Here is a 72,089-nt window from a genome sequence, read left to right on the forward strand (position 1 = left end):
AAAATCAGAAAAAAAAAAAAAGGAAAAAAAAAAGGAGAAATTAGCAATGGGTATTAAAAACATATAACAGCGCAAAGCTTGTCAATGTCTAAGTCTTGGTTCCATTAGGAAACAATATTTTATCCCTTTAAAATATGTAAATGAAGGGAATATGGAAAATTAATATTTTCTTTTTTTCTTCTGCAAGGTGTTTCATACTGCTGATAAACAATATTTCCTTGAGAAGTCACACTGGATATTCCTCTTGTGGAAAGTTTATTTTATTTTACCTTGACAACAAGATAATATGTGCATCCTCTCAAAAGATGTGCTTATGGCTCTTATAAATGACAACTTACATGTGAATATCAAGTATATTTTTCTAAGGATATGGAAATAAAATCATAAAGTTTATTAAACACATTCATATAATTAATTGTTGAATACTTTTAGGATAATTTGCAAGCAGTAACAGCCAAAACCAAGTGTAGAAAATAATATGTATATGTGCATATATATGAGCTTATTTGAAATATTTATTATTGTGTATGAAAAACATCTGATACAAAACTATATCAAAATGGTATCTAGAACTCTAAAAGGAAGCTTAAGTCAGTCTTCTTATTGTGCAGACAGTGTCTTTAACTGATGATTTTATGTTATTATCTCCACATAACTCACTTTCTCTGTCAGTGAATTGGAATAAAAAAAAAATGGAATCAAAGTAAATTTCAGGTTTAGCTGTGAACCTATATAAATAGAAAATATTTCTTCCTGTGACTCTAGAGGAATTACTAAATGGTCTCAAAGTGCAATCCAAAGTCATAATTGGTCCTGAGGGAAACGTCTGCAGTAAAAGACACAACACAGCAGGGATAGGCATAGTCAATCATATTCAATTATCTATTTTGTTTGATATTTAACATGCTTTTTAGAATGGCTTTGGTCAGTGCAAATAAACTTTGTTTTAACAATTCCTACTCATGATCAAAGGGATAGCATGGTTGGGGAGTACTTCAGGATATGGATACTGCACTGTTTAGAGTGAATAAAGAGTTTTAGCCATGTGGACATAAGCTATACCATGCAACATGAGGGCCCAATAGCAAGACTTTAGTTTAGTGTTTGCTAGCATATATCTGTGTCAATGAGAATCTTGAAAGAACCACAAAATCATTTAGGTTGGAAGAGACCTCAAGATCACCTAGTCTAACCTCTGACCTAACACTAACCAGTCCTCCACTAAACCATATCACTTAGCTCTACATCTAAACGTCTTTTAAATACTTCCAGGGATGTTGACTCAACCACTTCCCTGGGCAGCCCACTCCAATGCCTAACAACCCTTTCAGTAAAGAAGTTTTTCCTAATATCCAACATAAACCTCCCCTGGCACAACTATAGCCCATTCCCCCTCGTTCTGTCACTGGCAATGTGGGAGCATAGACCAAACCCCACCTCTCAACAGCCTCCTTTAATGTACCTATAGAGAGCAATAAGGTTGGCCCCTGAGCCTCTTGTTCTCCAGGTTGAACAAGCCCAGCTCCCTCAGCTGCTCCTCGTAAGACTTGTTCTCCAGACCCCTCACCAGCTTGGTCGCCCTTCTCTGGACTCTCTCGAGCACCTCCATGTCCTTTCTGTAGTGAGGAGCTCAAAAGAAATTCACTCATCCTTTTTCTTCTATTGCGTACATCAACTACTCCAGAATCAATCTCTAAATATGGGTTTCAAAACAAAACAAAAAACCAAGCAAAAAAGAAAAAAAATAAATGCATACTCAAAAAATCATAAAACAGATAATTAATTTTGGAGACAGAGAAAATTCAGCCCTGTTAGATAGAAGTGAAACAAGTTAAAAAGAAAATGTTGATTGTCTCCTCAAGTATTCTTGAGGTTTATGTACTCTAAATTACTGTTACTTATATTAGAAGTTTAAAAACAGTCTGTAGAGATTGCTGCAATCCAGGAAGCCATTGCTTCATGAAGCCATTCAGAATTGCTAGACTACCTCTGTAGACTACCTACATACTTGAGGCTTGGCAGTGCATTTGCTGCCTGGTGTTCTCTCAATAGGTGTCCAGTTTAAGCTCTGCGATAGTCTTTTTTTATGCCGTATCACTGATTTTTGTATTCCTCTAATCCCCTTCACACTTTCTCACATGCTCTGTGCACTACTTTGAGAGAAATGTCTATCTTCTCAAATCTTCCATCCCCCCAAATCTTCAGCTACCCAAATGTGCAGTGGCAAGCAGTCAGGCTTTTTCATCACAACTCCTGAAGAAAGTGTGAAGTACTAGTAGGTATAATAGACAGTGAACAAACAGAAATAGATGGTACCACCATAAAGCTATTACAAAATATGATTTATTTCCCTCCAAAACTCAGCACAGCGTTAGGACATTCAGAAAAATATTGTTAACAAAGGATAATCTTCAGATTCCTACTTCTTGCCATGAAGATTGTTAAGTATATGTAAAACATATCCAGAATGTTAGAACTGCATGGACTGTGAAGAAAACTGAAGGAGTCAAGCTTGTTCAGCCTAGGCAAGAGATGCTTTGAGGAGACCTAATAGCAGCATTACAGTGCTTGAGAAAATGTTACTGAAAAGATTAAACTAAAGTCTTTACTGAGGTGCACAGCACAAGGAATAATGCTCATAAATTCTGACATGTGAGATTCTGAACAGATATAAGGAAAACAAAACAAAACAACAACAACAAACACAAACAAACAAAAACAGAAAAACAAACAAACAAACAAACAAAAAAAACCCTCCCATCAGTGCAAAGATAAATAAAGATACCAGCATGTTGCCCAGAGGCAATCTAACTCCTTGGAGGTTTTCAGGTCTTGACTGTAGAAAAGCCCTGAAAACCCTGGTCTGAATTCAGTGTTGACCCTGTTCTGAACAGGAGGCTGAAGCAGCAGACCAGTCAAGATCCATTCCAGACTAAACTTTTCTTTGATTATTTATGTGGATGAACAAAAGAATGAAGTAATATTCCCTTTTCTATTTAAAGAATACATGTATTTCACATTCACAAATTTCCAATCTTTAACAGAAAAAAAAAAATGCATGAAAAGTAAGACTGAGATTTATTTTTTGTCTGTCTTGTCCTTTCCAACAGACAATCTTGAAGTTCTATCATAAACTGATAAATTTCCATACAGGAGTAATTGTGTTTTCTTGGCACAACTACTTGTCTTGAAAGTTTATCCCAGATGTTCATTCATCTGATGATTTGAAATCAGCAGGACTGAAGAGCACAAGAGTTTGGATAAAGGAGGAATAGGAATTTCTTTTAATGAAACATGCAAAAAGGTAAAAGGTATATATATATAAACTTTTTTTTTTTTTTTAAAAAAAAAGGAAAATAAAAAAAGGAAAGGAGTAGGCATCTTCTAGCTATATGAGTAAAACTTCAAAAGGATAATCAATTTAGGGGAAGTGTGATATCTGAGACAGCAGGGAGGGGCTAAAGAAGTTCTAGATAAACAAATATTGGCATGCACTTGAACTTATCCCAAACAATGTTGGTTTTACTCTGAGCTTCCAGACATTACATGAAGTTCCAAATTCTTCACAAACTTTCACCTTGTCCTCTTGGTATGAACAGTGACAGAATCACAGGATGGGTGAGGTTGGCAGGGACTTCTGGAGATTGTGTAATCCATCTCCTTTTCTCAGGGCAGGGCCACCTATAGCAGGTTGCTTAGGGTCATGTCCAGTTAGGATTTGAATATCTCCAGGGACATAGACTCCACCATCTTCCTGGGAAACCTATTCCAGTCTTTGATCACCTTCAAAATAAAAGTTTTCTCTTGTATTTAAACGGAACTTCCTTAATTTCAGTTTGTGTCTATTTTTCCTTTTCCTGTCTCTGGATAAAACTGAGAAGAGGATGACTCCATTTTCTTAACTGTCCCCTGTCAGCTACTATCCACATGGATAAGGTGCCCCTGAGCCTTCTTTTGTCTGGGCTGCAGAGTACCAACTCCCTGAAATTCAGATGCTCCACAGGTCCTTAGTCATTTTAGTGTCCCTAACACTCTGTAGTACATAATTGTCATGAGAAAATAAATATCCTTGATTTGCTTACAGGAACAAAATGTATCAGTATTAACATATTTGACATTCCTCTAGAATTAGTTCTTTTCAAGTTTGAAATGTATAATTTATTTGGAGAGTGGTTGCTGTTCCAGGAACAATCCCTTCTTCTCTCCCCCCTTCAAGCACTGCAAAGCCTATGTGAAACTTATCCAAAAGTATTTCTTTCACTGCTGGGGCTAATAAGACAAACCATTGAAAACTTGTAACAGATAAAAGGTAAATTTTGTTGTTGTTGTTGTTGTTGTTGTTTGGTTTGTTTTTCTTAACATATATTTTAGCTTTTATAAGGTAATTTACCATCTGTTGGTCTATGTTATGCTATTGTTGTGGTTGGGGTCTACTACAGGCTGCATGATCATGGGGATCCTGTGGATGAGGCCTTCATGCTTCAACTACAATAAGTGTTGTTCTCACATGCTCTCATCCTGATGAGAGCTCAGATGTCTCCTGGGAAAACTATACAGCAGGCTGTAAGCCATCTAGAAGCTTCCTAGAGTACATTGAGGATAACTTCCTGGTCCAGGTATTAGACAAACCAATTAGACAACTGTGATGTCTGAGCAAGGACCTGCTGGACAAAATGAGGCACAAGAGGGAAATGCCCAGGCAGTGGAAAAAGGGACACATGGTCTGGGAAGAGTATAGGGATGTAGTCCAGTGTGCAGGGATGGGATCAGGAAAGCCAAGGCATGGATGGAACTGAGCTTGGTAAGAGATGCAAAGAATAACAGGAAGGGATTCTATAGGTACATTGGTCGGAAAAGAAAGGCCAAGGAGAGTATACCCCTTTGATAAATAAGGGAGAACTGGTAATGACAGACATGGAGAAGGCTGGGGTACTCAACAACTTCTTTGCCTCAGTCTTCACTGGCAGTCAGGCTTCTCAAGTCTTTCATTTTCATGAACCCACAGATGGAGGCTGGAGTGGTAAAGTCCCACCTACTGTTATTGAAGAGTAGGTTTGAGACCACCTGATGAATCAAAACAAGTACAAGTCTACAAGGCCTCATTACATGCATCCTAGGGTCCTGAAGTAATTGTCTGATGTATTTGCTAAACCTCTCTCCATCATATTTGAAAAGTCCTGTCAGTAAGACAAAGTCCCTGGTGACTGGAAAAAGGGAAACATCACTCCAATTTTAAGAAAAGGTCAAAAGGAGGGCCCAGGGAATTACAGACCAGTAAGTCTTACCTTTGTGCCTGGGAAAATCATAGAAAAGATACTCCTGGAAGCAATGACAAGGCACATACAAAACAAAGAGGTGATTCATAGCAGCCAACATGGAGTGACTGCATCAGCTGACAAGTGAAGACTGCCAAATGTCATGTACCTGGACTTTTCCCTAAGGCCTTTGATACAGTCCCACATGACATCCTGGCCTTCAAAGTGGAGAGAGATGGATTTGATGGGTGGATCATTCTGTGGATAAGGAGTTTTCTTGAGGTTGGAACCCAGAGACTGGTGGTCAGTGGCTCTACGTCCAAGTGCAGGCCAGTGATGAGTGGTGTCCCTCAGAGGTCTGTCCTGGGACCTGTACTGTTTAATATCTTTATCAAAGACAGAGAGAGTGGGATCAAGTACACTCTCAGCAAGTTTGCAGAGGACACTAAGCAGAGTGGTGCAGTTGTTACAATAGAAGGAAGGGATGCCATCCAAAGGGACCTCGAAAATATTGAGAAGTGGGCCCACATAAAACTGATGAGGTTCAATAAGACCATGTGCAAGGTGCTGTACCTGAGGTGCTGTACGTGGGTTGGGGCAAACCTGGACATGAGTACAGACTGGGTGGAGAATGCATTGTGAGCAGCCCTGCAGAGAAGGACTTGTGGGTTCTGGTAGACAAAAGGCTTGACATGAGCTGGTAGTGCATGCTTGCAACCCAGAAGGCTGACTGCATCCTAGGCTGCATCAACAGAGGTGTGGCTAGCAGGTGAAGGGATGTGATTGTCCCCCTCTACTTTGTGAGGCCCCACTTGGAGCACAACGTCCAGGTCTGGAGCCCCCAGCACAAGAGGGATGTGGAGTTGTTAGAACAGGTCAAGAGAAGGGTCACAAAGATGATCAAGGGGCTGGAGAACCTCTCCTATGCAGAAGGGTTGAGAGAGCTGGAGCTGTTAAGCCTAACAAAGATAAGGCTCTGAGGAGACTTTATTGCAGCTTTTCAATACTTATTATTTAATACTTATTATTATTATTATTATTATTCAATACTTTTCAATACTTATTATACTAATACTTATTTCAATATTTATTGGGAGCATATGAAAAAGATGGAGAGCATCTTTTTGCTCAGGCAGACAATGACAGGACAAGGGGGAATGGTTTTAAATTAAAAGTGGGGAGATTTGGATTAGAGGAAATTCTTCACTCACAGGGTGGTGGGGCACTGGAACAGGTTGCCCAGAGAGTTTGTGAATGTCCCGTCCCTGGAGGTGTTGAAGACCAAGTTAGATGGGACCCTAAGCAACCTGATCTAGTGGGTGGAGTCACTACACATGGAATAGGGGTTGGAATTAGATAATCTTTAAGGTTTCTTCCAACCCAAACCATTCTATGTTCCCATGATATGCTCACAGTAGGAAAAAAGACAAACAAACAAACAAACAAACAAAGATTGTTTCCATTGTTTCCATATGTGATTATTTTTCTGTTAGAGTTTTGTTATATATATATATATATATATTTTTTTTTTTCAGTTCAGAAGAGAGAACATGCATGTATTTATGTTATCTCACTTTCTTGTGGTCATGTTTAATTGAATCCATTATTTTCCAGAGAAATAGAAACCAAACTAGGAACTTTCTTGCAGTAGCAAGGTGTGGCCTGAACAAACATTTCTTTCCAACCATTTTCTCCTGTGATTCAGATAATTTTGGTGATTGTACAGATGAATGAAATTCATATACTGCCATTATTCCTTTAGATTATTAGTGATAGTGATGTAACTGATAAAAATATATCAATAACAATTAGGAAACGATTTGCTACTAAGTGCAGTTTTTTTTGATATCAGAATGACAAGTACTGAACTTTATTCATAGTACCAACCTGTCTCTCTAAAACAAACACTAAGCACATTTGACCTATTTTTTTGAATCTAGGTGTTAGCATTTTCTGTCCATTTTTATAGGCCAATAGTCAGTCTCTGTCCCAAAAAGCTAACACATTAGGATTAAAAGATGTGCAAGAGCAGTCAGCTAATTGTAATAGTGGCTGTGTTTCAATATTAGATGGAATCATTAAGTTCTAATAATATTACTTAATACTACCAAGAAAATAGTTTTAATTAAGGAAAAATATAACTAAAATGGATGTTGCTCTTATTCATCAGTTATTAAACGGGAGTCACCAGATGGTGCTGTAACACCTAATTTTATATAGTCCTTTGTCTGATCAAATAACAATCAGAGGAAAAACTGCTTTATTTCTAGTTCCATGATGCAACTCAATTTAGGGAGAGTCTTGCAATCAACTAAACGGTATTTTCTACATTAGTCTCATTCACTGATCATTTTTGTCAGGACAGGTAGACTTTATATGTTTGGGCTAAGAATCTTAAATCAGACAAATTTTCTGCATACAATGTGAGAAGAAAAGTAGGTGGTATAAAATTAACACCTTAGGAACATAAGGTAGGCTGCTAATTTCATTCTTAAGATTGTCTATCCCTTGATAGAAGACTAACAGCTTGCTCATTATACAGAAAAGCAAACAAACTCTCGCAAACAAACCCTCACAAACAAACAAAAAATAAAGCAAAACAAAACCAAACCACCACCACCACCAATTCTTTAACCCCTATTGCTGTTCATACAGCAAAGGAAACTTCCTAACTGAAGCATTTTGCCACTACTTTTACTGCAGTCTTGGAGAGTTGCAACAGGAACACTGAAACCCATGACAAATTACATAGGCTTCTGAATTTATGGTAGCTGGCACTTCATGCATTTTAATCTGTGAATTTAGACAGGTTTGAATGTAATAGAAAGCTGTGTATAAATACCTATTTCACATCTAAGATCTTTCCCATTGCGGACAGCTATTGCCCACTAATATACCCTGTTATGCTTGGGATTACTTTGGCTGGAAAGAAAACTTGCTTCTTTCAGTCCATGACTTTTGAAGGAATTACAGGTTTACTTTTAAAAGAAAGAGTCGTAAAAAGCTTGAAATGTGATCCAGTCATTGACCTTAAAGCTCTGTAGACTTGTACATCTTCCTTTGCAAGTACAATGAAAATAAAGGAAATTTTGGATCTCTTTATCTGTTTCTGCATCTCTGGTGAAAATTCCAGTGATGGTTCCTCCCCAGATTTTACTACCTGAAATACACTGAAAAAGAAGTAAAAAAATGAGCTATGGGACAATAATGATAATTGGCAGCCAGTTAATTGTATTTCCCAATTTCTTCTTCATACTTGCTTACTGCCCCTCTTAATTTTGTAGTTTTTGCATCCAGTTCAAACAGGAGCGCAGATCTCCTTGTTTCAGAACGTCTTCTTTCATTGCCTGAAAAGAAATGTGAAATATTTTTGCCTGTCAAAGAGCTAACACAGCAAATTTTACCTAAAACTTGCAACAAGATCTTTTGACTTCTGATGTATGCCAAGAACAGATTGTACAATAAATATTAAAGCAAGCAAGGAACAACATAGAACATATCCAACTGTTTTTATTACAGCAAGTTTTAAAATTAATAATGCATGTGACTATTATTAACATTAAGCAATAAAGCATTATTTGTTTATTTCTTAAAACTTTTCAGTATTATTTGTCTTTACTTATCTATCTAGCACTGCCTCAGAATTTCCATTTGTGAATCCAGTTTGTCTTCAGATCAGAGGACTATTGAGTTTAGGTCCTGTGAGCATACTTAGCTTTCAAAAGTATGTGAGGATAATAAATGAAAATGCTCTACAAAATGTATTAAAAATATCAAAAAGAATTAGAATATTAATAGATTCTTGAGTGTTTTGCTATCAACAAGATCTAAGAAGTAAAGATTTCTGCATACTGCAAATAGCTCCAAATAACTTAAAACCTAATCTTTAACTTTTAATTGATCCAAAATAAATATTTTCAGAATTAAGTTGATTCTAATGTAAAACCTTCAAGACATCTCTTGGAAACTTTTTTAAATTCTTGATTTAGCTTGTATTTAAAAATACATATTTTATAGAATTAATTTGTCTTTAACTTTTTATACAGTCTAAGGTTGGGACATATAACCAGATGAATGGCTACTGCACGTTGTGATGGCTTATATGTATTATATACATATACATATACATATACATATACATATACATATACATATACATATACATATACATATACATATACATATATACATGTGATGGCTTATTCATATTGTATATTATATATATTATATATTATATATAATTATATGTTATTACCATGTAGAATATCTGAGGAAAAATAAATAAAAAATAAAAGTGAAAAAAAGCTATTCAAATGAAGCTAAAATAACATCTTTTACTACATTAGCTTTAGTTACTTCCTGAAAGTTAACAAATATCAAGTAATATTACTGCAGTTAAAGTGTTTGTAGTATGCCTTATACAATCCCATTAGCTAATTATTATTCAATTCTATGACATATGCAAATAACAGGTATGTAGAAGAGTAGGTGCTGTGGAAGCTTATGTTCATTTTTGTAGGTGGAATGTCTGATACCACCTGAAGTTATTTGCAGAACCCCAGGATTTTGCATAAGTTCTTTACAATATTTAATATCTTGAAACATGTAAGCTTTCATTTAACATTGTAATTTTATCAAGCAGCAATTCTCATGTCTAATTAAATAGCCATTAATGAATTCCAAGAAGGATGAGATATTTCCCTACAGTTATTGTTTTAGCACTAGACTACTAGACTGTTGCATTTATGTCACAAACACAGATGCTTTTTGTTAATCAGGAGTAAGGTTTAGTTCCGTTTGAAGTTTCACACCCAATTATCACATGAAGCATAGATGAAACAGCCATCTGTGTAAATATAAAAAGTCTTAATGAGATAAAAAAAATCCTAATTTGTACATTTACAGCAGGTTTTTTTTTTTTTTTTTAAATCCATTAACTAATTCATTTTGTGTTTCAGTGCATTATCTATGTTTTTACAATCCAGGAAATCAAGTGTTTTGGTTAGACACAATTTGTTCTGAATGAAGTTCAGAGGACTGAACCCTGGTGTCAATTCATCCAATTCATATCATTATCGACATTTTATGGTAAATCTTGGAACATATTTGGAGGTTTTGTCTTATTTACACATTTCAGTGTAAAATTCTCACCATATTCTTTTTGGGCATATGATGATGATACTAGTTTACAGTGTGATTGAATAATAATTTTATATGTGTAATGGCCTATCAATGAAACCTGAAAGGTAATTCAACTTAGAAAACAAACAAACAAACAAACAAACAAAAATTGGAGAGAAAAACAATAAAAATATGTCATCAGCTGCTCCACAAACTCAAATTTTATTCTATACATGTAGCAAATAAATAAGTAAATAAGGATGGAGCAAATGTAATATTTAAGATTTAAGAAATCCAGTGATATGTTTCTCTGTGAGATCTTACAAAAGAGCTTGAAGAGATTTGCCTGCACATTGAAACAGCATACTGATACTAAATCTCCTAAAATCAATTAGGTTTACAAGATTTGCAGTTACGTATGGGAACAGGGTCTGTCAGACAGTCCTAAAACCACATTGTTTCAAAGTACAGAGGAACCAGAAGAATTTTCAGAGCTTGTCTAACATCTCATTTTATTCATCATTATTTTTAAAGTTAGTTTCTTAGAGTTCATTCATCATGGGAATTTCTAAATTACTGGTTCTCAAATCATTTTGAATTAGTCCCGTAGGATGGGACTCATCTCAGACAAAGTTCAAGTGAATCTAAGCCTAAGATCATTAAAAACTAGGGTCACTTAAAACACACAGTAAAACAAAATCCAAAGAAATATTATTCAGTTCTATCTTACACAGTGTAAGCACATTCCTTGTTGACAAAGCAGGCTGATTATTTTGCAGTTTGCCTGCTCCCATCAAGACCATGTTTACAGGCAAGTTTTGTTTAGTACGTGAGATGTGGTTTTTATTATTCCTTCTTCGGATGAAGACACCTAAATTTGTTTTACTGTCATTGTGAGCCAAGAATAGTAAAACTGAAGTTAATACTAAGGAGCTGTAAAGATGTAACAATACCACATATGCAAGAAATGAATCTGGAATGCAGAAGTATAACTTGTCATGTTGAATTATTACAAATGAAGCGTGATTGATTGATTATATTCTGTCATAAGAGGTAGCCTCAGATCAAATGAATTAATTTAGATAAATACTAGGTAATAATATATTTAGGAAAATGTAACATCAAGGGAATGCACAAAGCTGTTAAGTTCTAGTTAGCATTAGAATAGCACTACAGACCTAACGGCTGGATGTTATTGCACAAAATGGTTTCTATCATGAGGTATATAATAGGTAGAATGTGGAACAGAGAAAGTAATACAGTCTTAGTAACATTTAATTGTTTAATTAAAGTTAGCTTTGTGATTATCATCTTAAAATTTAGTAAGAGCAAAAATGAATAGCAAATAGTAATATTAATTAAATAATAATATTAATAAAAATTTAAAACTTAAAACCTGGAAGAGATTATTGTACTTTTATATCCACAAGAAAAAGTTGTCAAAGCCAAAATATATTGTGAATCAACTGAGATACAATAGATATCTATGAATGTGTTAAGGAATATTTTAAACATCACAAATCAATGTGCAGATCAGTATGATATAGTCTACAAAGTGCAAGAACACATGCTGGAAACTCAAAATGAATCTCAGAATGATCCCCAATTAGATTGGGTACATTTTACTAGATAAGACATAAAACTGGAAGCCCAGCTACAGTGAATTTGACTGCAGACATGGAAGATGATGACACGATGTGACTAAACAGGTTCTTTTTGTTTGTTTGTTTTGTTTGTTTACTTGTTTTCCTACCTTTCAAAGTTCCTTGCAGATTTTCATTGTTATTTAAGTAACATAGTAGTTCAAGGTAGGAGTCATTTCACTTCTCCATTTCACCTACATATACCTCAATTTTTATTTTTTTATCATTAATTTAATTATGTCATTCAGATACTAAAAGAAGACTTTAGGCAATAAAACCTTGGTCTCTAATTCAATCCCTTCTTCAACCTCAATTTCTATCTATATTAATTATGCAGATCTTGTATAAAGACTGCCTTTGTTGTTTTAAATATCCATCTTACACATAGGCAAGATTCACTTCTTTGATTATGTTTATTTTTCTACCAGGCATTACGTAATTCATTTCTTTTATGGCAGGTGCTTGTAATTTCTAGAAAGCTCTTAAATTTAAATTGACAGCAGATAATAACTTAATAAATGACTTCTCACCTTCAACAGAGGATCTGGACCTGTAATAGTGGTTGTATGACTGTAGGCTTTTCATTGTTGGGCTAGCAGTCTATTGAGGAATATGAAGATGTTGAATAAAAGTTGCATCACACATAGAGGACAGCTATACATTTTAGAGCAATTATAATTTGGCCAAGAGTCTTAAAAAGCCTGAGTGAATTAGTCTTCATTAAGGTCGTGGTTTATCCTATTTAAATTTAACTATGAAATTAAGTACTTAGCCTTAACTATCCAGCTATGATCATCAGCATAATGAAAAAAAAGCAATTTAAGAAAGTCTCCACTGAAAATGTCTAAATATGTACAGATGATAGTTCCTTCCCTCTTCCCCCAAAATAGCTCACTATCTGGTAAGGCTCTTGATTTATCTGGAGTGGAACTTGCAGTAGAAAACATTCATGGCATATCTCTCCTCAGTAGATACCCAGGGGGGTGAGGCACTTAAGAATTACTCATTTACCAGGATTCAGTGTCAGTACAATTCCATCACAGCTACAGTATAGTTAAATCCCAGCAGGTGACTGGGAATTTGGAGAAATGAGTTATGATTTTCAGCACCTTCCATATTATATATTTGACCTAGAAAAAATCATTACAGATATCTCTATTTTATGATGTCATAAATAAAAGAACAAGCCTTGTGTAAGCTCAGTGGTCATCACCTCACTAAGCACTGTTTTTCTATCTCTAATTCCCAAGTTTTTCCTGTAGTTTTGCTGTACATATTTAGTTGCAGCTTTCTACAATGAATCTTACTATTACATTTCAATTTCTTTCAACACCAGTTGACATCAGGAAACCTGTTATAACTTTTGATGAAAGAAAAAAATTAAAATACATTCAGTAAATGCAAAAAAAAAAAAAAAAAAAAAAAAGAAAGAGTTTAGTATATAATTGAATAATATCATCCAATTAAATTATATTGCCTGGTTGTGTGGTGGTTTTACTTGAATGGGCAGAAAAGCTCCACCACGGCCACCCTCTCAGTCCCCATTCTCCAAGGGGAAGGGGAGAAAATATGATGCAAAGATCTCAAGGGTTGAGATAAGGATGGGGAGTTTGCTCAACAATTATCATGACGGGCAAAACAGACTAAGAGTATGGAGATAGTAAGATTTATTGCCTATTACTAACAAGCTAGAAAAGTGAGAAACAAAGGAAAGAAACCAAAAACGATCATCCACTCTCTTCCACCTTCTCCCCCCCCCACAGGGGAAGGGGGAAATAGGGGTTGTAGTTAGTCTGTAGCACTTCATCTCTGTTGGTCCTTCTCAGTCACTCTCTTCCCCTGCTTCAACACGGGGTCCCTCCCATGGGATGCAGTCCTTCTCAGACTGATCCTGCGTGGGTTTCCCCCAGGCAGCAGCTCTTCGAGAACTGCTCCAGATATGGGTCTGTACCACAAGGTCCATCAGGAGCAAACTGCTCCAACCTGGGTCCCCCACAGGCAGCAGTTCCTGCTGTGGGCTCCTCTCCATGGGCTGCAGCTCCGGCCTGGAACCTGCTCTGGTGAGGGTTCTCCACAGTCCACAGACTCCTTTAGTGCAGGTCCACCTGCTCCACCGTGGTCTCCTCTACGGGCTGGAGTATGCAACCCTGCTCCACCATGGTACTCCTTGGGCTGCAGGGGGACAGCCTCCTTCACCACAGGCCTGAGGGGACCTGCTCCAGCGCACCTCTCTCCCTCCTTCTTCACTGACCTTGGCATTTGCAAGGCTGTTTCTCACTCCTCTCTGTCTCCCAGCTGCTGAGAAACATCAGTGTTTTTTTTTTTTTTTTATTATTATTATTATTTCCTTTCTTAAACCTGCTCTCACAGAGGTTCAAACAGCATCGCTTATTGTCTCGGCTCTGGCCAGCAGCAGGGCCTTTATCTAACATGGAGCATCTTCTGGATTCTTCTTGCATAAACTACCCATAGGACCCCCCACTACCAAAACCTTTCCATGTAAATCCACTACAGGTTGCTTTCATGCTGAAACCAAGAACTTTTGTTTTACTGCTCGTCATACTCAACAATAACACCACAGTAGGATAACGACACTGCAGTAGGACTGATTGTAAGGATGTTGCATGGGCTTGGATTTTCCTGGGTGGGTTCTGGGGGACTACTCATGGGGCTCTTTAGGGAATGGCCTGGCAACAATCAGGGCAGCTCCTGTGCTGGGTATCATACACCTCCTTGTGGCCTGGGAAAGGCTGAGGCTAGGCTGGGATGGGTGGGCCTGGTGGGTGGGGCTCACTTTCTTTAGCTGCTACTGAGGCCTTACTAAAGGCTTAGATAAGTATAATCCATTAAAATATTTTTCTTATTTGAGTCTGGGCAGCATTTCTGAGCTATTAATATCCCGGATCTTTTGCTATAACTGACTTCTAACCCTTCTAACCTGTTGTTTCCTAGACTGTATTAGTACAGATGATTATTTCTACCTAATAGTAGGACTTTGCACATGGCCTTAAAAGACAACATCTTCATTTACTATGCTGCCTTTCCAATTTGTTAAGAACGTATTAGCATCTAATCTTGTTTTCCTATTGCACTGTCAGGATCATTATGTGGCATTGGCTGCAAAGTAGAAACCTGATGCAATACATCCTAGCTGTTTGGCAAGGCTTATTAATAGTAACTTACATAAAAAGCCTCTGTAAAATGAAGATATGGGAAATTTACAGATTCTACAGTAGCTATTTACAATATTTGCTAGCTTGTCATAGGAAAAAAAAAAGACAATTCTTAACATGCTTATATAATTTACCTCCTTGTTATCTTCTCTGTAGAAGAACACAGAGGTAAACAGAGGTTCTCTTTGTTTACCTCCTTGTTATCTTCTCCGTAGAAGAACACAGAGGTAAACAGAGGTTCTCTTTGTTTACCTCCTTGTTATCTTCTCTCTTTTTATATAGTGGTGCCAACAAGTGCACACAATACTTGAGATGAGACCACAACAGACAGGAGTAATCGCGAACTTCTTAGGATCATATTTGTAAATTGTCTTCCATATATTCCTATTACCTTCTAGTACATTATTTTCTGATCAACACTACAAAACACAACTGTTAATTCATTAAAATCCTTAAACATTGAAAAATGTACAACAGGAATAACTCTTCTTTGTTGTGAACAATTTCTTTGCACCCTATATGTAGGATGTCCTTAATCATGACTTCTACAGTTTCTGTTATACTCAATGGACACTTAAAGTTTGATGCATCCTAGCAATAGGTGTCTAGTGTCATAAGAGATAGTCTAATGTGTCTGTGATAATCATGTGTGATTGACAGTAACTGTAGTACAGGACCTACACGTATGAGAGACTTGTTTCACACTGGATAGGAAGCTGAAAGCCTATCAGGTTTTACTACTATCACTGTAGTAAATTAATCAGCTCTTCTTTGTACATTGGAAAGTCAGACACTGAAGTCACCTCAGTTTTCTACACGAGCCATTTGAAATTCTTGCTGTCTACTGCTTCTCTGAAAAGGCATAGCCTGTCTCACTCCTGTACATCCCATGTCATGTATTCCAGCCATATGTTGATATGTCAGATACGTTAGGGCATCTGTATCTTAAGGTATCTTAAAAGGCTCTAGACATAATTATTAACTGATCGAAAATAACTCTTACCTCATGTGGGGATGTCTATCTTCAGATCCCTAAATGTAGGCATTCACACTGTTATCCTGCAAAGAGCTGAGTGAGATGTAGGTTTATTATTTTTTTTTTCTCCTGATCTTCAGCTAATATAACATTTCTCTGATAAAGCCTATTTGACAGAAACAAAGAACTTTGGAAACTCTCTAATATTTGTCTGAAGCTTCTTATAACTTCTATTATATCAGGCTGTACTGGGTCTGGCTGGAATGTTAACTTTCCCTGCAGCAGCCCATACAGCACTGTACTCTGCACTTGTAGCTGGAACAGCAGCGTTATCACATGTGTTGTGTCTACTGCTGAGCAGTGCTGGCACAGCATCGGGCCTCTCTCTAACCCTCCTAGGGGGTGGGCAAAAAGTGAGAAGAGAAACATCACCAGGGCAGCTGACCTAAACCAACCAAAGGGATATTCCATACCATGTGATGTCACACTCAGCAATAAAAGGTGGAAACAGGAAGAAGAGGGGAGGGGTGGGATCACGTTGTGAAAACGTCGGTCCTCCTCCTGAACACCAGCTACGTGCATTGAGGCCTTGCTTCAAGGACATGGTCAATAATCACTCATTTGTGGGAAGTAGAGAGTAATTTCTTTCCTCTGCACTTCCACATGGCCTTCATTTATTTTATTTGTTTGTTTTCCTCCCTTCTTTTTATTTTCCCTTTCCCCCTCCCTTTTCCGCTTTCCATTTTTATTTTCTTTTAGGTAAATTGTTTAGTTCATAATAATCTTTATTTAATTATTATAATTATTTCCCTTTAATTAAATTATCCTTATCTCAACCTGTGAGTTGTTCTTTGCTTTACTTCTCCCCCTCCTCATCTAAAAAGAGGGGGAGTGAGAGAGTGGTTGTGGGGTTTAGCTGCCCAGCACAGTTAAACCACCACACAGGCCAGATTAGAAGCACTTCGATTAATATAAAGATTCCCAGAATACCTCTAAATCACCAAAGTATGCTCTAGGATAATTTGCCTAACCTGTGATATTGTTCCAGAAAGTTCTGGGTTTCCTACAAGGTCTGTATCATATTTGCTGACCCAGTATTTTGGAAACTCCAGGCTATATAAAATAAATGTAGGTGTCTATGTTTATACAACTTGACCTAATATACTGATCAAACCTCAAATGTATTCAGAAAGAATCATCAGAAGTCCTATCTATATTTACAGGGAAGAGCTTCAAATGCAAGTTGGGAGCTATAAGTTACCATAGCCTAGTGAGAAGAGAAATCAGTTAACACCTCTCCAAGTAGATGGAATAAGGAAACCTGACCTGCTATCCCAAATCAAATCAATGAACCAATAAATGTATTAGTTGTCATTGTCTGAGACTTCAAGGACAGCTAAAAATCTTCCTGTCATCAATACAGTTGGATCACTTGTCTTCACTATGTGGAAAAGAGGAAAACAAACAAACAAGCAAACTAACACAACAACAACAACAACAACAACCACCAACAACAAAACAACAAAAAAGAAAAACACCACCACTTCTTCCAGGCCGTCACAATCAACTGTTTTGTTTTAGAGAGATGTGAAAGTATCTTGTCTTTTATGTTCCTTCTATATGTTTTTGGGTTTTATTGGTTATAAACTCTTTTTTTTTTTTTCTCAGACTGGGATTCTGTCAGTAGTATTATATAACTATACAATACTATATACAACAATTATAATAACTATAACTATATAACTGTTTTAAACATTGGATGTATACTCATTTTCGCTTCTCTGAATACTCAGTTATTAACTGCCAAAAAATCTTTCTGGTCTGGAAACATATTCTATTCTCCTACCACTACAATTTTACAAATTTCTTGATTAAATTTTGTGCAACTCTGTATGTGTTGGCAGTAATGCACATTCATCTTTCCTTATGCTCTTAAACTTGTTCCAGTCTTATAGTTCTGGGTACATTGGCTTTTGTAATTTCTAAAAGGTTAACTATCTTGTTATGTAAACTTTGCTAACTGTAACTAATGCATTGTTTTGCAATCTGCTTAATATTTGGATTATTTGGATCCAATATTTAATTATTGGATCCAAAATCCATGTGACTTTCAGGGTCTAGTCAGTTTTCTACTTGGTAGTCAATAGTAAGAAGGATTTCCATATAGAAAAAGTCTGCAGATAACATAGTGTTGGGTAAATGACAGGAGATATCTAGAACTGGGAGAAGTGTAGGCCTATCAGAAAATATTCCTGAAAGGGCCTCCAGTGAATGTAGAGATATTTAATTAAATCTTCGAAAGACTTTAAATGACAAGCATTCATATGCCTGAATGCCGAGCATTGGCACAAATGACAAGCAATAATAAGCCTGAAATCAATTAATTTCCTTCTAATTAATTATTTAAACTGGAGAAGGAGAATGTAACTATTGGAAAAAAAAAAGAAGAACGTGTTAGGAAGAACTTCTTTACTGAAAGGGTTGTGAAGCATTGGAACAGGCTGCCCAGGGAAGTGGTGGAGTCACCATCCCTGGAAGTCTTCAAAAGACGTTTAGATGTAGAGCTTAGGGATATGGTTTAGTAGGGACTGCTAGCGTTAGGTCAGAGGTTGGACTCGATGATCTTGAGGTCTCTTCCAACCTAGAAATTCTGTGATTCTGTGTGATTGTGTATTATTAAATCTATTGCCCCCAAAGTTTGGGAAGAGAAATGAAAAGAAAAAGAAAAAAATAAAAATAAAAAGAACTCAAAGGAGCATTAAATTTAAGTGACATCAGATGAAATCAATTGAAATTGCTTGTATGGTTCATGGACAACAAACCAAGACTTCACCTTAGCGTTATTAGGGAAAGTCATTAGTATTTAATCATAATGTACTACCAGATACAGAATGACTTTAAAGGGCTTAGGTCAGCTTCTAGTATGTGTCTATAATTCCAGAACTGTCATAACAAATAACACTGCTAAGCTAAAGCTAACACTTCAACAGATAAGAAAAACCGTTAGGGCAGAATTAAGATTTATGTTAAAACTGAAGATACTTGTCGAGATAGCTGTGGTGCATTTATTTTGTGAATAAACAATGGTATTCTAGATATGTATTTTCATATCAATAATAAAATAATAATAAAGATATTTTTGTTTTGGTTGCAATGATATCAAAAATATTTATCTGCTATAGTTGTAAGAACTGAAATAAAATGGTAGTGATTTAGAAAAAGTTGAGATTTAATTCAGAATTTCAAATATATATATATATAAATTATTTCTATAGCAGTTCATGATTTGTTAATAGTGATAGCACTGAAGTAGCTTTATATTTTGATTGCACGTAGGACCTGAAATAGTCTATACATGTATAATTTTTCATTTAAGTGATCAAAGGCAGCTTCCAGTCAGATCATTTTGAAACACAGTATCTTAGTTTCTAGATCAAACTGTGCTTGTACTGTAATGACAATATTTATTTTGTCTTCAAATATGGATTAAATCAAGTAGCAGTTTGTTGAAGTTACCTGCAAAATGCCTTTCCTGTGTTTTGATCATCTCTTCGACAATGAACTAGGAGTGTAAACATACACATATAAAATCTTTCATGAGCAGCCTTTCAGTTGGTTAGAGTAAAACAACAGTATCCCTGTTCTAATATTTTAGTGGCCATTCTGGTATCAGAACAATGAATAGAGAAAGGATGGCAGAGGGTGTGATAGAACATTTATCTATGTCTAAAATAATGAATAAAATGGCCTAGGGACCATTCTGTGAACTTAAAACAAACCAGCACACCAGGTCTGTCTGTTCACCGAAGCTCTCTTGTCCCACAGCTGACCACAGATGCCATGTGCCAATCTCCAACTTGTCCTAACTTGTTCTTCCAGAGAGTTAATTGGTCTGATCAAAACTGTGACAGAGATGACTCTGGCAATACAATAGCACAGTTAAATGTTTTCCCATGATTATCACAATGATTGTTCCCTGGCATAATTTAATTTATAACTATATATGTAAACATTGAGAATTGATTGTTAACCACGTTCTTTTCTGCTTTCATTAAGCATTAAGCATTAATTATTTTTGAAAATTTGGAATATTTCATTGTTTCTTCTACTACAATTCCAATCTCTGTGTTAAATGCAAAGACCTTTTCGTAAATGAAAACTTGAAGTTTAGTCCATAAATCATTGCTGAGATCCAGAAAAGACATTTGTATTTAACTGTTTAGGACCATGATATGTATGGGTATGTTTGGGTACCTGATGCGACGCAGAGCAGAGAGAGGTAAACAGAGGGCAGGGACAACAACATTAATTGGAATTTGAAATGACTTGGAATTATTCAATGGCAGAATAGGAAATCGTGCAGTTCTCATAAAATTAATTGCCACATTTAGGGTTTTAGGGAAAGTGGTGAAACACATACTGTGGGAATTAGTCATCCAGGCATTATCAGAAAAACAAACAAGCAAACAAACCATTGTCTTCCCTCTGAGATCAGCACAAATATGCTCGCAGTGATGCTTCAGAACTGGGTTGTAAAGTGTATCCAAATTCAACAGCTGGCAATTCTTTTTATAATAAGAGGAACTAAGCAGTGGGTCTGTATATTTTGGCTAGTTGACAAACTGAATGAAAATGTTGTCACCCTGGCTTACCTCTATTTTCCGTACAGTAAGTTTTGATATTGTTACTAGCCAGGAGAGTCCCATAAAACCTGATCTGTCAATCTCCTTTTCCTAAGCTTAATGTTTCTTTTGTTTTGTCTGTATAAAAACTGTGGGAGCTCATTTGACTTCCAGCACACCACATAACACCTGCACCATTTTTGATCTAGATTGGTGAATTAACTGAATGGTTTTGTGTTTGATTGCAAGACTAACATAAATCAATGGATGAAAAGAAACATTTTAACCAGTATTTGCTTATGGGAGAATATATAGATGTATTTTATAATTTAAGGTAATAACATGCACTGTGAAGTGTAGGAAATAAACATAATTATTGTTATTATTATTGTTATTTATTATTAATCATTATAAGATCAGCATAACTTTAAGAAGTTGAGACACTTTCATTTCTTTTTCTTTATATACTGTCTTCAACTGGATTTGGACATCATTGGAGTGGTTTCAAAAAGGTGATTTTTTGAACTGTGGTTTCAAAAAATCCACATACCTATAATACTCAGGAGTATTCACAAGGCCCAGTAAATTCCCTTCTAAATTTCATCTTCAAGAGTTGTTACATTGAAACAGGGTGTCCAAAAGAAGTTAACAAAGCATATTTTTCTATCACTTTATATTCATTCACACTGACCAAGATGAAAGGTGAGGGATAATCTGATTCAGAGTTAACCAGTCACCCATAAGCAATTGGTATTTCAGCATTGCCCCATTTAACATCCAGATACTGATTTTTCCAATAATGTGAATTCCATCCTAATGATCTGTTTCTTCCTTCTGACTGTATTGTTAATGTGTTTTGGGCCATTACCAGATGAAATATTCCAAAGTGATAAAGAAAAAGAAAAAAAAAAAAGGCTTGTATTGCATTTACAATGACACAATGACAATGACAACATTGAGTCTAACTCCTGGCACCACACAGGTCCACCCAAAAATTCAGACTATATGATTACGTGCACAGCCCAAACACTTAAACTCCAAGAGGCTTGGTGCCATGACTACTTCACTGGGGAGTCTGTTCCAGTGTGTGACAACTCTCTCAGTGAAGAACCTCTTCCTGATGTCCAGCCTGAACCTCCCCTATTGCAGCTTGACACCATTCCCACAGGGTCCTAAATGGTTGGCCATTCTGGCTGCCAAGGAACACTGCTGGCTCATATTCAGCCTGCTATCAACCACAACCCCCAGATCCCTCTCTGCGGGGTGGCTCTCCAGCGTATCATTCTATATCATCATCAGTAAGTGGCAGACATGCTCAAAGTATAATTTTAAGATCTTCATCCCTACCTTTGTCTTAGGTAACTTACAAATTCCATTATGAGTTAGTTGAGGGCTGTGCATCCTCAAGATACCATAAATTCTGGAAATATGCAAAAGTAGAATTTCAGGTAATTAGGAAAGTTTTAGGTCAAACTTATTTAGGCCAGTGAATTAGCTAGTTGCTGAGCATGGGTGTTAATGACAATTATGGCATGAAGTCTGTAAACTTTACTTACTTATTTTTTAAGGATTCTGTAATAGTCCCACCATCAACACCTGAATTTTCTGTCATTGTTAATCTCCTTTTTTTCTGAATCTGTAAAAGTCTGATGTGAACTTATTTTTAATTATTGGAAAGAGTATAGTACTTTTCCCTTTTCTCCCGATATCCATTATAACCCTTTTCTGTATCACAGTAGAAATTTATTTATTTATTTATTTATTTTGTAAGTAATGTAACAGCCTTTGACTCTATCTTTCCACACACCATAAGCTGCATTTTTCACTGGCTTGTACCTGAAGATATTAATATCTGGACAAAACTTGATCTAGAGAACAAATATTATGAGGAGTGGCTGAGGGAGAAAAGAAGGCTCAGGGGAGACATTATTGTACTTTACAATTACTTTAAAGAAGGTTGTAGCAAGGTGGAGATCGGGCTCTTCTCCCAAGCACCAAGTGATAAAACAGAGGGAAATGACCTCAAGTTGCACCAGGGAAGGTTTAGGTTTCTTAAAGAAATTAGGAGAATTTCTTTACTGAAAGGGTTGTGTAGTATTAGAATGGGCTGCCCAGGGAAGTGGTTGAGTCACCGTCCCTGGGGTCTTCAAGAAATGTGTAGACATAGAACTTTGTGACACAGTTTAGCAGTGGACTTGTCAGTACTAGGTTAAAGGTTGGACTAGATGATCTTAGAGGTCTCTCCCAACCTGAATGATGCTGTGATTCTATGAATATCTGTTATTACTAGTACCATATGTCTTCATCAGTGAAAAAAAAGTTAGAGAATCGGATTTTAGATGTCTTGTTTTATGAATTAGGCCTAACTTGCTACTTTTTTTTTTTTAAATTTTTATTATTATTTTATTTGTCCCAAAATGAAATAACAGAAATGACCGCAAGTATGGCTGTATATTATAAATTGTCAGTACCTAACTGTAGCAGCTGTTTGGGATAACTTAATTAATGATAAAATTTATGAGACAGTAGGTTCAGTTTCTTTCCTCAATTATTATTATTAATATTTCCTTAATTATGGAAAACAATACAGGACAACATATAGAGTAGAAGTAATAGGATAACAGGGTGGTTAGAAATGATTTCAGAACCTAATGTTAAAGAAAGTGGAGTAGGAGAAAACTCATAAACAAGCCAATTGAAAAAAAAATTTGGAATCTAATCTAAATAAGACATTCAAATTGCCTCCCATTTTAATAAAAAATTATTATTCATGTTGGGATGAATTGTTGACTGCAAGGGTGTGCTGTAGGTTTTTTTGTTTGTTTGTTTGTTTGTTTTTTTCTTTTTAATTGGCATTTTAGGCATCAGTGTTAGACTGAACATCTAACTTCAGATAAGTCAATTTAGGTGAGGCAAATCTCAGGCGGGTAGACTGAGTGGGTAAGAAATGCTTAACGGTATGTGGTTATGGGTCATATACAAGATGTCCTGTTACAATTTTGTGGCTGTGAGTCACAAAATATTATTACATTGATTGATCTATCTGACACAGCTGTTGTGAAAATGAGTTTGTCTTTGTATAAAGAGAAATAAATCCAAAAGATACAGTTCCACTTCCTCCAGTTCAATACACTTCTGTTTGACTATAGTAGAAGACACAATGACATTAAAGTGGCAGAACTGTATATAACATTGCAATTACAAAATAAATAAATAAATAAATAAAATAAAAAATCTTTCAAAGTTTTTGGTAGAGGAAATTTGTTGTCCTATCTGGTTTCAAAAGTAGCAAAACTAAACAAAACAGGGACAGAAGCAATCATCCGATTTCTCCCACCTTCCTTCTTCAAACAAGAGAAATGTTTGTTGCTCACAAATAAACAGACTTGCAGTAATTGAAATATAACTATTTCTTTTCCCGTGTTTATATGTTTCATTTGCTGAATTCTGGATTTCACAAGGTTTGAAGATTACAAAATATACTTGCTTTTTTTTTTTCTCCTTTTTTTTTTTTTTTTTCTTCCATTGTAATAAGACAGCATAGTTGCAAATCACAGACTTAAGATGGTTTAGGGATTCATAGTTGTACCTCTTGTACCTCAGTAGGGAAAAATATTCTACACATATCAAACTATCTGATCTATTTTGTTACAAACAACCTGATTTATCCCAGCTAATTCAGATTATCTAAAAATTAAGGTGGATTAGGCTCTATATTAAGACACTAAAATTTTGATATTTACCTTTTGAGCTACCTTTGTGAACTCTTCTTGTACTTGTGGAACATCTGAAACACTGCTGAACAGATATGGTCTCAATTATCTTCCCTTGCTCTTGATCTAGAATGTTGTAAGCCTCCTGTTGTATCAATCACATTGGGATGTCTTTGACACCTCAAATGGCACTAGACAGATATGATCAGGCAAAATAATTGAGTCAATGGAGTCTGGAGTGCTTTAAACACTCTTCCTAGAGTGTCACCTTTCAGTGATCCAAAGCTTAGTTTTAATACATTGTTCCAGTATAACCATGCTTCCTGCAGCTGAGAAAACTCCCAAAACACGGGAAAAAGGTGTGACAAAACTACACATACTAGGACCTATGCAAGATAAAAAGGGTGAAGCCGAAGGCAAGCTAAGATTACTGAGAAAGTGGCCCAAGGATTCCACAGGAAAAAGAAAAAAACGTGATAATCTTAAGAGGAGGGAAAAAAAGAAAAGGAAAAAAAAAAAGAATAAAAGAAAAAAAGCTGTGCTATCTTTTCTGAAATATTAAAAAATAAATATTTTATAACAAAGTTTTATGATAACTTTGATCAATATCAATCTGTAGCACTTATACTTTTATTTGTTACTTTTGTTGTTTCTGTTGCTTCCTAGTCTCTTCATTTTCTGTTCCAAATACAAACCCCAGTGAAGAAGAGATATCTTTTTCTTTCAAGACTTTATGCTACAGAAAATAATAAAAGCAATAAAGATATAATTGTAAAAATAGACTGTAAACAAAACAAACAAACAAAACGAAAAAAACAACAAACAAACAACAACAAAAAACAGGACTAAAAGGAGGATACTTGTAATAGTTATTATTTCCACCACTGCAACAAATTTCTGATGTAAAGCTGAAGTAGGCATGGGTTCTAAAGTCTTTTACAATGAACTACACTGGTGTATTCTGGACACCTTATTTCCAATAAGTAGAAAAAAGCTTTCTTGTGGTATATACAGGGGATCAAAAAGACAATGGAGTGATGCTAAAATAAGACATATGAAAGAGTTCAGCAACCATTTTCATACAAGGAGGAAAGAAAAGGTTATCTGGGCTTGAACTCCCTCCTCCATTAGTACCATGAAGCTAAAACATACGCATTTAATTTTACCACACTTGAACATAGCTGAAAAAGGAATTAAAAGGAGCCTTTTTAACTGGAGAAATGTGGAGAGAAATGGCTATCAGGAATTCAACCCAAAGAGTGTGTCAAATTACCTAAAAAATATTCTACCCTCTTTCAAGACCTATCCTAAATAATTTGAGAACAGAGATGACATTTAAAAGCAGAAGGGAAGGTGGGCTGGAAGATCAGAGCAGAAAAGATGAATTTCTTGTGCTGCAGTATAACACCATCATTTTTCTTAATTATTCTTGACATTTCACCTATTATTCTGTGAGCTCCCTCAGAGCATAGCAGGGAAAAAATGCCAGTTGCTTTTCAGAATAAAATGTGAAGAAGTTCTTGCTGTCGGCTTTTAGAGCTGGAATCTGCCATTTGATATACAGAATCACAGCACCACCTAACTGGTATAATTCACTGTTATGATTGCAGATGTACAACCCCGAGCAGATTATGCAAAATGTTGTGTGTAGTATGTATTTGTGTAGAAAAAAGCCACTAGAGAATAACTTGCTCTTATGCTAAGAGAGGAATACTGAAGACATGGTGAAGAAAACCAATACTTCAATGCTGAATTGGGGTTACCTCTAAGAACTTTAACTGAAATGTATAGGAAAAAATAAATACTGTGTATATATACTATACACAGTATACTATATAGTATACTATATAGTATATATATACTATGTATATATACTATACACAATACTATATAGTATACTATATAGTATTAAAACTCAATATATTCTCTAAAGCACAGGGCCGTTGTTGTACAGTAATATCTGTAAATCAAAGTAAATGAAACACTAATTTCCTAAGGTCTTTAAAGTTGTTGCTGTAAAACAAACATGAAGAACAATTGAGAAGATGTAATATGAAAAGCACATAGACACTACGCTAAGCAGTCTAGATTTTTCATAAAAATATAAAAATAAAAGCAGAAAATTCAATCAGTACTCACTAGTGGTACAAATTTTTATATTCTAATGACACCTTCATGTTACTGTTTTTGTATGTTTGATTTTGTTGCTGTTGTTTTACTTTCCACATGGCATAGAATATAGGGAAGAAATAAATTTGTAGCCCACAAAATTATACCAAACAAAACAATTATTATCTTTAATAATGACGATCAATCCTACTTAATAAGGATTAAACAATTAAAAGTATATGGTTGTGAATTAATAAAAGCCAAAGCAATTAACTTTACAAGACAAAGCACATCTGTGCTAGAAGGCCATCCATGTTAGAATGTATTTATCTTTTTAATGTAGGGGAACATTAACTATTTCATTAAAAAACAAGCTCAGAATTTAAATCTATTTTATTCACGTGAAACTTTTTGAGAAATGGATACATTTTGTGAATAAACAGCTCTAGTTTAAAATTTACTCATCTCTAATATATATGATTCTTAGATGTAAGATATTGAAACTACATTAGCATGAATCTGTAGAATCTTGTTTCCTTTCTCTCTAGTAAAAATGCATTCCAAGGAGGAAAATCTTAACATGCCAGTCCACTGTGAAAGGACAATTCTCTAGTACTACTTTTTCCCCATAAGTTTCATCCTCCCCTCCAACACTATGAATTATCCTGATCTTCATTAGTCCTACTGACTAAAGCTAAAAGTCCAGAAAAAAAGCACACTTGTCACTGCCTGCTGAATATATATTTAGACAGTGATATTTGCAAAGCATTAAGCAACAGAATTCCAGTCCATAACACTCCCACAACTGTGAGGGGAGACAGGGAAAATAGACATGAGCTCTTTTTCTACAAAAGGAGAAACAGAGCTCCATATGGGCAGTCAGGATTAGGACTACACCCATGGCTGCAGGTCTTCCTCCTTTTTTTTTCTTTTTTTTTTTCATTACTTATCTGCACTTAGGCAGATCTTTGTACTTGAAGTAGGACTGTACTTAGGGTTTGTCCAGTGCTAATGTGTTTAAGTCAAGGTATGAGTCTTGTCCACATTCTGGGACAGCGTCAGCAACCAACATTCTGCACATACCTTGTAGTGTCAAAGGTCCTGGAATGCCCTGAATGGATTTTAGATGTCTGAAGTATGAAGTACTTCAGGATATAACATGCTGGGTACTCCCTGCAATGTGATACCTCATAAGGAATGGTCTAGAAAATTGTGGAGCCATGTATTTTTGTGTCATTTACTTTGGTGTAGCTTCTAGGGAAATGTTCTTCAATTTTCGTTATACCTCAGAAACTAGTATAAGTCACTTAAGTTAATAAATTAAATGTTACTTTTAAGATGGAAATGTTATTATTCAAGGATATATTAGATATCGTTAATGATATTGTCATCATCATTATTGCTTCTTCAGCAATTCTAACTCTATAAAACAAACAAACAAAAACCATAATTAATGTAACTATGTTACAGGAAAAGTAAAGAATAAATGCTATCTGTCCAAATTCTTGACTGGGTTGTGGACCAAATAAAAACTTGAAATTAGATGAAATTGTTATGAAAATTAGATTAGATTATTAGTGATTAATAGTGGAAAAGTGCTTATAGGTGGAAATGTATTACCTATTAAGAACACAACATCTGATAATATCAGATCAGGCCTAAGATTCCATTAGCCTGCTTTCTGCAAATAATCTAAAAGGAAGAATTTATGGCAGGTCAGGCATGAACGTGTTTTTAGATTATGACAATTTGTAGCCTAGAAGCTTCCAGTACCAGAAGATATTTCTACATAATTTACACAATTGTCTTTTGAAATAATATTAAGGTTTGGCACAAGGTCTTGCAGAAAGGTCATGTGTAATGTAGAAATTTAGAAGTATCTACACATTCTTATTCTTAGACTTCTTATTTATTTATTTATTTGGTAAGTTCTCTTGCAATGCAAATACTTTTGAAACTGACTGGTGTAAATAAAATACATCTGAGTAATACATTTTAGGTGTCTACTTTCATATCCAATGAATAGCAGAGTAGTTGTATTGGTTCCTCTCCACTGATTAACTGATCTCCACTGGTTAACTTAGATTGCAGATGTAAAATTTGATCCTAAGACTCTACTTTTTCTCTCTGTAAAATAGAGGCATTGAAAATAATGTCCTGAATCATAACAATTAATACAAACATATTCTGAGAGAATTATTAAACTTCAAACTTTAGTATTTAGAGGAGTCTTTAAGTCAGGAATTTAGAGAAGACATTCTATGTCTTCCCATTATGTTTTTACATTTCTAGTCTGAAGCGTCAGGTCTGTCTGTTTCTGATTCTGAAGGAGATGGTCCCTGGGCTGAACCTCCTATATCAGTTATTGTTAACTGGATGTTGTTTGGTCACAACTCTTTTTCTCAACAAATTATGAAAATTAGTTTTTATTTAATTTATTTGTAGCTGATTGTTTGTTGCCATTAAACCAAAAGAAAAGTATTCTGTATCTTCAGTAATTCTGAAATTTGGTCAGTGTATATAAAGTGCTTCTGTTGTATTGATAGTAGTGTATTGCCTGGAATTGCCTTCAAAACACAGCATTCTCAACTTCTGGAAAAGGGAAAAAAAAAAAAAAAAAAAAAAAAAGGTTCTATCCATTTCATTATACTGTGATAGACTGCTATTTTTGAGACATTCATAGGTGTGTATATGCAGAATGATTCAGGCCTGAGTAGGTTAATGGCTACTGTGTGTGCAAAACGTCAGCTGATCAAGTCTGCAACATTATCAGACAGGATTCCCTCCCTCTGCTCTCTGAGCTGTTATTTGATTTAGAATACAGAGGAAAATAATCCAGAGTGGAATTCTTTGTAATTTTCAAACAGGCTGAATATTTCTTCACTGGAACAGAGTCACACCGTACAGTGGACTAACGTCTTTTAAATATATTAGATTCTAAGTAAGTTTAATACATAAGACATCATTCTTACTTAAGATCCATGCATGCAACCTATCTTGAAAAATCACCTACTGTGTTTTCGCATTTATGCCTAGGCTCACCTACCAGAGACCAGACACGAGGCCTATACTTGCAGTTTCCCTCCAGATTAAACAAGCTCTCTAGTGAGGCCGCACCTCAAGTACTGTGTTCAGTTTTGGGCCCCTTGCTACAAGAAGGACATGGAGGTGCTCGAGAGAGTCCAGAGAAGGGCAATGAAGCTGGTGAGGGGTCTAAAGAACAAGTCTTATGAGGAGCGGCTGAGGGAGCCAGGGTTGTTTAACCTGGAGAAGAGGAGGTTCAGGGGCGACCTTATCGTACTTTACAGGCACCTTAAAGGAGGCTGTAGCAAGGTGGGGGTTGGTCTATTCTCCTACATGCCTGGTGACAGGAGGAGGGGGAATGGGCTAAAGTTGCGCCAGGGGAGGTTTAGGTTTAATATTAGGAAAAACTTATTTACTGAGAGGGTTGGTAGGCATTGGAATGGGCTGCCCAGAGAAGTGGTTGAGTCAACATCCCTGGATGTTTTTAAAAGATGTTTAGATGTAAAGCTTAGTGATATGGTTTAGTGTTAAGTCAGAGGTTGGACTAGGTGATCTTGGAGGTCTCTTCCAACCTAGTGAACCTTCTGTGGTTCTGTGATTCTAATGCCTGAGAAAGAAGGAACCTTATAATGTTGAATTTTTTGTAATGAGAAAATTGAGGTGCTTGCAATCGCTTGTCCTTGATATCTTTCAACAGAAAAAAAAAATCTAACATAAATATTTAACAAAAGCATAACAAGAAAATTCCCACCTTCCATGCACTTGTCTTGCTCTAACAATATGAACTTTCTCAGAAAACTGCAAAGCTGTATTTGACCCCATGGGGAAAAAGTTTTTTTTTTTTTTTTTTTTTTTTTAAGAAACATGTACAAACTACTTAAGTTATGCCACTCAGTTTTACTATAAATTATTTTTTAGTGACTACAGTTAACTTTCTGAATCCCTAGATGCCAACATTTTAATAAAAACTAGACATTTTCAACAAAATGTCAGTAGCAAAGTGATCAAAGTGCTATGGGAGCAGTTTGGCAACAGTTTGAGCTTTGAATTTCCTATTCGCTTTCCAAAACATTCACTTAAAAAGCATTTATTGAAGCTGAACTGCCTTTATCAGCCTGATCAGAGCTCCATAAAGAGCATGCATGATTCAACTGCCTTTCCAAGTCTTAAAAAAAATATAACTTTGATATATGCTTCACAAGTACAGCACAATAGTTTTCATGCTCACGTTTGTAAAGATTTAGTGCAGCCATTAAAGAACAGAAGGGCTCTTTGGTGGCAATTCTCAGACATACCAAATATCCCAAAGCACAACCTTCTACAAATCAGAGATTAAGGTACCGACAAAAATTTCCACTTGATTGCAGTTTTCACCCTTAAACTTGTACCAAGAGTGACTATTTTTTCGATCAAATCTCTGAGGGAAGTGATTTTTTTTAATCTCTGAGAAAAAATATCAACAGAGAGATAAAAAGTGACATTTTATGTGCCTTGTCCAGAAGTCATTCGATATATTTAAAAAAAAAAACACGTTGTGTGTCTGACCTATACATGAAGTTGGTGACATGTCTCTTGTCAAGTATTGATCACTTAAGACTTTACTGTTTGCTTACTGCAATGTAGCTAATAATCTCTTTTTATTTAGCTTTGTGGCTCTGAATTCTTATCATGGCCCAGCTGCTTTCTCTGGGACCTATTAGATCATGCTTTTGCTGTGTAAATGGGCTATGGAAATTAGGCTTGCTAAAAGCACCTTTCCCAGGCAAACAACATTTGTTTTCCATCAGTTCACATTACAAGTTTACATGCAGATACATTTGGAAGAAGCAGTTGCCATCAATTTTTATAACTTTCTGATACACACCATTTCATCTCTACCTTTTTTTTTTCAACAGAAGATTGTAACGGATGGCTGAGCAATTACCATTCACCTTGAATGACGTAAAACTTTCTTGTTCAGCTCACTTATGTATTTTGCGATTATTGGTGGGTATACATGAAGGACAGGGCTTTAATTAAATCTCTGCTTGGTGTCTTTCAGATGGCATTCTAATCTTCCTCTGTATAAACATTTCTGTTATACTGTGATACTTTTCATTGCTTCTCACTTCAGGATGGAAAGACTGATTATATCTTATTTTCTTGATGTACCAAGACTATATCTGTACATACCCAAAATGGTAACAAAGATATTATTACTTTGTTGGGCTATGGTTATTGACAAATATTATATGGAACTGAGGGAAAACAAACAAACAAACAAAACAGCAGTATGGGAAGAAAAAGTTTATACTTTAGGAAATCGGTATAGATTTCAACAGAGAGTAATAGGATGATCAACAGAGGATTTACTTCATTTCTCATTCAGAACTGCTTATATCAGAATCATAAGATCATAGAATGGTATCAGTTGGAAAGGACCATAAAGATCATCTAATTACAATGATCACAGGCATGGGTAGGGACACCTTCCACTAGATCAGGCTGCTTGAAGCCCCATCCAACCTGACCTTGAACACTTTCAGGAATCCACAACTTTTCTGGACAACCTGTTCCCATGTCTCACCATTCTCATAGTAAAGATTTTTTTCCTAATATCTAATCTAAATCTATCATATTTTAGTTTAAACCATTACTTTTTATCCTATCAATACACTCCTTGACAAAGAGTCCCTCTCCTGTTTTCCTGTTGTCCCTCTTTAGGTATTGGAATGCTGCATGGAGGTCTCCCCAGAACCTTCTCTTCTCCAGGCTGAACAATCACAACTGCCTCAGCCTGTGTTCACAGGAGAGATGCTCCAGCACCTTGAACATCTTTGTGTCTCTCCTCTGGACTCATTCTCATACTTCCATGTCTTTTTTGTGCTGGGGGCCCCAGAGCTGAATACAATACTCCAGGTGGGGTCTCAAGGGGGCAGAGGAGAGAGGAATATTCACTTCTCTTGAGCTGCTGGCCATGCTTCTTTTGATGAAGTCCAGGTGATGGTTGGCTTTCTGGGATGCAAGCACACACTGACGGCTCATGCTGAGCTTCTCATCCACAAACACCCCCAAGTCTTCCTCATCAGAGCTCCATTTAATCTATGCACCCAGGAACCTCCTGGATTCTGGATTGTCTATGCCTGTGCTGTCCCTCCAACAGATATTAAGTTGGTTGAAATCCCCCATGAGAACTGGGGCTTGTGAACATGAGGTTGCTACTGTCTGTCAATAGAGGGTCTCATCTGTTTGGTCTTCCTGGTCAGGTGGCCTGTGGCAGAGTCCTACTATAATGTCCTCTGTCCCTGCCCTCTCTTTAATCCTAACCCATAAACTCTCTCATCCATCCCCAGTCAGAGCTCCATGCATTCCAGATGCTCATTGACGTAGAGGGTGACTCTCCCTCCTCACCTCCTCTGCCTGTCCTTCCTAAAGAACCTGTATCCTTTCATTCCAACACTACAGTCATAAGAGCCATCCCATCATGTCTCCGTAATGCCAGTGAGGTCATAACCCTGCAGGCATGCATACTGTAACTCCTCTTGTTTATTATGCATGCTATGTGCATTTGCATATAGGCATTTAAGTTGGGCCCTTGATTAGGATGGCTCACTGGTTGGAGTGGCTGGAATTCTTTTGCGATGCTCTCCACTTGCCTTCCTGCTCAACTGTGACCCTTCGCCAGGCTCTGGACATTTATTGCTGATGTTAACATCAAACTGGGAGGAATGTGATGGATTGAGGTTCCCCTTCCCCAGCAACTCTAGTTTAAAACCTTCTTCACAGGCTTGGCAAGCCTATGGCTGAAGATGCTCTTCCCCTTTGCTGACAGGTGGACTCCATCAGCCCCCAGCAGACCAGATTTCTCAAAGCAAGTCCCATGGTCTAAGTAGTTAAACTCCTGGATATGGCAATAGTCCTGTAACCATCTGCTGATTTGCTAGACTTGACTGGCCTTTTCAACCTCCTTCCCTTTGACCAGCAGGACTGATTAAAAAAAAAAAAAAAAGTTTGGAAAAAAAAAGCTGCACTTTTAATTCATTTATTGCTGCCCCCCAAGGTTCTGTAATCTCTCTTGATACTCCTCAGACTGGCTGCAGACTGGCTGCATAAGTAGTGCACAAACAACAACAGTGGATAATAGTTATTAGACTACGAGTCTTGGTAGTCTCTTGATGATATCCTTGATATGAGTCCCTGTAAGCAGCATACTTATCTCAAGAGATGATCACATAATTGACATTGATATGATATTACTATCATAGGACGGAGTTTGTGAAGTTCCATTTATTCCACCCAAGTAATTTGCAATGCAATGGTTCCTTTTACATAAGTTTCAAATGTAATGAACTGAGCAAAGTGTCTATTGAGCATTAATTATACACAGGTATCTGCAGCAGATCTTTCAAATAAAGCTTGGGATTTGCAGGTGCCTTTAAATATCTGTTTGAGCCAAAGTTGGGGGAAAATGTACCAGGTGTTGAATTGGAATACATCAGTTTTTTATGTGTGTCTTTGCTATGGCAACACCCAACAGAATCAGGCAGAAACACAATGTCATTTGTCAGATCCAACAACCCAAAGAAAAGATTCTGTAATCTACAGTGAAAACAAAGAGAAATCTACATGCCCAACATAGAATCCATTATTTAAAGAAACCCTGCTCAACTTTCTTCTAACTTTCTGCCTGTGTATATATCACCATTTCTTTACTTAAAATTTCTTAAACCTTCAGTTATCTTTTTTGTGCATACTTAGAACTGTGATGGTCTTATTACAGCTGATTACTTTTTACTTGAGATCAGTTAAAACATGAAGTAAGAAATTAATCTTCCAAAATATTACTGTTTGATATGAAAATATTTTTCACTATTGCCTTAACATAATGACAAAAGTGGACTGCTGACAAATATTGTTCAGATATTATTTTTGTTCAGATATTAAACGCTTCTTTTTCTGTAAAAAGAAGGTGGTTAGAGTGATGCCCAGATGGTAGAAGAGGAAAATTCATTTCTATCTCCCACTTAAAATTATTCAAACACTCGTGACATAAAAAAATAATAACTAAATAAAATAAAGTAATAATAAAAAAGGGTCTACAATCTTTGGAATGTATCTCGACTAGGAATCTAATCAGTTCTAGAGACTTTTATCAAGTTCTACCTAGGTGGCTGATATAGCATAGCTTGACTCACTTCCTTTCAACCTTATTTCACCCTGTGCTACTTAAAAGTCATGTCCAGAGAAATGTCTGAAGAAACTTTGTAAGTCAAAAAACTATGAAAGAGAGCATGTTAACAATTACATATCATAGATGAGCAGGCACAAGGGCTGTAACTTATTTGTGATCCTGATAAATTTACTAGTTATTCTGTCAACTCTAGGTTCTAGTTAAGTGCCAAATTTATTCGAAAAGTCTTCTTTTAGTTGCCTCATCCATAATGTCTCTCTCGTGAGCATTTTCTGTATCTATTTCAAGCCCTATTGAACTCAAATTTAAGCTCTTTGGGAATGGGAACACTAACAAGCCTTTCCCACTTACTTGCCTACCCTTTATCATATACCTTGTGGAACTCAGCATATCAGAGATTTCTGTCCCTGGCTTCAGAAGCAGTTTTACTAGGAAAGAAAGCTAAAATTGAATTTAAATTATACCAAAATTAAGGTGCTTTTTTAACAAGTAACTTTTTTCTTTAGATCCTTATATTAAACTGCATGCTGACTCTGTCTGACTCCTGGCTATTGCTATCTTGATGCCTGATGCTTAACTTCTAGCTCCTGCTGTCTTCCACTTGAGTTGAAATTTGATCTCCTAGAACCTGAAAATCCTGACTTAAAATGTTGATAAAGAGAAATTTTTTAAGTAGTAAGAAAAAGAGAAAGTGAAGGGGCTTAGAATCCTTTTGATTAGAAATAAAACTAGCAAATTAAAGAGTTAACTAATACAGACCTCTCCCGTCAATTTTGAAATATATATTTGAAGCATTTTTTATACTTACACAACATTTCCAACAGAAGTAAAACAAACAATATAAACTTAGGGCAAAAACCAGAACTTTATGCTTTACTCTCATGAACAACACAATTAGCAATAGTAATGCAGAAACAGAAAAATCTTAGTGAAAACAGATACATTTTTATTTTATTTTATTTTATTTTATTTTATTTTATTTTATTTTATTTTATTTTATTTTATTTTATTTTATTTTAATCTAATATGACATAAACACAGATTTACGCTCCTAACCTTTCAAAGGTATTCCTCTACCTTAGTCAGATGGACTGCTGTGATATACAAACCTAAATACAGTTGGGATTGAGAAATTTTTCTTTCTTTGGCTGTGTTCATGGAGGAAGCTCTTTGAGTTGGTGTTCTCAGATGTGTGTGACACAAATACTCAGAAAATGTGGAGCAATCTTCAAATTTATGCAGATGTCCAGATGCTAAAATGCTGATTGAGATGTGGGTGTTGAAGGTTCATTTCCATGGCTATTCCTGAAAGTCAGAAAGTTCAAACTGTAATCCATTCAAAGACATTAACCTTGAGGCTATTCACTTTTTCTGTGAAAAGGCAAAGTCTACCTCTGTTACTGAAATCATGCTTCAGTTCAGAAGATTCATTAGGCAAGAAATACATAGACAAAAAATGTATACTTTGTTAATTTGGTAGACTGGGCACAGCTGGGATAAGGGTATTACTAGGAATGTATCTTTTGTATAATATGAAAGTATTTAAGGTGGGTGATAGAAATCAGATCACCTACAAATATTTTACCCATAAGAATGACCTTCTTTCTGCTTTAAAGCCTTGTTTAGGAAAAATAGCACTTCTTCATCAAGTAGTGTGGCTGTTATGGAGCAATTTTGAATATGTATTTTTATCCCTTCCAGCAAAATATCTTCAAATTTATAAATAAACTTTACATCATTAAACATATTATTTAACTTCCAGGGTTTTGTTTGTTTGTTTTTAAAGAATGATACCTAATTGACTCCTCTCTGAAAGGCTCTGGTTACCTTCTTTCAGAAAAAAAAAAGTGTCTAAAGACACCAAGGTATTTTTCAAGATACATCCTGCACTTAGACACATCCTCTTATACACCCTAGAATGTCTTGGATGGATGATACTCTGAGTTATCTTTTTCTGTATTTATATTAGTAAATTAAACAGTTCCAGAGAATGTTTATATGCTTTGGAACTTAGGTGTCTATATTTTTTCATTTATAATGGTCCTTGGCAGTTTGACTTGGGCTATTTAGCACTTTTCCAAATGATTCCTGGGTAAGTCACACATGTTATGGACATTCTCAGTTATTAGTTTGAGTCTGCTCACCAATTTTGGAGGATTAAAGTTGAATGGTATGAACATATGCAAAATGTCTCATTCAATTTCTATCACGCTCTATGGCAGACATTGTTTCTGGACATGCTTAATTGACTAGTATAGATGGAGCTTAAAGCTACTAATATACTGTGTAGGGCATATAGATTTTTATTCCCACCTGTCAGATGCTTAAAAAAATGCTTTCCAGTTATCTTCTTTGGATCCTAAGAAACTTGCCTAAATTTACCCAAGATGTCTATTTGTAGGTAAATGAAGTGAAGACAGATTAGATTGAGATGAAGTCCTGCTTTTTGATAAGGAAATAGTCTGTATTTCTATTGTATTATTATTGCTTGAAAGGAACAAGAACAACAACAACAAATCATTCAGAGCTTTCTGAACAGATGAAGATTTAATGCAGATTTAAGAAAAAAATAATAATTTTAAATAAAGAAATCAGACATGGAGTAATGTTGTGGAGCATTTGAAGACTATACATGAATGTGATAAGGAGATGATGAAAAATTTGGAAGACAGCAAGTTACAGAGTTGGATTTCCAGAACAGGGTGATGCATTTAATTTTGATACTTCAAAAAGAAATGGACCAAGGAAGGTGCAGAGGCTGTACAGGAAGAGGATAAAGCTGTCAAGGCAAAAGATAATAAATATATATACCAGCATAATGGCTGGAAGCACAGAGGGGAGAAATTTTACACAGAAGAATGAGTAGCAAGACTTTGACAGAATTAGTTGAATACTAGAAGTATTGAAATGTCTGTTACTGAGCTCAAATATACAAGAGCTAATATCAGTGTGCTTTCCTTGAGACAAAAGTCTTTCATGCGTGGTGGTAATGTCAGCCAGTCCTGTCAACCTCTCTGTGTGTGTATATATGTATGTCACTCACCTACTCAACAAATGTAAATTTATAATTCTGAAAGAAAAGCACTGGATTTAAAAACTCTCTTTCTTATACACATACACAAAAAAGTGAAAATATAGACATTCTGTAAATCACTTCTACCACAGTAGTAACTTTTCCTGAGAGATTATTTTTTAATATAAAAAAGGAAGAAATTTAAATGAAATTTTGTCAACCCAGTCTACCAAAGCGGATTATTCATTTTGTCTTTCTTTTTGCCTAGTTTAATTATGAATCTGTTTTCTGACAAGTTTTCAGTTATTTACTCATTTTCAGAGTATCACGATTATTGTGAAGCATGAATTTTTATGATAGCAGAAATATATTTTCTTCTTGGTCCTCGTCCTCTGCTTCTGCTTCTTCATGTCCAGAATGGCTTTTCTTTTCTTTTCTTTTCTTTTCTTTTCTTTTCTTTTCTTTTCTTTTCTTTTCTTTTCTTTTCTTTTCTTTTCTTTTCTTTTCTTTTCTTTTCTTTTCTTTTCTTTTCTTTTCTTTTCTTTTCTTTTCTTTTCTTTTCTTTTCTTTTCTTTTCTTTTCTCTTCTCTTCTCTTCTCTTCTCTTCTCTTCTCTTCTCTTCTCTTCTCTTCTCTTCTCTTCTCTTCTCTTCTCTTCTCTTCTCTTCTCTTCTCTTCTCTTCTCTTCTCTTCTCTTCTCTTCTCTTCTTCTTCTTCTTCTTCTTCTTCTTCTTCTTCTTCTTCTTCTTCTTCTTCTTCTTCTTCTTCTTCTTCTTCTTCTTCTTCTTCTTCTCTTTTTTTCCTCATGGAATTAAAAGAAAATAAACAGACAAGTGACAACAACAAACAAAATTGCAGTGTGTGATGGAATTCTATTTTGTTTAAGTATAAGAATTTTAAGTTCCTATTTAGAACAGTGATCTGGTCCATTTATGGGTGGAAGATTTTCTCATTATTTCAGTGATTCTGTTCTGCAGTCTTACCAAGAGACTCCATACATGTCTCAGAGTCCCATTCAGGCACAAAATAAATACAAAATAGTTAGCTCCTACTTTAAAAATGTGTGAGCAAAGCATAAAGATCCCAAAAAGTAGATCTCCAAAATAGAGGGAAGGGATCAAGATAATGAGATAATTTTGCTTAATGTTAAAAGCTGTAACGAGGCCATATCTTCTATACAATTTCATCTAGGTTTCACAGAAAGGTTCAATGAAACATATAACAAATATGGGTGGATTTGTGTCTACTTGCAGGGAAGCATATATATATAGAATAAGTCATGAAGGTATTTGTCTGAAAAAATGGTGCATGGGAAGTAGAGGAAGGAAGTAAATTTTAATGCTTTATAAGAGCTCATAAATTGGAAAAAAAAACATACAGAGACTTAGATGAGAAAAATGGTCTAGATAGCTGCAAAGAAAAAGGTGACATGAGTAACTTATTCAGTAGGATGGTCATCACAGATTTGAATTCTATGTATTCCTTCAGTCAGGTCTTATTTGGAATCAAATTGGTTATTTCTTTTCTTTTAGAAACTTAAATTCTCATATACAAACCCTGGAAAATTAGCTTCCTGGTGCACAGTCAACTCTTATTTTTCCTCACTTACAAACATAAATTGATCTACCTGACAAAAAAAAAAAAAAAAAAAAAAAAAAAAGAGAGAGAGAGAGAGAGACAAGGAAAACATAAGAAGGCACATAAGCAAGGCAACATAAAACTCTTAAGTGCTACCTATTTCATATTCTCCTTTATGCTATGGTAACTCCTAAATCAGCTTCCCCCCATTGCCCCCCCCCCCCCCGCCCCCCCACTTCCTTTGCCAGTAACATATACCTCACAGGTGGGATTATTCAGTCTTTCTGGTACTTGTCCAGTTAACACTACTGCTGACCTCATGGTGATATGACCTACTTTGTTCTTAATTATGACAGTCCCTCATTGTTCCTTGTTCTGTTACCGATTTACTTTTTTTTTTTTTTCTACATTGTTCTGCTAGCAGCTTCACTAGACATTGGAGGTGTTTATAAATTCTTACAAGGAACTCATTAAGCACTGAATACCAACAGTTTTATACCATACAAATGATTCTTAAACAGAGTCTTTCAATTTACAGAAACCTCTTAAACTGTCCACTCTGTTTGCATATATCTAGCTGCCCAGTATTCCTGTATACTTTTATTATTAGAAAAGTTTCTTTGTGTTCCTGTATTAGAAGAAATACTTTCCAAATATCAATAATATATGTTAAGAAATAAACTGCAGGCTGCCAGTTGCAACATTTCATTTATCTCCTTTCTTTCCACTAGATGTCAATAGAGTGTTCTTCCATTTTGGGTTCCCTTACTGCTTGAAAATTAAAAAAAAAAAAAAAAAAAAAAAAAGCAGGGGTCTGGCTTTTGCTTTAGTCCTTAGCCACAAAGCTTGCATCCTTATACACCCCTGAATGGGTATTCCAAAGGGAACAAGGAATAAAGGGTCTGTCACTAAAGAAGAGAATGATTTTTGTTTACTGAATCAAGATTAGGCTCCGTGGGTGTTGAATTGAAATAAAATTTCTTTTAAATAGGGCCCTGAGAAATCAATTGCAACCAGCAGTTAATGACCAGTTTGTGAACAGCTTGAGGGAAAGCCAAGGGCAGTTAAAACTCCAGTAAATTAGTTGTTAACTGTGCTAATGAACGATATTGAAAAGATTATTGCTATTATAAACTCTAATCAATCAGGTTTACCATTGTGTGTAAAAAAAGTTTGCAAGCAACAATATTTTATGGATGCAGCTATGCACTTCTTATTTTACTTTATATGATAATATGAGTAATCCACAATGCTGGATTCTACTTTTGGTTCCCAAGGAAGTATAAGCATACATATTACATACAAAAATAATAATAAGTACTTTAAGATAAAATGTGGCCAAGTGAATTAATAAAAAGTTTAGCTGATGCATCAGGAAGGTATAGGAGGACAACACAAATAAAGAGTACTATATGTAGTTGGATTTGATGTTGTGTTCTTCCAGGTTAATATGAAGTTGTAAATTTGAGTAATTCATGTCTGTTTTGTTGATTCGGTTCTGAAAATTTCACTGCATGTGTGACTCCTATTTATACAGTGCTTTGCTGAATGCTGCATCTCCTGTATTTCTCTCCTAGTTCCAGGTGAGGCACTGGCTAGTTCATTGCATCAGAGAAATGTGTGAACTGTTGCTGTAGCAACAGGCTCTACTGCATGGCTTCTGGACCAAGGAAATGTAGCTTTTCATGTTTTTATTTCATTTTATTTATTTATTTATTTCTGCATCGTTTTGGTACCCTCTCCCACTGATTACAAGCATATTTCAGATGTAGCTTATGCCAGTGATTCTGAAGCTAAACAAAAGTGATTCAGACACTGGTCATTGGCACCAAAGCTAAAGGGTATAAACTGTCTTACCACTGTATTGTTGTTCTCTATGAATATTTTCAGACATGCCACTGATCATGCCCCTGAATCTCCTCTGGACCCAGAGGATGTACCTGTTATTCAAATCCATAATTATGGTTTGTTTGTTTGTTTGTTTGTTTGCTAGTTGTTGCTTGCTTTTCTTCTTTCCCAGCTGTGTTGCAGGTTAATCCTGGTTAACAATTACACAGCTACTCATTCCCTTTCCCCTAGTGGTGTGTGTGTGTGTAGGGGTGGAGGAATCAGAAAAGTAAAAATGAGAAAATAATGGTTTGAGATAAAGTAAGTAGAGGAGAAGATGAACATGCAAGCAAAACAAAATAAGGAGTTCATTAACCACTTGCAAATGGCAGACAGATGTTTAGTGATTTCCAGAAATGATGGGCTTCTCCACACATAATCATAGAATGAATCATAGAATGGTTCATGTTGGAAGGAACCTTAAAGATTACCCAGTTCCAATCCCCCGTGCCATAGGCAAGGGAAGCCACTAGATCAGGCTGCTCAGGTCCTTATCTAACCTGGTCTTGAACACCTCTGGGGATGGGGAACCCAAAAACTTTCTGGGCAACCTTTTCCAGTGTCTTACCAACCCCTCAGTGAAGGATTTCCTCCTAACCTCTAATCTAAATCTCCCCTCTTTTAGTGTAAAACCATTCCTCCTTGTCCTGTCTGATAATATCTGAATAAAATATGTTATTGAGCAAAGAGTCACTGTCCATCTTTTTCATAAATCTCTTCTGAATATTGAAAAGCTGCAATGAGGTCACCCTGGAGCCTTCTTTAAGACAAAACAGCCCCAACTCTCTCAGCCTTTATTCATAGGAGAGATGCTCCAGCCCCTTGATCTTCTTCACTGTTCTCCTCTGGATTCACTGTAACAGAGTCACAGAATCACTCAGAATTTCTAGGTTGGAAGAGACCTCAAGATCATCGAGTCCAACCTCTGACCTAACGCTAGCAGTCCTCCACTAAACCATATCCCTAAGCTCTACATCTAAACGTCTTTTAAAGACTTCCAGGGATGTTGACTCAACCACTTCCCTGGGCAGCCTGTTCCAGTGTCTAACAACCCTTTTGGTAAAGAAGTTCTTCCTAACATCCAACCTAAAACTCCCCTGGCGCAACTTTAGCCCATTCCCCCTCGTCCTGTCACCAGGCATGTGGGAGAACAGACCAAACCCCACCTCACTACAGCCTCATTTAAGGTATGTGTAGAGAGTAATAAGGTCACCCCTGAGCCTCCTTTTCTCCAGGCTGAACAAGCCCAGCTCCCTCAGCTGCTCCTCATAGGACTTGTTCTCCAGACCCCTCACCAGCTTCGTCGCCCTTCTCTGGAGTCGCTTGAGCACCTTGATGTCCTTCTTGTAGCGAGGGGTCCAAAACTGAACACAGTACTCGAGGTGCGGCCTCACCAGAGCTGAGTACAGGGGGACGAAAAGATCAACAGATCAACGTCCTTCTTGTGCTGGGGAATGTAATGGTTACATGGAAAGAAAAATGCCTTCACTCTGAACATCCTCTCCTTCCTCCTTTCCCCCATCATTTATTGCTGAGCATGATGTCATACACTATGGAATATCCCTTTGGTCAGTTTGGGTAATCTGTCCTGGGTGTGCCCCGTCCTAGCTTCTTGTGCACCCTCAGCCTCCTTGATGGCAAGGTAGCATAAGAATAACAGTCCTTGATTCTGTTTAAGCACTGCACTGCAAGAGCTAAAGTGTGTTAGTAACACTTTTTCATTATGTGTTCATAATCCAAAGCATAACACCACATAAACTGCTATGAAGTATTTTATGAATTACAAAGTGAGATAATTCAGATCAGTATTAAGATTACAATGCAACCTTACAAAATGTCCTACAATCCCTAAGTGAGCAATAATAATAAGATCGAGATGTGCATCTGTGTAAGCAAATTACATATTTTGTTGCTGGACAGTTTTTGTTTTCTTAGCAGGAAAAATATGGATTATGGCTATGGCTCATAAAGTTGTAGAGTTCATATTACTGGATTATGAAAAACACTGAAGTGATGTTAAACAGCATGTTAAACAGAACATAGAAAATGGAAGTAACAAGATTTGTGTTAGCTTTGTATGTCTTTTAAAATAGTTATTAATAGCTATTTTTCCATCATGCTATATACTTGTTCATACCTTTTGAATGCATTCAATTATTCTGATATCTGGTTGATATCTTCTTAATTTCTTCTCCCATAAAAAACTTGCTGAACTGATATTTTATCATTTGCAGTGCTTTAATTCACCTCTATTTCTCCTTTTATTCTTTGCTTGTTCAATGGTCTACTATCCTAATGGATTTCTCAGTTCTAATAGGGTTAAAAACATTTTCTTGATTTTATTTTTCCTTTCAAATGTTTCAAATGTTCTAATAATAATGAGGCGATTGCAAGAAGAAGGACTTTCAAAAGAAGTTTAGAATATAAAAAGTAAACTAAAATTAGAATTTATAGCTTAGACTATATTTTGGCCATGATAATTTCTTCTTATGTTAGAATACTGCTTTTAATCTTAAGAAAATTATCCATAACCCAATCATAATATCAGTTCACTTTTCCCAATAAATTGAGAAGTAAAAGGAATAGAACCAGCTGTTGAAGTAAACCAATTAGCTAGCTCTAAAAATAAATAAATAAATAAATAAATCATACTCTATAATGCACTTTATGTAAAATATAGGCAAGAATTTTGTCTTTAGTGCACAAATTGATCTTAATATTACTATAAATGAGCCAAATTTCCATGCATTTGCACTGAAGTAAATCCAAATTGCATCATTCTACCAATTTTATTACAGTTACTCTTTAGATAGAATAAAATATGAGTTTTCCTTATTATTCTGGTGTCTCATAAGAATAAAAGTATATGACAAAACATTTAATAAGATTATATATATATATTGAATTTATTTGTAAAATGAAAAAATATTACAATAATATTACCTTGGAAATTAAACAGTTATTGAGAATTCAATTATAGCAATTAATATATTTTGGATAATTACACTAGCATGTTCAGAGTTGAAAGTCATAGCTTATTAAAATCTTCTGTTCTAGAAAATAAAGTTTATTAAAATAAATATATAAATAAAGTAAATGATTTCTCAGTAGTCTCCTTACAGTCATCTGAAACAAAGATTTTGGTTGTAAAGTTATTGCATTTTCACAGCATTTACTCTCATGTAAAGAACATTTTATTTTAGGGCTAGCATTTTATTCAAGGTTCAAAGGGTTTAAACGGTACTGCCGTTAGTGATCGAACTGTATACATGTGTTTTTTTTGTTTGTTTGTTGTTAGTTTGTTTCACTATGTATATTTTTTTTTCTCGTTAATGAATTTAACTTTCTTCAAATATGTGGTACTAATTCAAGCATTCAGTAAATTAAAATAATCTCAACACTAGAGTTTGTCTATGTGATTACCTGCAGTGCTTTTATTCAAATCACAGAAATAAACTTAAAAATTTTAAGACTGGGGATTGACTTTACTGACTTTACTACATTTTTGTTTTATTTATTTATTTATTTTTTGTTTAGTTCATGACCCTATGACTTCATTTAAATTATACTTTGAAATGCTTGTTCATTCATTTTTTTTTCCCTCCAATATATTTTTTTAATATATATATATATAAAAAATAATGTTATAAAATAACTAGTCAAAATAAAGCCATTTCAATGTGGCATGTTACAATGACCAGTATAGTTATGAATGCCAAAAACTTAAATATATTCTCTTATATAAGTGTGGTGCTTCCTGCCAGCAGAAGAAGCAGCTGGGCAAAAGATAAGCTGAGGAAGGTGAAAAGTGAGGAAAGGGGGAAGAGGAACAGGAGCAAAAGTGGTAGAGTGACAGATACTGGATGAGTTCTAATTCAGATGAAGTCAACAGAAAGTCACTGGTTTTTGAGGTAATTATATCAGACTCATTATCTAAGGTTATTGCATTTTTTTTATATATATATGTAGCAAGTGAGAGTTTCAGATGAATTTTTAAACTACTAAATTTAATACTAAAAATTTCATCTTCTAATTTTCTGAAATTCTTTGGTTTTGTCCCAGTGTGTAATTCAGCCCCTTTGACTGGCTGTGCTCCTAGCATACAGCAAATTTTCTTTGTATAGACAGCCTTCATAGAATTATAAAATGGTTTGGGTTGGAAGGGACCTTAAAGACCATCTAATTACAATGATCACAGCCGTGGGTAGCGACACCTTCCACTAGATCAGGCTGCTTGAATCCCCATCCAACCTGGCCTTGAACACTTCCAGGAATGGGGCATCCACAACTTCTCTGGACAACCTGCTCCAGTGCTTTACCACCCTCAGAGTAAATAGTCTTTTCCTAATGGCTAATCTAAATCTATCATCCTTCAATTTAAACCATTACTTCTTGTTCTATCACTACACTCTTTGAAAAAAAGTCCTTCTCAGCTTTCCCATATGTCCCTTTTAGGTGCTGGGAAGTCACAAGTCTCCCCAGAGCCTTCTCTTCTTCAGGCTCTCTCAACTCTCTCAGCCTTTCTTCATAAGAGAGGTTCTTCAGCCCTTTGATCATCTGGACTCATTTCTTCCTTTGGACTCATTCTCATACTTCTATGTCCTTCTTGTTCTGGGGGCCCCAGAGCTGAACACAGTACTCTAAGTGGAGTCTTACAAGATAAGTATATAGAGGGAGAATCACTTCCCTTGACCTGCTGGCCATGCTTATTTTGCTGCAGCCCAAGATCTGTATCTGGTCTTTCTGGGCTAGAAGACACATTATTGGCTCATGTTCAGCTTCTCATCCACCAATACCACCAGGTCTTTCTCATCAGGACTGCTTTCAATATACTCTTTGCACAGCCTATATTTGTTCTTAGAATTGCCTTGTACGCGACTTTATTTGCACAAGCTTTTCTTAAGACCTTTCAGGATGAAAGTCACTATATACTTCCTCCAAAATAGTTCTGTTCCTCTTTTTTTTTTTTTTTTTTTTCTAATATCAAAAGTAAACTTCCCCTGAGGCCATTTCCCCTTGTTCATTTCCTCTTATCTGTTTGATAAATTTAATGTTGGAAAAAGACAAGACATTATATTCTTCTGTTCTTTCACTTGTAGAGATGTGCAATTTCTTACCTCAAATTTATAATGATTTATTTTTCCTTAAATAATTGAAATAATAATAATAATAAAAATAAATAAAATGATTATTTATTGATTAGATATAATGTTAATAAGCACTATTATAAGTTAGTCTGTATTATTAGTTCTGTTGACTTCAGTGGCACTTCTTGACTGAATAAGGGCTACTGAATTTTGAGCCTCTATTATGAAGGTTACCTTCCAAACAGAAGAACAAGAAATACTATAGCTTTATTTCCATAGAAAACATGGAAGAAGACTTTAATGTGACTCTCAGTTGAGAAAAACAATGTAGAATATACATGTATACTATGCAATAGAAAGAAGTTTATATGCTGTAGGCTGAACAAAACCAAGACAAAATTTAATGTGAGTACAGTAATTATTACAATTATTTGCTGAGCCTCATCTGTGCTATATTTTGCTCTATGGTATGTGACAGGAGGCACAAAACCATGACTGCAAAAGTTGTATGAAACTCTTTACTTTTCGGTACATTTCATAATAAGCAAGAAAATAATCCTGCACATATCTAGCTTCAGATGATAAATTGGATATGAAAGGAAAGATGTGAACTCAGTGAGCTAGGAAGATCTGTGTCTGTCTCTAAATTTATTATGTATATCCTTAAGCATATAGTAGTTTGATCAAATGAATAATGTGCATGTAAATCAGATAACTGGATTATCTGTGATCTGAAAAGAAATTTTAAATCTTATCTAAGGAAAAGTATTGTTTCACCAAATCTGGGTCCTATTTCATTCAAAGTTTTACTCTGAGAATAAAAACTCAGGGATTCATATGCAGGGGTGTTTACATATACAGGTTTTATTTGTATCTATTTTTCACAGCAAGGAAACTGCTTGTTTGGTATGACTAGCAATTTGTTTTCACTCAAGCAGGCATTTCTGTAAACAAGAGCTGAAATTCTGTCCCAGTCAGGAAGTTTGTAAGTACCTGTTGTCACTTGCTGAATATTTTGAACTCTGACTAATGTTGTGACACCTCAGCAGCATGCAGAACAACTCATTGCCTCATAAAATAAGGCTTGAACCAGAGAAAATATAGCAACACATTAGCTTGATAGTTAAAGGTGTCTCTAGGGTAGTTAAAGACAGGGAATTAAATTATCTCAGGAAAAAAGAGTAACTTTATTGCAGACTTTTTGACTCTTCTATAAAAGTCCACTGCCCTGATGCTAGTTGCTACTACTACACCCTGTTTGGAAATTGATTGTACTTGGGTGTGTGGGAACAATGTCTCTTCAAGCAGAGGGCCACTCAGGCTTTTGTTCCCAAGGACATCTTGTTACACTGATTGCTGTAGCCTCAGACAAAGGCAGAATATAGAACTACAGGCATGCAAGATATTTGCAGGTAAAAAATAAACATACCTTATGAATCAAAACAGTTCAAAGGTGAAATCTCTAGTACTTGTCTGCAGGGGAATTAAGGGGAATTAATCTTAAGGATTATACTGGATTGTTTGTCAAGCTTTAATAAATATGTTTTTTATTTAAAAATCTGAGTATGTACAGAGACACAAATTTATGAATCTTGAACTGTCTGAAGTGGAATAAGTACTTGTGAATCAATAGCTCCTTTGGGATTAGGGTGCAAGAGGAGCAGATATTTTCATAATTTAATTGTTGATGAATATATTTTCTATCTGCACCTGAATATCAATTTAACAGCTTAGATTCCTTAATGTATATATATAGTTCTTTACAGTCTTAATTGATTAATAATCTAGATAACTAAATAAACCATCTTCTGTTGTTTAATCAGTTGCATATCTGAACATCTGTAAATGTAATGTGGTTTGACATGGATATAATGTGGTTTATCATTTAGGCAAGCTCAAGCTACAGCCCATTCATTCTAGTAGTTATAGGAAGCATGCATACATAATTAAACTGAATTTATTTGATTAAACTTCTCTAGGTGTCGAATTGCTAGAATTACCACTTTGGAAACAAAAGAATAATTTCGTTTTTCATTAGATGGAAATAGTCTGTAACATATAGTCTGTTTTTAATATCTTTTTGATTCACATTTGCATTTGCCAGTACGTTTATTCCAACCTTCTATAAATGAGTTAAAATTGCTGTTCAACTTGTGTAACTCATATAATTGATCAATAGTGTCCATTTTATCAACACAAAATTTTTTCATACACAGAAGAGCACTGAAGGATGTAGCTGATTGCAAGAAATCCTACCCCAGAATTGGGATGCATGCTACTATATTAATGTGTGCCATGTTTTCTATAATAACACAGTGTGTTATACTCTCCTGCAAAGGTCTGATATTAATCCTTATAATAGATGCAAGCAAACTCCGATACATATGTACCTCATATTTCAGTGCATATAAAGAAATGTTTTGCCAGGAGGTCAATATTTAAAATCAATACTTATTCCTTAGGACAATAAATTATATTATTCACCTTAGCAAAGGTCAATATTCCCTCAGTGGACTGATAAGATAAAAAAGGTCTGGTCTAACTTTAGTCTATGCTATACCAGATCTGGATTTTCTTAATTCTACTAATGTTTCATAGAAAGTAATTGTAGTATTTTGGGATAGCTTGATACTCTTGTGATCAGTTATGACATAAAGACATTACGATAACCTATAGCCTTTCTATGTGTCACTTTGTATATATTATGGTGAAGTGTTAAGTTAGCATATAAGTATATATAAAGAAGTTTAACCTAATTTTAGGGAATTAATGCATAGCACTTGAGGTTAAAATTTGTATTAATATTCTCAGTTACAGAATTACAGTATAATATCACTTCACACATGCATACATGCATAGAAGTACTAATCCATGGAATAATTCTAACTTCTTAATCATAGAATCACAGAGTCACAGAGTCATCTAGGTTGGAAGAGACCTCCAAGATCACCTAGTCCAACCCATGACCTAACACTAGCAAATTCTCCACTAAACCATACCACTAAGCTCTACATCTAAACATCTTTTAAAGACATCCAGGGATGGTGACCCAACCAATTCCCTGGGCAGCCTATTCCAATGCCTAACAACCGTTTCAGTAAAGAAATTCTTCCTAATATCCATCCTAAACCTCCCCTGGCACAACTTTATTCCTCCTCATCCTATCACTGGGCACGTGGGAGAATAGAACAACCCCCACCTCACTACACCCTCCTTTAAGGTACCTATAGAGAGCAATAATGTTGCCCCTGAGCCTCTTGTTCTCCAGGCTAAACAACCCTGGCTCCCTCAGCTCCTCCTCATAAGACTTGTTCTTCTGACCCCTCACCAGCTTCGTTGCCCTTCTCTGTACTCGAGCACCTCGATGTCCTTCTTGGAGTGAAGGGCCCAAAACTGAACACGGTACTCTTGGCTATAAACTATTTTAAATATACATATATGTATATATAAAGAGTTATTTAGATTCTTGTCTTATAAGACAAGAAAATAAAACAAAACCCAAATCATCCCACAGTAAAATACCAAATTGTTCTTTAGCAAAAATAATCAAAATATATTCTTAGATGGCATCAGGTAATCACTAACTATAATCCATTATATTACTGCGTTGATCAGTTTCTCTTTTAATTAAAAGAATTTCTCAAATGACTTGAAAATTAATAAATGAGTATTTCACTACTTGCTTGCACCTACAATCTTTCCAATCAAACTTATTTCAAACAGATAAACACTCACTTCCTAAAAAGAACTACATCCTGATAGTAGTATATGTCTGATGTATCATACATTGTATAGCAATTTCAGTAGCAAAAGAATAGGATTGGGAACCTAGGTAGCAAATTAGATTGATGTGTTTTCCTCGACATAATGACATTTTCATTTCTGAGGCCTACCACGTCCAAAACAAAAACATTTTTTATACTTGTTCAAAATCTCAAGAGAAATGAGTTCAGGTGGTCTCAGTCCAGTTTTTCATGTGCAAGAGGACACATCAAAATGCTGTCTTGTGTCGATAGTAATTCGTCACTCTCATCTGTGAAAAGCCATAAGATTATGAGCATGAAGATGAAAAAAAGTACTGCTCACCATATTTTTCCAACAACTATGGTTCTCTGGCCCGTTTTGTATGAGTATTTGAGCAGATATGTCAAAGAAGGGAATGAAGATCATGTCTTCATGATTATCAGGGACTGCTTATATAATTCACATTTTCTATTCTTTGCCTCTGATTGAATCTTGATATAATGAACAGAATGTCAAAGTATGGAAAGAAAAACAATGGAAACTAACTTAAAGAAGATCAGGTAGTGAAAACTATAAGTCACTGAAGAACACTGATGTTAAAAATGTAATCAAGCACCACGTCACTACATAATGTTTAATTTTTTCAATCTCCTAAAATGACCTTGGGAGACTTAGAGCTCCTGAAAATGTTGCATCTTCAATAAGTCTTTTCCCTAAGGTTTAACAAAGGAGACAGAAGAAATATTACTGATATGATTATGTTCAGACTTCTTTGAGGAATATTTATATTAAGCACACTTCACTTTTTAACAGTGTCCAGAGACACACTTTTGGAACTGCTGCAATGTCACACCACAATGTCCAAAATTGTTGTTAGTAGCTGTTTTTGTCCTCTGTTCTTTTAGTCCTTCAACACATAGCTTGTTCCATATAGCTCCAGTGAGGAGAGGGAGTTTCATCATCATCGTGACAGGAAAAAAGAAGGACCTGTAAAGTTCGTTTTCCTCTAAAGCTCTGGTAGACTAGGACAGAACACAACCTAACTTACTAAAAAATTGCATCTGGATGATGACAGCAGATTACTGAAAACAAATTTAACTAGTTGGTCATTGTTTGTGTATTTTGTTTACATAGCAAGGGTTTGGTAGCAAGGGAGGTGCAGGGGTAGCCTCTGTGAACAGAACTCTGCACCTGCCCTGTTAGTTTAGAGCCAGCTAAGCGAACCGCTGTTAGCCAGAGCTGAGCCTGTGAGTGATGTTGGTTGAGTCTCTGTGAGAGCAGAATTAAGAAAGGGAAAAACTGGTGTGCAACAGCAGCTGGGAGAGAGGAGTGAGAAACACTGCCTTTGTTTTCTTTCTTTGAGTGACACAGGAGACAAGCATAGACACTAATGAGACAGAGTTAAAAATAAGAGGAGGTATAGGACAGTGAAGGAAGGAAACTGTTTTATTCAAGAACACGTTTCATTCCACTGGCAATGTCATAATCAGTCTAAATGGTGCAACAATTAGACCCCAGTAACTAATATTGAAATAGATGGTTTCAATTACTCTATTAATTACTATATCTGTTGGAGAAAATGAGCTCAGGTTAGACAGGAAACAAATTCACAGGTTAAATCTGCATGTAGGACTGGTAAGAAAGTAGCTACCATTCACACAGCCATAATCTGGAGAGCCTGCATTGTTTGACCCTTTTTATCTAATATGTACAAAAAGAAAGAATATGAAGACTACTGTTTCTCAGTTTATACAGTGATAAGGAGATCCAGTCAGAGGATACATTTATTTTTTTATAATTCAGTAATTTATTTTGTTTTAGGTTCCTATATTCAACTTTAATAGAAATATATATATATATTTTTAATAGATCCAGTGGTATTGCAGTCATCATTTTAATTGCTATTAATATTATCATTAAAATTAAAATAAATATATATTAGCTGTATTAACTGATATAATTAGTACTATTTTAGGTCCTTTTTAGGACCAACATTCTTCAAAGTTTTTATAAATGATTTGGATGAAGGACTTGAAGGTTTTTGAGCAAGTTCATGGATAATACCAAATTGGGTAGAGCTGTTGACTCAGGGAGGGCAGTCAGGCCTTGCAGAGAGATCTGGACAAATTAGAGAGCTGGGCAATCACCAACAATATGAAGTTTAACAAGAGCAAGTGCCAGATTCTGCACCTAGTAAGAGGCAACCCTAGTTATATGTACAGACATATAACTAGGGGATGAGATCCTAGAGATCAGCCCTGCAGAAAGGGATCTGGGGGTTTTGATTGACAGCAAGCAGAACATGAGCCAGCACTGTGCCCTGGTAGCCAGGAGGGCCAGCTGTATCCTGGGGTGCATCAAGTACAATATGGCTACCCAGTCAAGGGAAGTGATACTCCCACTCTACTCTGAGCTGTTGTAGCTTCACCTCAAGTACTGTGAGCAGTCTGGGGCTCCACAGTATAAGTAAGGTATAAAACTGTTAGTGTCCAAAGAAGGGCAAGAAAGATGGTAAAGGGTGTAGAGGGGAAGACATGAGATGAATGACTGAAGTCACTCGGATTGTTCAACCTGGAAGAGACTGAGGGTTGACCTATTGTCGTCTACATCTTCCTCATGAAGGGGAGCAGAGAAACAGGTTCTGATCTCCACTGATAGTCACTTGTAATATTGATTTTTTTTCTGTGCTCTGGTTCACTTTGCAGCCCATAGAGAGCACACTACTATAGCACTGTAACTGAAACAGCAGAGAACACTTCTTGAGCACCAGCAGAGCACCACTTCTTGTAAAAATTAATAGTCAGGAGTGGGAGGGTAAAGAGGGTAAAGGATGGTAATTAAGTTGTCTTTGTTGTTGATGTCCGTGCACTTGTATAACACACCAAAAATCTGTAAGAAAACAAATAGGAATTCTATTACTTGCATTCATTAAAGAAAACACCTAGGTTCCTTTGTTGTTCTAGTTTCTAATCAAAGTGTAATTTCTTAAAAAAAAAAAAAAAAAAAAAAAGGTGAATATTTTATTCCCATAAAAAATATAAAACAAAGAACTTACCACAGAAAAATATCTACATGAAGTTAATAATGCAACAATGTTTTTTTGGCTGGACCTGTTACATAACAATGTACTGTTCTCAGACCAATAATTAATTTCCATAAACTGATGTCATCTCATCCATGATTGCTTTATGAAATTGATGACTAGCTGTATCTTGTTTTGTTCATTATCTGTATTTCAGCACTGCTGGACTATAAGAAAGACTTTTCAAACAGTAGTTATAGAAGGCTAGGAGGCTAGAAATGGTGAAAAGGAAGCATCTTTGTTGTTGTTGTTGTTGTTTGTTTGTTTGTTTAAGGAAAGATAGCAGTTCTATAATTTGATTCCAAATTAAAATTTACAATCACCTTCAGACCGTGTGCACTTGGAAGTCTTTATAAAAACCTCATCTAGTATACAGCTATGATGTTAGCATTGCTTCTTAATTCTGGTTATAAAATGGTCAAAATTTTCCATGGTGTTTTGAAAGAGGCAGAGGGCGATACCATCAGAGATACGTTACCAACCAATCATGAAACAAGAGACATTACAGGAATGGAGTTCTGTGTTCTGCTTAGCAAGCTGTATTCAATTTTATCACATAGAAGGATGATAATTAGTTAATTCCAACAGAAATTCATGCTTATACTGCTTTCTCACAGGGTCTGGCATCTTTCTGTGCTTCCCGAAATATTTTCAACAGATTCCTCAGTCAGACTATTTTAAAGCTCTCTTGGTAAATCAGCTGACATAATTTTACAGGCTGTAACTCCAAAGTCTTACTGCTGATCAATATCTATACGGCTAATTTTCTTCAATAAGAAAGAAGACACCACATCCACTTCACAGATATTTTCTTTGAAAGTGCATTCTCTCTCTGTCGTGGTTCCGCTCGAGTGGGCAGCCGAGCTCCACCACAGCCGCTCTCTCACTCCCCCTCCTCAAAGAGGAATGGGGAGAAAATATGTGAAAAGGGCTCAAGGATTGAGATAAGGACGAGAAAATCACGCAATAATTATTGTAACGGGCAAAACAGACTCGGCATAAGGAGATAGTAAGATTTATTGCCTACAACTAACAAGCGAGAGAAGTGAGAAAACAAAGGAAAAAAAAAAAACAAAAGCACCTTCCCCCCATCCACCCTCTTCCACCTCCTCCCCCCGAGCGGCGCAGGGGAACGGGGGAATGGGGGTTATGGTCAGTCTACAGCACTTCTTCTCTGCCGCTCCTTCTCGGTCACTCTCGTCCCCTGTGCTGTGGGGTCCCACCCACGGGATGCAGTCCTTGATGAACTGATCCGGCGTGGGCTTCCCACAGGCAGCAGCTCTTCCAGAACTGCTCCAGATATGGGTCCGTACCGCGGGGTCCATCCCTCAGGAGAAAACTGCTCCAACCTGGCTCCCCTACGGGCAGCAGCTCCTGCCAGATCACCTGCTCCTGCGTGGGCTCCTCTCCACGGGCTACAGGTCCGGCCCAGAATCTGCTCCGGCAGGGGTCTTCCACAGGCGGCAGCCTCCGTCGGTGCAGGGCCACCTGCTCCACCGTGGTCTCCTCCACGGGCTGCAGCATGGAACCCTGCTCCACCGTGGTACTCCATGGGCTGCAGGGGGACATCCTGCTTCACCATGGTCCTCACCACAGGCCACAGGGGACTTCTGCTCCGGCGCCTGGAGCACCTCTCCCCCTCCCTCTACACTGACCTTGGTGCAAGGCTGTTCTCTCACTCCCGGCTGCTGTGTGGCGCAGCGTTTTTTCCCTGTCTTAAATATGCTCTCACAGAGGCGCAAAACAACATCACTTATTGGCTCGGATCTGGAAAACAATGGGGCCCTTCCCAAACATGGGGCAGCTTCTAGATTTTTCTCACAGAAACCACCCCTATGGCTCCCTGCTACCAAAACCTTGCCACGTAAACCCACTACACTCTCTCTCTGTTTTTATTTATGAGATTTCTTATTGGTGTTGTTAACTTGCAGTACATCTTATCTTGCTTTAATTACGGACTTTTCTGAGCGTTACTCAGCCTTGTAGATGTGGCTTACTCCTGCTGGCTACTACAGCGTGTAAGTTCCATGTACAACAGAAAGTGCTAATACGGTGTAAGAAGCAATATTTACCACACCCAGACAAAGCTCAATTCCAGAAAAAAAAAAATAAAAAAATCTTTTGCTCATAATACAGCTTCATATTCAGGTAAACATAAAATTTAGAGAAAAATGTAAATTAAATATATAAATCATTGTACTGGGTGTAGATCACAAGGTTTTGATATCAAAATGGAAGGGCTGCATGGAAGGCAGTCTGTGAGGAGTGCCATCCAAGAACTTGCAAAACATTTCTGTTATTCATCAAATTGAAAGGAAACTTTCATACAAGAATAATCTATAATTGCTTCTTGGTGTAAAGGACTGAATTTATCAATGTAAAGGTGTATAACTTGTCTATTTCTCTGTAACCTGGGTGAAGTGTGCAATGTTGATACATTATGAAATATTGTTAATAAATAAACACAAAAAATAGAAAACTAACTAATAAGGTAAATTCAATGAATTATTGCCCAAACAATGCAATATTTTTATGCAACACTGTACACAAAAGAAATAAAATACCCTAACTAGCTATATTCAATGAACCCAGAGCATTAAGTAAAGTTGTATCTGAAAAAAAAAAAAGTCAACAGTTCTGTAAGCACTAAATATTATATATTTTGATCCATTTTCATGCTCACCCATTTATCACAGAATCACAGAATTTTCTAGGTTGGAAGAGACCTCAAGATCATCGAGTCCAACCTCTGACCTAACTCTAACAGTCCCCACTAAACCATTTCCCTAAGCTCTACAATAGTGTAGAGCTATAATAAGCTCTACAATAATGTCTTATACATTAAGCTCTACAATAATGTCTTATGTGACATTAATATGGTTTACATAGATTACTTTTATTATGTATGTTGTGAAACAATTTTGAAAATTAATTTTGTTTTTCAGGGGAGGGAACATTTCCCTTCCCTTCCCTTCCCTTCCCTTCCCTTCCCTTCCCTTCCCTTCCCTTCCCTTCCCTTCCCTTCCCTTCCCTTCCCTTCCCTTCCCTTCCCTTCCCTTCCCTTCCCTTCCCTTCCCTTCCCTTCCCTTCCCTTCCCTTCCCTTCCCTTCCCTTCCCTTCCCTTCCCTTCCCTTCCCTTCCCTTCCCTTCCCTTCCCTTCCCTTCCCTTCCCTTCCTTTATTTATTTTTCTTTTTTTTTTTTTTCTTTTTTTTTGTCATCAGGCTAATTTTAGATAAACTTAATATGAAATACCAGCCCTATTGGATTAGACTAATGGCCCACTTAGCTTACTATCCTTTCTTCTATAATGTCAAAAACAGATTTTAAGGAAACCGAGTTAGAGTACAAGCCTTAATAAGATATTCTTACTCTTATTTAGCTAATGGCTGTAGCCATAAGAAATCTGGTATGCTGATATATATGAATATATATATGACTGTTATGGGTTGCCAATAGCTTATTGAAATGAAGACACTGTCGATGTGGAATCTTTGAAAAGTAAGAACTAGGATGATTTTATTTTCCTGTCAAATGCACATGTGGCCAATCGCATGCACATCGCAAGCTAGTCATGTACAAGTAGAAGCCAGTAAGGACTAACACACATGCAATACCACTATGAGAATGTAGTCTCCAAAACAGAAAGAGAGAAGAGCTATCTGCCAATATGTCAGCACCTGGCTCATGATTTGTTCCATTTGGTCAATTATAGAACAAGTGTCTTAGACACTGATGTGAGGTATCAAAACACTTACAGGTTATTATGTTTTGCTGTATTTTAATGTTGAAATGTAGCTCATGGAGACAAACAAACAAACAAAGTAATAATAATAATAATAATAATAATAATAATAATAACAACTCATATCCTTGTTTTTGTCCTCTGAAGCTGCCTTGATGCCATGAAACAACAGCTCTTGCAACACTTATTGTTCTCTTCATGACCTGCTTTTGCAGACTTTTCTAACAACTCCAGCTTGTCTGCCAGCTTGAAAAGCCCTAGAAGATTCAGATACCTCTCACAAGGAAACTGTTATGTATGTTGTCCATCCTTATCACCCTTTCTTGAACTCTTTCCAAGTTCTACTATACCTATTCTGAGATGTAGCTCTCACTCATAACTACATTCAGTAGTCAAAATTCAGGTGAACCACAAATCCATACAGTGATGCAATGATCTTTTTACTTTGTTTTCTATTCATCCTAATATTCAGCTTATTTTTTTTGGTCACTAACTAGCACTAAACTGTTTATTTATAGCCATGCAATCTTATTCCTGTGTCATAATGCTCAGGTCAGAGCCTAGCTTTTTTTTTTTTTTTTCTTTTTTTTTTTTTTTTTCACGCAAAATGACATTATTTTTGTTTTCCATGTACGTCATATTATATTTATATTGACTAAATTTCATCTGTCATTTTGGCAGCACACTCTTATCAAATACTTTAAAGGGTGTTGGAAGATAGAAATACAGTGTTCAGATGTACAAACAGCTGTTTCTCCTAGGTCACTTCTTTGAAGTGGCATTTAAATCTTCTATGTTAAAAAGATCAAAGGATTCATGCATGCACATGCACATACACATACAGGCAGACAGGGAATATTTTTTTTCAGACTCAGTCTCAGTCATCATTATTCTCTCCCAATACATGTTTTTGTTTTGTTTCAATTTTAAAGGTGTCACATTTTATCACAGATATTACAAGTTCTGTGTTTACCACCTCACTGCAGCCACAGGCAATAAAGAGCTTGAAATGTTGGTTGTGTGTATGTGACCTGATCCTGCAAACCATGAAATTTGTTAACTTTACTCATTATCATTACGGCATTTAGGAAAAGTAGACAGGAAGGTAAATTTTGCCTTCAGAGATGGTCCTTTCTGATCGGGGCTCAGGCTAACACTCTTATTTGGGTCAGCGCAAGACCCCTTCAAAAATCAGCATCTTGAATGTTTTCTTGGTGAGGGAATTGGAAGAAATAGTAACAACAGAAGCTTTTTCCTGCAGGCTTCTTGGTTACTCTGTTTGGGTACACATTTTACATATATGCACTTGCCCTTAGTCAGGTTTTGAACCATCAGGTCTTTAAGAGCCTACCAACTGCTATGACATGGTCTTGGGATACCATCACACAGAAAACAAGTCTTTAAATTATAAAATCCAAATCACTTTTGTTATACAGAGCAGGCTGACAATATATATATATATATATATATACACATATGACGACATATTTGCAAGCAAACAAGTTACCATAGTTTTGGGCCCCCAGCACAAGGAAGATGTGGACCTGTTAGAGCAAGGAGGACTACAAAGATGATGAGATTGCCGAAGCACCTCTCCTATGGAGAAAAGCTGAGAGCTGGGGATGTTCAGCCTGGAGAAGAGAAGGCACCTGGGAGACCTCATTGCAGACTTTTAATACTTAAAGGGTCTTATAAAAAAGGATGTAGAAGGACTCTTTACTAGGGTGGAAAATGACATGTCAAGGGGGAATAGCCTTAAACTAAAAGAGGATAGATTTAGATTAGACATTAGGAAGAAATTCTTCGTTGTAATGATAGTGAGGCACTGGAAGGTGAAGTTGCCTAGTGAAGTTGTGAATGCCCCATCCCTAGAGGCGGTCAAGGCCAGGTTGGATGATGCCCTGGACAACACGATCTAGTGGGTTGCATCCCTGCAGGGATGTACATTTGACTAGAAGGGGGGCTGGAACTAGATGCTCTTTAAGGTTCTTTCCAACCCAAACCATTCTATGATTCTACGATTAAAACTTTACTACACCTTAGCTGGAAGTTATTGCTTTTCAGATGAGACACTGTCTGGGAAGATGATTTATACCAATTTGTTTCATTTGCCATTTGCAAAGTGCTTATAAAAGGCAACTTGGTTACCGTAACTCAGCCAAGATGTGGTAGCTTTTGAAGACAGAGTAGCTTGTGCTTATAATCTTTTGTCAATAAAACACATGTATATTTAACATGGAACAACCAAAACAATATCAAGCTACTTTAAAGAAAAGAAGTTGTAGCAGAAAATATTCTTCTCTTCTGTTTCAGATATCTGCTTTAGAATGAACTAATTTATGTCTTATGCATGCTTATTTTTCCTCATTTATTATGAAGAACATCTAGAAGACTACTTCTCAAGCAGACAATAATATTACAAATTAGGACCAACTAATTTCTAGTATAAAAAATATAGACCGAATCAATTTAGGCCATTGTTTTTGGTTTTCAAAAGGTTTTTAAGAAGTTAAATAAAAAGAAAAAGAGAGAGAGAGAAGAAACATATAGACTTAAAAAAAAGTGTTCAATTACTTTTCTGTTTTCAGTTTTTGCTAAACAGTTTTGAGAATTCCACTGACATCACAGATAAGTGTCATTGGGTGTTTAATTTCAATATTATCATTTGAAGAATTTTTGCATTATAGATTATTGGTGATAAAATCCAGAAACTCAGTGCTTTCTGAATTACCTTTTCAGTGGAAGCTTTGGCTCCTGCCCAGGAAATATTAGAAATTGTTAGGAAGCAGAACTAGACCCTACAAAAGAAAAGGAGGGGTTCAGACAGTTTTTAAATTCATAGTACGTTTTACTTCTCCTTATAAAAAGAACAAATATCTAACATTGGATAGACTTATCCTTCTTCACAACTCTTTTCTGTCTCTTCTCTAACCTTCTTGAAGCAGGGAAACCAGAACGGTAGGTTATTTAGCATACTTAAGACAAAAACTCATAATGCATTTACACAATGATTTCATGAAGTTTTTTTTTTATTCTTTTGTTAATAGAGCCACTGCACAGCTCAGGGAAATAAAATAACTAAGCCAACCAAACAAAAACACCGCTAACACTGAAATTATATTTCTAGGGAAAGTAGAAGAGAGCAGTGATGGTTTTGCAAGTACACACTGCCAGACTCGAGATAAAATGAAGCTTAGGCAATCCCTGTGCAAGAGGCACAATTTTACCTTCTTCAAAGGCCTAAATCAAATGATTAGCATTTATGCTACAAACTGTACCATTCAGTTTCTGAATCCATTGGTATTTGCTTCCAGAACTTCTAGCAACCCAGCAACCCTAATTTTGACAAATTAAATATATGTCAAGAAAGAAAGAACTTGTTCTATTTTAAAACCCCCAATCTAATTTGTGACCTCTACTTTATCTCCATTCATGACTCAATTACTCTTACATCCACATCAGCAGTCTCCATTCCAAGGTGAAGAATACTGTTCAATTAAACACTTTCCTGTTCAGAAGCTATCCTGCATCTTTGATTAGTCTTGCTACCTTTCCACGTATTTTTTCCTGTTCTAGTACAATTTAATATATTGTATGTTGTGTCCTTTCTTTGTGTGTTCTGTAAACACAACTTTACCTTTCACATTTCATTTCTAAGCTGGACAGCTACTAAATCTATCATGAAAAATATGGGTTCATTATAGATTTATAGTAATATAAAAATGTTTTCCATTTTGCTTTCAATTTCTTTCTTAGTAATTACTTATGCTCTACACTTATCTTTTGTTGGTGGTGGTGTTTGTTTTTTTTTTTTTTAGCTGCTCTGAGTTGATATCTTTATGACTGCAAGCGCTCTTTCTTTGATAGTTTTCCTTTTTTGATAATGAATTTCCTTTCTTAATCAAGTGAATCAATATAATGGGATATTTCTTCTGTTCTTTATCTGTTATCATGTCAAGCATCTGATGTCAAGTTTTGTCATCAGTAGACTTTGTAATTTCACTTTTTTTTTTCTTCTTTCTTGCTAATTTGTGAATATAGTAAAAGCAGAAGTCTCAGCAGAAATTTCTCTTGAAATTTCCAATCTGTAAGCTATTTTATTATTTTACAATCTGTATAGCTATTTAGCCATAGCCTTTCCTTCCTATCTTTCCATCACTGTAGCAACATCTGTCTTCTTTAAGTCTTTATGTCTAAAAGTTTCCTAAACATACTGACATTTTTCAAGTACATTTGACTATTTTATCTGCATATATACTGATTCCTTAAAAACTGTAATTGATTTGATGATTCTGACCCAAATCCAATTAGATCTGAATAACAGACTACTTTCTCCTTCAAAAGAGCATACCAGAAGGCACACATCTATACATTTTATCTGGACACACACACACACAAAAACAAACAAACAAACAACAACAACAACAACAAAACTAGAATGCAGTAACTGTTTAAATGGAGAAAATTCAAATCTCTTATTTTTTAAAGCATAACTTGACAAAGAGATTTCTGCCTCCCCAATGGGCTCTTGCAGAGGAGAGTTTTTCTCTAATTTAATTTACCAGTTCAGTAATTTTCTATGATTACCATGTGGTTGCAACAAACTATAAACACACACATATATATATATATTTTTTTTTGTTGTTGTTCCTTCTAACTTGCCTGTATATTCCTTGCTTCTTCAGAATTGTTCTGAAAGCTTATTTCTCTCTTGCTTTCTCACTTACTACCTGTTCATTTCAGCTTCTTTCAGAAGAGGGTGTAGAGTTGCTCACAAAAGAGACAGAGGCTCTGAGGATACAACCTAGGCAGTACCCAGGACAAATTAAGCAGTCTTCCTTCCTTTTATCCAGTAACTAGCTAAAAGAAACCATTAACATATAAGATTCAAGTAATTTCTTATAACTTTACTTTACAAAACCTATGCTTATTTTTATATTTCTGTTCTTTGCAGTAATCAAGTCAGTTATCTAAATCACCTATTTTTAAAAAAGTGTCACATATTTTGCCTCCTGCTCTTTGAATAATGAGGTCATAAGACTCCAGCTGTCGTTAAGGTGTGTTCAGTTTAATGTGCTTTTTGGCATGTTGACAAAAGTGTCTTGCATCTGCAGCAAATGATATTTCAAAACTGGAAGTATATTACACAAAGCCCATGTTAGCTTGGAGATAACATAGTGATAATGGTGTGCTTACTTAGATGAATTCAGGGAGCTCCACTAAGATCCATCTCATCAGACAGGAATTTAAGAATATGTGAACTCTGTAGCAAAGAATTGTCTGACTTTCAGAAGCAAACCAAATACCCGGATCAAATTCTAACATCAGATAATCAATATCCACATACTAGATCAACAGTATCTGTATAACAGTGACTGATTAGAAAATGAAATAGTTTAAACTAAACAGTACTATTGTAGAAATCATGAAGTTAGCATTCTGAAAAGTCTCCCAGTGGCCGCAGTACTTTCCATGCCCGAGTAAGGATTTCAAAATTTAGCTTGTTGTGAGCATAAAGCAGGCAGGCTTATACAAAGGTTAATAGATGATGACTTTCTGATATGAGTTTCAAAACATGACAATCCTTTCATTTTAAAAATCTTAATTTTATTACTTTATTAAATTGTGGGACAATACAAAATAACTTTAATGACTTAAATGGCTTCTAAATTGTTGAGGAACTTATGTTACTTAAATAATATGAAAAAAAGTAATTTTACTAGTGCAGATTTAAGGAGGAAAAAAAAAAAAAAAAAAAGAAAAGATCTTTGCTGCATAATATCTTATTCAATATCAGCTGTTCACTGTAGGACCCAGGACAAAGAATCTGTGAGATACTTTGTTGACTATATCTAAGATGAATTAAAATCACAAACTTAATAGTTTATTTCTTTTCTTTCTTTTTCTGTAGTCCTCAGAAAGGATAAAGAAGAAAATGAAAAAGGGAAGGGAAGGGAAGGGAAGGGAAGGGAAGGGAAGGGAAGGGAAGGGAAGGGAAGGGAAGGGAAGGGAAGGGAAGGGAAGGGAAGGGAAGGGAAGGGAAGGGAAGGAAGGGAAGGGAAGGGAAGGGAAGGGAAGGGAAGGGAAGGGAAGGGAAGGGAAGGGAAGGGAAGGGAAGGGAAGAAACTCACAGTAATATCTTGAAAAAATAGATCAAAGCAACTTCCTACTTCAACATTTAAATTTCCTTTTCACTATTATGGTAGTTTAGAGATAATATTTAGGTTTACTGATCAACTGGGGAATCACATATTTAAGACCTTTTGGATAGTGACATAAGGAAGAATTGATTTACCAACAGAGACCCCTGGAATCCAATCAGTGCAGTATCAACAATCACAAATGACTTCTCAGATACAAATGAGATATATTAATTACACTGGTACAGGAAGTAGATAACTAAACATAAGCTTTTTAATATGTGCTACCACAAGGAAAAAAAATACAGAGATCATGCATGTTTTTAGCAATTAATTACTTACCTTAAGACTAAAAGTCTATGAAGTCTATGAAGTAGAAAACTCAGTAACAACAGAAGATTAAAGAATTTGACTTTACTTTTTTTTTTTTTTAATTTTTTATTATTTTTTTTAACAGTCCAGGACTTGCAGTGTATTGGGATTTTCTTTGTTGTTCTTTGGTTTATTCCCCCCCCCCCCCCCCCCCCCATAGTTTTCTTTTAAAGTCTCACTGTGAAGAGAAAGATTAATAACATATTTTTTTTCAATTCACACAATCAATAAAAAAAAAAAAAGGAGAGAAAAACATATAAAATCAGTGTAAAAAATAAGAAGTAACTATAGACAAGTCATTATTTTAATAACTAAATAACAAAGTAAAAACAGATAATAGGAATTAATAAAATCACAGAATCACAGAATTGTCTAGGTTGGAAGAGACCTCAAGATCATCAAGTCCAACCTCTGACCTAACACTAACAAGTCCTCCACTAAACCAAGTTCAACATCTAAATGTCTTTTAAAGACCTCCAGGGATGGTGACTCCACCACTTCCCTGGGCAGCCCATTCCAGTGCCTCACAACCCTCTCAGTAAAGAAGTTCTTCCTAACATCCAACCTAAAAAAACCCTGTTCTACTTTGGCCTGTTCCCCCTTGTTTTGTCACCAGGCATGTGGGAGAATAGACCAACCCCCACCTCTCTACAGCCTTATAAAGAGCGATAAGGTCACCTCTGAGCCTCTTTTCCTCCAGGCTGAACAAACCCAGCTCCCTCAGCTGCTCCTCATAGGACTTGTTCTCCAGACCCCTCACCAGCTTCATTCCCCTCACCAGCTTCATTGCCCTTCTCTGGATGAAAATTACCATAAACTCTTGGAAATGTGCAAACTAATAAACCTAAGTGTGTATATTTCTGATCAATAGCCCATCTGAGAGGAAAGATGGTCAGAACAAAATGGTTTGTAGTAAAGACTGTCCACATAAACAAGAAGATCTTAACAAGAACTAAACAAGAAGATTTCTAAACAAGATAAAAAGAACTAGCATCTCTTACTAACATGTAAGAAGTATCTGTTAATAAAAACATTTGATGAACAATTAAAATTATGTTGTAAGGAAAAACAGGGGTTTTAGTCTTTCCTTTCGGGTAGTGAGGAAATGCACTTCAAAGTGAAATTATACATCTAAAATTAGAAAAAGGCCAAACAAATCAAATCAAAAGAAATGTCCATGTTCACTTGATATAGCATGAATTGAAACTGGACAGTGTCACACACTAAAATGCAGTTCTTTGTTTCCATTGTATTTTTCTTATGTTTTCTGCCTCTCTAGTGTAAAAGTTGCACCCATGTGAGAATGAAGTGATGTTCAAATGAACAAATACGGACAGTTATTTTAACCCTGCCTCTGCCATAAATAAAAGTACAAGTCAGACATCTTGACAGCAGAGTGATTTTTGAAAGTGATATGATCTTTTAAGCTGAAAGACAATTTCTGATTTAATTAATCTTTTGATAAGATCACAGAATCTGAAATAGACAAACATACCTTAATTATGGTGAGGGTGTGGTGCTGATGACTTTTTTCACAGTGGCTCCTGTAGATTTGGCCTCTACACAGAAATGTTCCTAGGCTAATACAGCTGCAAGTTATACATCAGTAGTTCAGAAGACAACTTTGTACATAGCTTAGGCTGAATATGTCAATAGCTGTACAGAAAGACAAAAAAGTCAGCACTGTTGAGAAACTCCCTGCTCTTTATGCTCTGTTCCTCAAAAGGCACAGGTTTGAAACAATAGTTGAGGCTAAATTCTGAGAAAGATTTTTCAGTAACTTCATAGTAAACTATGTTTAGATATATTTTGATGACATTTCTAGCTATACAGTTATATCTTATTGATCATTTATTTATCTTCCAGAGCTATGGAGTATATGCCACCATGACCATCAACACTACTGTCATTTAGCAGCCATCTCAGTATGGCTCCTCTGCTGTTCTCAGCTTCTACAGATTGCAATGGTGCATTTGCATGGATGAAACAAATATAACTAGACCATGCATTCATTAATCTCACTCACTATAAAGTGATAGATTATCTTTGAAGAGGTCTTGATTTCCAAAATCTTGGAAAAACAAGTAATGTAGACTAGAAAGATTCAAGACTTCTCCGAAATAATTCCAATAGGGATTTGTGTTGGTAAAACAAATGCTTTCAGACATTTAACAACACAAGGTTAAATACAGAAATAATGTTTGTTGCAGTTTAGTACTGTTAGTAAGTACTACTGTTTAGTAAGTAATGTTTAGTAAGTACTGTTATATGATGGTGTAGAATCCTCATTTATTTTATTTTATTTTTTTATTTTTAACTTCCTTTCAAGACTTTATTTTATGATATAAAGTCTGATTTTCTATCTTATGTGCAAGGTTAATACAACAACATGAATTTCATCTTTTGTAAGAACAAAATCAAGAGACAGTGAAATATTTTGGTTCAGGTCACTTGGACATTAATTGTGTCCCATGTGTTGCTATAGGCCTCAGGAGAGTTGCTATTCAAATGACTCATATGCCTGTTCTCCTTTATGGGCTAGATTTTGTACCTGGACAATTCACTTCACTTCTCTTTGATACTTCTTTCTAACTTCCATCTTTGTAGAATATTGTGTAAGTATAAATGGATGAATGATGTCTCAATGCAAAACCAAATATTTCACTTTTGTACTGCTGGAAAAATTATATTTCATTCATTAACAAATGGAGAAAACAAAGAGGTGAATTTTAAAGATTCTTGAGCACCTTATTTCATCTGGGGGAAATCAGTCGATGTTAAGGTTTAAATCTATTTAAAACCAGTATGATGGGTTAACCTCAGCTGGTTACCAGGTACTAACCATGCTTCTCCCACCTCAGCAGGAAGAATATATGATGCAAAAACTTGTGGGTTGGGATCAGAACAGTGGAATTGCTCAGTAATTACTGTCATGGGCAAAGCAGAGGACTAGGAGAAGAATAATTTAATTTATTGCTAATGCATAACAAAGTAAGATAATGAGAACTAAAGCAAACTAAAAACACCTTCCTCCTGACCCCTCTTCTTCCCAGTTTTAACATCAAATTCATTTATTTTATTATTTTTTTTTTTATTTTTTCCCTCTGAGCAGAGCAAGAGAATGGGGAATGGAGGCTGCAGAGAGTACATAATGTTTTTTTCTGTACTGCTCCTTCCTCCTCTTGCTTTTCCTCCACTCCAGCATAGGGTCTCTCCCATAGAATGGAGTCCTTTATGAATTGATCTAGTGTGGCTCCTTTCTTGGCTGCAGGTCTTCAAGAACTGCTCCAATATGGGAATGTATCACAAGGTTGTTGTCCTTTAGAAAGATTGCTTGAACGTGGGTCACTGACAGACAGCAGCTCCTGACAGACCTCCTGCTCTCTATGGGCTGCAGGTCCAGCCCAGAGTCTGTATGTGTTCTCCATTGCCTGCAGCCTCCTTCAGGCTGCTCCACTGTGGGCCCCTCCATGGGCTGCAGGGAATCTCCTGCTCTGGTGGCTGAAGCATGTTCTCCTCCCTCCTTCTTCACTAAGTTTAATGTCTGCAGTATTGATTTTCCCATATTTTTCTCTTTCCTCTCACTCATAGCTCCTGCTCAGCAATTTCTATCATTTCTTAGATATGTTTTTACAGAGGAGCAGCTAACTCTGCTTATTGGCTCAGCTTTGGCCAGTGGTGGGTCCTTTTTGGAGCCAGATGGAATTGGCCGCCCCTGGTATTTTCTCTCAGAGGCTACCCCCGCAGCACCAACACCGCCTCCCCTCCCCCCCCCCCCCAATAAATAAATAAATAAATGAAAACTAGCTACATAAAATTGATAAACAGTGTCATAAGTGACTTTTCAATCATGAAGTAAATCAGTGGTAGAACAGAGCCTTAGATCCAGATCTTATAGCTTCTAGAACCATTTCCTAACTTGCAGGTTATTATACTCAGACATTTAACTTTGTGGTCTTGGAAACTAGATATTAACCATAAGAAGTTATGTAGATTAGGTAGAATAGATTAGAATTTCAAGTAATATGAAAATAATTGATAAACTAGCTTTATGATTCAGACCATCTGTGAGTTACGTTCTGCCTGACTACGAGCAAAGACATGCAACATACTCCTTGGGAATAAAGCCGTTCATATGCAAATGAACATTATTCTACTCAAGTTCTATGTCAGAGGTTATCTGCTTTTAATTAACATTTACCCAGGATCAGAGAGGGTTTTGTAGTGATGATATATGTTAAGTAAGAAGACATGAAAAACAAACCATCTATCTAGGAAACATATTTTCATTTACTATTAAATAAATGGGACATGACATACCAGAGGAGATATTGGTCTCTGTGCAGATTCTATGTCCTCAGTTTGATTAGAAGTCACGAGTTAACAGATGATGTTCACACTTAAAAATCAAAGGATGCTGACAGAACAATGGAAAGAATTCCCTGAATAAAAGGAGATATTTTTACTTTTGAAAATCCATGATGAGAATACAGCAAGTAGAACTTCTTAAATCAGGAAAGATAGTAAATACAGGTAGTAAACAAACTCTAAATTCATAGATTTATCTTTAAATTTCTTTTTGTAACATAATATTAAACACTTGATTCTGTTTTTAATGAATATCCTCCATAAGTCATTTTCAAAGACAAAGATGGACTTGGATCTTTGGTAAGAGGAGGAACAGAACCGAAATCTTACTTCAGACATTGGTCAAATTCATAGATCAAAAGACTACGTAATATAGAATATGCCTGTATAAAGTTGATTAAAAGCCTTTAGATAAACTGTTAAATAGTTAAAAAGAATTATATTCCTCCCATATGCGCACAATAACTTAATAAGTAACCTCAAGGAGTCTGGTAATGACTGTATTTTCTCTGGAAACAGAAAAACTCAGAAGATGTGGAACACTTCATGATTTCTATCTGAAATAGGTTTCAAAATTCTTCTTCCAAAAAACTTCTGAACAGGCATGATTTTCTGACAATCCAAAAGACATCTATAAGGATTACTGTCAAGAGGAATCCTACAGAGGCTGTCCTATGTTCTCCCTTTTATTAACTACAGTGTGTTTATTAACCAGCTAACAATCTAATATTAAGGAGGAAAACAAGTCATCCAGTCTTAAAAATAATCAGTGCAAACAGGATCAATGGAGAAAATAAGTAATAGAGAGATTAAGAAGATAGTCAAAATAAAGAAGTAGCTAGAAAAAGCAACAAGTAGAAGAAGAAAGAACTCTTCAGATCCTACCTACTATTCAAGGACAAAGCTGTAAGTATACTTAAAGAAAATCTCTTCAGAAGAGTATTTTGTAGGCTAGCTTTACAGAAATTTAATACTATGTTACAAAGATTTCAATTCAAATACATCCCTATATCCATCTGAGCACAACAGAAAGAAAGGACTACCGTGATCATAGAATGCATGTCAATATTTTCTTTTTGCAGGGAATTATAGCATTTGATTATTTTTTTTTTTTTTAAATCTGACAAACATTATTCATTTTAAAAACAGATTTTTTTTTTGCTCATTTGCTTGGGACAACCATAGAAATAGAAAATATTTGTTTATCACCACATGTTAAGTTGGCAACTGCATCTTCCTATCAATCTTCATTCTCTTAGCAGAGATTGCCAGTTATTTTGGTGATTTTTGTGTTATAGATGTTTATCTACTGGGATTTGACTTCTGCTACTGGCTCATGTTTCACCTCTAGAACAGCTGTCAGATGATGACCTTTTGGTGTCTATCATCCTCTACTGCATTAAAGATGATGATTAAGAGGTGAAAGACTCTCTATACACTCTTCTGAACAACTGGAGTCCCCAGAATATACTTAATCTTTCTGAATATCTCTTTAAATTTCAAGGCTTGCTGTAAAACTATGAGAAAATATAAAAATAAAGATAAATAAAAAAAGAGCAGGGCATAAAATTCAATGTCATCATTGGTGAAAAATGTTTCAGGTGGGGTCTCAGAAGAACAGAGTAGAAGGGGAGAATCACTTCCCTTGAACTGCTAACTACACTTCTTTTGATGTAGCCCAAGATATGCTCATCTTTCTGGGCTGCAAGCACACATTGTTGGCTCAAGTTCAGTTTTTCATCCACTAATACCCCAAAGTAATACTCTGCAAGGCTGCTCTCAATGCACTTATTGCCCAGCCTGCATTCATTATTTGGGAATGCCTTGAACCAGGTGCAGCACCTTGCACCTTCATGAGGTTTGCATGGGCATCTCTCTCCAAACTATCCAGGTCCCTCTGGATGGCATCCTTTCCCTCCAATATGTCAACCACGCTCAACTTGGTGTCACCCACAAACTTGCTGAGGATGCGCTCAATCCCACTGTCCACATCACTGACAAAGATATTAATACCAGTCCCAGTACAGACCCCTAGTGGGCACCACTTATCGCTGACCTTTACTTGGACATTCAGCCACTCACTACTCTGAGTGAAACTATTCATCCAATTCATGATTCACTGACTGGTCAGTCTGCCAAATCCATATGTCTCTATTTTAGAAATAAAAATGTTGTGTGGAGTCATGTTTTTATCCTGCTACACAACTGAACTCCACCACAAACGCTCACTCACTCCCCCTCCTCTAAGGGAAAGAGAGAAAAAATACCATGAAAAGGGCTCAAGGCTTGAGATAAGGACAGGGAGATCACTCACAAATTATTGTCACAGACAAAACAATCTTGACGTAGAGTTTAAATAATAAATTAATATAATTTATTGCCTATTACTAACAGACTAGAATACTGAGAGAGAAACTAAAAGCAAACTAAAGGATTTTAGTTTGTGGCAATCACCAGATTGCCACCACCTCTCAAATATGATAGGTGATGGCTAAGTAACTTCATCTAGTAGGTCCCTACAGACTGTCTGGTGCATCTCGTCAAGTCCTTCAGGTTGTGTACCTTCAGGTTCCTTAAATGATGTCAAACCTGACCTTCTCCTACAGTGGGTGGTACTTTATTCTCCCAGTCCCTGCCTTTGGAATCTGTGATTGAGGCAGTATATCTACAGCACTTGCCAGTGAATACTGAGGCAAAAAAGCTGTCAAGCACCTCAGCCCTCTCCATGTAGATTGTAGCTAGATCTCCTATTTCACTCATCAGTGAAAGATTACAGTCTCTTTTATTTTCCTTTCTTATGTACTTGAAGAAACCCCTCTTGTTATTTTTTACATCTCTAGCCAAGTTCAGCTCCAGCTGTACTTGGATTTCCTGATTGCCTCCCTGCAATCCTGAACCATATTCCTATAATATTACCAGTATGTATTTCCCTGCCTACTTCCCTTTCCCTTTTTATTTTTATTTTTTTCCACAGAACTAAATCATAGGAATATGAAGATATTTAAAAAAGGAAGGAGCTGGTTCTGGTAATTGTCTTACATGTAGGATCATGAAGCATGAGAGTGGGTACAAATTTAGTATCAGAATAAAGAATACAGAATAAAAATGATTCTTTCTTGAAACCTCCCTGGAATGGCGTAGATGTTCCCATTAGCCTTGCCACCTTCACATGGTAATTCTAATAATATCTCTTGGCTTAACTTCAGTGTTCTTAATGGTATCTTTCCTCACTGATCCTAGTATAAAACTCTGTCAAACAATTCATAAAATTTATAGGCTGAGAAATGTTTTCCCTATTGAAACAAGTGCATCTTGTCAGGCTCCAGCAGAGCTCTTGTCTCAAAGACTTCGATGATTATTAAAACCCAAACTGTTGTATAGATACCAGTCTTGGAGACAGACATTGATGACCTGTGGTCATCTGTTTCTTTCCCTGTCTCTCCCCATTAATTGGAGGATTGAGGAAAAACACTTCCTGTGCTCCTGAATCATAGAATTATTTAGGCTGGAAAATAATATCACCAGGTCTATCACATAATACTACCAAGTCCATGAGTAAAGCACCACATCCACATATCTCTTAAATTCCAGGTTCAATGACTACCATTTCCCTGGGCAGCCAGCTCCAATGCTCTTTCCATGAAGGGAATTGTTCCTGACATCTAATCTAAACATCTCCTTGCACAACTTAGGGCCATTTCCTGTTGTCCCTATCAACTGTCATCTGAGAAAAAAGACCAACACCCACCTCACAACAACGTAATTTCAGGTATTTGTAGAGAACAATGAGGTCTCCACTCAGCCTCATTTTCTCAAACCTAAACAACTCTAGTTCATTCAGACACTCCTCATATGTGTTGTTTTCTAGTCCTTTCACAATCTTCATTGGTCTTCTCTGAATTTGTTCCAGCAACTCAGTTGTAGCGAGGGCCCAAAACTGAACACAGTACTCAAGGCACAGTCTTACCAGTGATGAATACAGAGGGATAATCACTTCCCTAGTCCTTCTGACCACATTATTTCTGATACAAGCCAGGTCAGCATTGGCCTTCTTGACCACCTGGGCACACTCCTGGTAATGTTCAGTGAGCTGTCAACCAGCACCTCCAGGTCATTTCTGACAGGGAACTTTCCAGCCTTTTCCCTGTATCACTGCACAGTATTGTTATGACCCAAGTGCAGCACCTGACATTTAGCCTTGTTGAATGTCATGTGATGACATGGCCCCATCAATCCAGTTTATCCATATCACCTTACAGAGACTCCTACC

Source organism: Netta rufina (assembly GCF_964035555.1).
Source record: "Netta rufina genome assembly, chromosome: 1".
NCBI lineage: Eukaryota > Metazoa > Chordata > Aves > Anseriformes > Anatidae > Netta > Netta rufina.